Source organism: Hyla sarda, chromosome 11 (assembly GCF_029499605.1).
Source record: "Hyla sarda isolate aHylSar1 chromosome 11, aHylSar1.hap1, whole genome shotgun sequence".
NCBI classification, from domain to species: Eukaryota; Metazoa; Chordata; class Amphibia; order Anura; family Hylidae; genus Hyla; species Hyla sarda.
Window position 1 is genome coordinate 11,535,120 of NC_079199.1, and position 72,089 is coordinate 11,607,208.

Genomic DNA, 72,089 nt, shown 5'->3' on the forward strand with positions numbered 1-72,089 from the left:
GAATATAACTACTATAATACTGCTCCTATATACAAGAATATAACTACTATAATACTGCTCCTATATACAAGAATATAACTACTATAATACTGCTCCTATATACAAGAATATAACTACTATAATACTGCTCCTATATACAAGAATATAACTACTATAATACTGCTCCTATATACAAGAATATAACTACTATAATACTGCCTCCTATATACAAGAATATAACTACTATAATACCGCCTATGATTACATGGGAAGAGGAGAAACAAATGAGATGCAGACGTTAGAGGAAAAACTTTATGTTGTAATCTGCAGTGAAATTAAGTATAGTGCTATGGTTTTTGAAGAAAAGAGATCACTTGAGAGATGAAATTACAGTGCCCGGCGTTTATGGCTCTGCTGGTTCCGTCTTGTGCTGCACAGTTACGATGTTGCTTGTTGGCTTATTAGAGCCGCACGCTCTGTAATTTACTGGGAAAAGTTTTCTCACGCTGGTTCCTTAAAATGCATAACAATAGGCAAAATACACGGCAAAGGTGGGAAAATTCTACCGCATCTATGCAAATGCTACAAGTCTGGGACAGGTTACAAGATTTCATTACGAATCTGCAATTTCTTAAGAAAACATTGACAGTAAATTTAGCTCAATCAAAACATATAGAAGGTGGAAACACTCACTGGAGTACTGTGCAAAACCAGCTCTTCTTTATTTTACGGTGCAACAATCATCACATGTGGCTAAAAGCCACATGGACGTGACACAAAACGAACAGGTTACAGCTGTTTCACACCACACAGGGCATTTCTAAAGAAAGTCCCTGTGGCGAGAAACAGCTGTAACCTGTTTGTGGTGTGTGGCTTTTAACTATGCGTGATAATGGACGCCACATACCAGGAACAGGTTACCACCATTTCCCGCTACAGATGGCATTTCTGAAGAAAGGCCCTGTGTGGTGAGAAACAGCTGTAACCTGTTCTGAAGAAACACCCTGTGTGGCCAGAAACAGCTGTAATCTGTTTGTGGTGTGTGACGTCCATGCGGCTTTTAGCCATGCGTGATGATGGACGCCACATGCCACAGTTTACAGCCTATTCTCACCACGCTGGGCGTTTCTGAAGAAACATCCTGTGTGGTAAGAAACAGCTGTAACCTGTTCATGATGTGTGCCCTCTAACCGTGAGTGAACATCTTTGCGTTTAACGGCTGTGCCTACTATCTATATTTCTGTTGCATAAGTAAATTCAGTTCTATTCTACTATAGTCCTCTCATGTACAGTGGTCCCTCAAGTTACAATATTAATTGGTTCCAGGACGACCATTGTATGTGGAAACCATTGTATGTTGAGACTATAACTCTATGGAAATTAGGTAATTGGTTCTGAAGCCACCAAAATGTCATCCAAAAATAGGAAAAAAAGTGAGGATTAAAGAAAAGTAAATAGATAACGAATACAGATAAAGCAAATCCTTACATATAAAAGTAAGAAAGATCTGCTGGGAGCTGTAATCATTGTCTATGTCAGTGTTTCCCAAACAGGGAGCCTCCAACAGTTGCAAAACTACAACTCTCAGCATGCCCGGACAGCCGTTGGCTGTCCGGGCATGCTGGGAGTTGTAGTTTTACAACAGCTGGAGGCACCCTAGTTGGGAAACAATGGTTTATGTAGAGGACAGGAGCTTCTTCAGGGTCCTATACAATAAACACAGTGTCCCAAATGGAGCCGCCCTTACTTGGTGTCCAAAAGGAGCAGCTAAGCCAGACACAGGTAAGGAGTAGTACAGAATTTGTAGTTCCTCCCTGTACTGTAGGGGGCGCTACCAGACAACCAGTCAGTGCATACACTTCAGTAATACAGGTAAAGAGTAGAACAGAACATGTAATACCTCCCTGTACTGTAGGGGGCGCTACCAGACACCAGTCAGTGCATACACTTCAGTAATACAGGTAAAGAGTACAGAACATGTAACACCTCCCTGTACTGTAGGGGGCGCTACCAGACACCAGTCAGTGCAGGCACTTCAGTAATACAGTTAAAGAGTACAGAACATGTAATACCTCTCTGTACTGTAGGGGGCACTACCAGACACCAGTCAGTGCAGGCACTTCAGTAATACAGGTAAAGAGTACAGAACTTGTAATACCTCCCTGTACTGTAGGGGGGCGCTACCAGACACCAGTCAGTGCATGCACTTCAGTAATACAGGTAAAGAGTACAGAACATGTAATACCTCCCTGTACTGTAGGGGGCGCTACCAGACACCAGTCAGTGCATACACTTCAGTAATACAGGTGATTTACCAGTGAATGCCAATTCTGATTGGTCGGTTCCTCCAGTTGTGACACATTTCACAGATCTGGACTGTCCGTAGCATTGTAGTTTTACAACAGCTGGAGGCACCCTGGTTGGGAAACAATGGTTTATGTAGAGGACAGAAGCTTCTTCAGGGTCCTATACAGCACACACAGTCTCCCAAATGGAGCCGCCCTTACTTGGTGTCCAAAAGGAGCAGGTAACCCTGGGACAGGTAAGGAGTAGTACAGAATTTGTAGTTCCTCCCTGTACTGTAGGGGGTGCTACCAGACAACCAGTCAGTGCATACACTTCAGTAATACAGGTAAAGAGTAGAACAGAACATGTAATACCTCCCTGTACTGTAGGGGACGCTACCAGACACCAGTCAGTGCATACACTTCAGTAATACAGGTGATTTACCAGTGAATGCCCATTCTGATTGGTCGGTTCCTCCAGTTGTGACACATTTCACAGATCTGGACTGTCCGTAGCATTGTATGTTGAGTCTGGTTTCAAGTTACAATGGTCCAGAAAAGACCATTGTATGTTGAAACTATTGTATGTTGAGGCCATTGTAAGTTGAAGGATAACTGTATTCCGTGATTCAGGCTTCTGAAGATCCGTGAGAGTCTTCATCCATCTTGTGACTGGTCGCCCGGCTCCTTCCCCTTAATTTCTGACTTCTCCATTTTCAGATAATACATCTTACGGCTTTTGTCATGAAGATTTGACATGATGTTCTCCTTGATCCACTTCTCCATCTTCCTTGTCACCCCTGAGGCTCTCAAACATCTTTGAAAACAGTGAACGTCTAAGACATCAATATTTTGTTGCTATTTTCTTATCCAGGCTCTTAAAGGAGGCCCCGGCCACTATAAAACCATATGGTCCTCAAAGCTCCTACTCTTCCAACAAGTCTACATGCGGTTCTATTGTGTGTTTGGTGTTATTTGGTGTTATTTGAGCATGGTACGGCAGTATTTATTTGGCAATGTGTGGCAGTAAGTAAACTTAAAGGGGTATTCTGGATTTTTTTCTTTTTTTACTGTGATATAGGGACTGTATCACTGTGTAGTTCATAATATAGTGTCTGTACCTGTATTTGATGGCTTGTCTCCCAAATCTTATGTGATCTTTGCCCTGATGCTCATTTTTTCCAGCATACAAAATTAGTGTTGTCTCTGGCATTTCTCAGGTTGAAGTGCAGCCCAAGACATTACATCACTAGTCAGGTGTTGAAAGGGCTTACTACACCAAAAAGAGAAGGAGATACACAATCCAGCGCACACCCAAATTTATATGTATCTCAAAGTTTATTAAGTGTTCCATGTACAAAAAACAGACAGAAACATTTAAAATCACTTAAAACAGGCCAAAAGGCCACAGCACAAAACAGGGAGGAGTTCCCACTAGGACCGCCTCCCAGGGCACCTGCTTCTCACAATATCATAGAACCTGTTCCTCTAATCTGTACAATAAACAATATAGCATAACTGAGCATAATAATCAATACAACCTGCATCCAGGGAATAATGGTAGGTACAGAGAAGGACAGTAGATGGAGTATACCAGGCAGGTGCCCACCCTAAACCCCACACGTTCCATCACCCGTCGGCGACTTCCTCAGGGGTGTTGAAGGGGAGCGTGTCTATGCTTTAATGGGTGGAGCGACCGCTGAGTGGGAGGGAGATAATTGTCCACAGGGTTGTAGCTGTGCTGCAAAAGGTGGAGAGGCAGATGTGTGAGAGGGAGACAAATGACCTCACACTTACAAACAAGGTATCCTGGGATTTGTAGCTGGAGGGAAGGAACTCCAGCAGGAAATAGCCAACTCACAAAAAGATAGCAGCAGCATTATAGTGGACTCACAACATAGCCATTTAGCCCCAACACAAGCACTGATCCTTCCTAAGCATGTCCATTACTGTCTGGCAGGTAACTACTAAAGTCACCTTATAGTGGAGAACCCCTTTAACTATTTCATAGTAAACATTATAGAAGTGATCAAAATGTTCCAAGGAATGTAAGCTGTTGGTCCACATCATGGACCATTGATGGTGACTACCGATTATTAGAGACGTAATAGTTGAGTTATCTCACTGTTACATTGAGTTGGTGGATCAGTTCTTCGCACCATTCTCAGCACTATGTAACAATGGCTAAAACCAGACATTAAAACTCGTGAAATCTAGTCTTCTTGTATAAAGACCAATTAGAGGAGCGTTTTGTAAGGTGCACGCCTCCAACCTCAATACAACTCTTCAACTATCAATAGAGACTTTAGACCCCGTCACCTCCTTTCATCTAGTCGCGTTCTCTAGCTCCCCGGTAATACGCCTCCCTTTGTCCGTTCTTTAAGTTGCACTTCTGCTCTGTTTCCTCCGTCATTAACTCTCTCGGATTTAGTACCATCTTACCTACTGACTGATGAACTTGCATTTTATGTAATTTTCACCTCTTTTTTTTTTCGGCTACAGAAATAGGACTCTGATGTTTTTGTTACAATCCGGATGACTTCCTTTAATTCATGAAACCTTTGGCCTATTCCATTCTGCCCACTTACAGGTGGTTCCTTATGGCTCGTCTAGGTTGAATATTTGAAGAGAGGAAATATAGGTTGGAGAACGTTGGGGGGTATTTATCAATTTTGCCTGTTGACAGTTTCTTTTTACCCTTTTTTTTTTTTTTTTTCACTTTGGTTTTCGTGGACATGCACCAAAGTTATCATTTGGTGCAAGTTGTTAGTAATTTTGGCTCAAATGTTGAAATCAGCTGTTCACAGCGCCTTTTAGGGTATGTTCACACTGAGGAATTGGAGAGGAATTTCCACGAGTAATTCTGCTCGCTTTTTCCTCTCCAATTCATTGTGCAGAATTTCTGCCCCTCAGTTCACACTGAGGAATTTCCTCAAGCAGAATTCTGACGAGGAAATCTGTTCCGCTTGAAGAAAAGAACATGTTCTTTGGCTAGGTTCAGACTACGGAATCTCCGGGCACGCCAGCGCCGGCTGAATCAGTCGGCGCTAGGACCGCACGGACACTTCAGTCTCCCATAGACTGCAATGTGTTCCGCGCGGATTTCCGCCTGAAGAAAGAGCACCGCCTTTCTTCAGGCGGAAATTTCCAAGCGGATTGTCCGTTCACAAATTCCGCTTCACAAATTCCGGAGTGTGAATTTGTGAACGGAAAATCATTCACTACACTAGACATTTTAGAAAGCGGAATTTCCGCCTGCAATTTCAAAGCAAAATTGCAGGCGGAAATTCCGTAGTCTGAACCTAGCCTTTCTTTCATGCGGAATCAGCGTCTTACTCCCATAGAGATCAATGTTAATTTTTTTTTCAGACAGAATCATTTCCACGCGGAATTGGCGCGGAAATGGCGCGGAATTTCTGCATGAAAAAAAAAAGAGGATAATATATATATATATATATATATATATATATATATATATATATTATACTCTTCTCCTTCTCCGCTTGAAATTTTCATTTCCACGTGTGGAATTCCGCTCGAATTCTGCGCCGATTCCACACCAATTCCGAGCGAAATTCCGCACTAAATCTCTGTGAGTTCTTGTGGAAAAGTAACAATATTTTGAGGCAGAAAATTTCTGCTTGATTTCCGCCCCAATTTCTGAGTGTGAACATACCCTTACACAGAACCTACCCCCACAGAGGACGCGCATTTTACCCTGTAGAGCAGCCATTTTGGAGTCCCTCCTGCAGTATATCAGCAAGCGACATGAGTTATTTTCTTTTGTGGGGTTTATAGCCGCCATGTGAAATGGATTTTATTTTCAATTTGGGTAGTTTTGTCTTTTTTTAGTTACTTTAGTGCAGTGGTCTTCAACCTGCGGACCTCCAGATGTTGCAAAACTACAATTCCCAGCATGCCCGGACAGCCGTTGGCTGTCCGGGCATGCTGGGAGTTGTAGTTTTGCAACATCTGGAGGTCCGCAGGTTGAAGACCACTGCTTTAGTGCTTACCTTTCCTGAACCTGTGCGGCCATGTCCAATGCCGGCTCAACGGAGGGTGAAGGTTCCTCAGAGACAACTATGTCGCAGGATAGTAATGCGCAGCCCCGGAGGCGTCGCTGCTTTCACAATTTTTTTTTTTTTATGTATTTTGACGCCTTTACATTTTCTGACATTGCTATGTGTGTTTTCTATGTGCAAAATTTCTTTGTGCCCAAAAAAACGGATTTGTGCTAAAAATTGCGCCAAAGATCGATTGGCGCAAATTATGAATTACTGACTAAAGTTAAAATCACACACAGGACCGTGTGATTTTGAGAAAGTTCTAAAAATGACAGTGGAGAAGATGCGCCAAACTTTGGCGCAAAAAGACACTGCGCCAAAGTACGTTAAAAAAAGACACATAAATCCTTTGATAAATACCCCCCATTGTTATTTGACTGGTTATATCATTTTGTGCGTTTGGTGTCCCGGTATTTCTACTTTTGGGTGAGTACTGCACATCCTAATATATCATTGTATTATTACCATGCTTTCTAAAGATATTGGAACTGGTTGAACTGTAACTTGTGAATAGAGATGAGCGAACTTACAGTAAATTCGATTCGTCACGAACTTCTCGGCTCGGCAGTTGAGGACTTTATCCTGCATAAATTAGTTCAGCTTTCAGGTGCTCCCGTGGGCTGGAAAAGGTTGATACAGTCCTAGGAGACTCTTTCCTAGGACTGTCTCCACCTTTTCCAGCCCACCGGAGCACCGGAAGGCTGAACTAATTTACGCAGGAAAACGTCTGCAACCGTATATGCCTCCTCACGTTTTTAAACTGTATACGGTTTAAAAACGGATATACGTTTGCATACGTTTTAATACGTTTTTCTTGAAAAAAAATATATACGGTTTTAAAGTTTGTCAACATTTTAAATAAAGTTCATCTTTTTATTGAATTTCCCCAAAAAAAAAAAAAAATGAAAAACCGTATTGTGCAAACCGGATGTAACCGTATGCACATACGGTTACCATAGAACTCAATTTTAAAATAACCGTATACAGGTTGGATGCGGTTTTTGACCGGGACACAAAAGCGTAGTAGACTACGGTTTGGTGTACCGTTAAAAACCGTATACAACCGTAAATGATGCAAAACGTACACAACCTGATGCTACGGTTGGCATACGGTTTACAATGAAATGTCTATGTATACGGTTTGCACTACGGTTCGATACGTTTTTTTTTTTATCAAACCGGATACGGCAACCGTAGTGCAAAAACGAGGTGTGAATTCAGCCTTAGAAGGATCATATTACATTTTTTTTTTTAGTCTTCATCTGAATCAGGTATCTGAATTACTACTCCTCTGTTTAGACTCTGCTAGAACATGTTCTTCAGACCTGCATCCTGTGATAGGAGACTGCAGCACAACCACACTAACCACACTACAACCCAAAACAAATCTACCCTCCGGTGGCAAACAATTTTTTTTTTAAATCAACTGGTGCCAGAAAGTTAAACAGATATGTAACTGACATGGACAGAGGTGGCAGCAGAGAGCGCTGTGGTCAGACAGAAAAGAAATTAAAAAAGAAAAGAACTTCCGTGGAGCATACAGCAGCTGATAAGTACTGGAAGGAGTAAGATTTTTATATAGAAGTAATTTACTAATCTGTATAACTTTCTGGCACCAGTTGATTTTCTACTGGAGTACCCCTTCAAGAAACATTTTAAGGCTGCAGGTGAAGACAATTAAAATTCAGACTTTTACTTATGCAAATTTATTCAAATCACATCTTTCAAAAAAGGTTGAACCTCATCTGCCCGTCGTTTTATTGCCTTGGTGACTCATATTGGATCAGGATGAGGGGCAGCGAGGGGTTACTGCAGGTCTGGCAATAAAAAAGAGACAAAATATGAATGATCCTCTGAAAGCTGCACAAACAATTGGTGGTGTTTGTTCGCGGCTCTGGAGTTAATTGTCTGAGTCCGGTGGCGGCGTTATCCTTAATACTTTTGTGAATTGACAGTTTGTCTTTTATACCAGGATATTTGTAGTCAAAATTGTGTATTTTCCAGCTCATCTATAGTTTTACTAGCTCCAAAATGCATTGGTACTAATCCTGGGTTACAGACCATAAGACACTTCAGAGCTGCATTAAAGGGGTACTCCGCCGCTATACATTTTATCCCCTATCCACTGCTGCACTCGTTCGTTTAGAGCGTTGGGTACAGCGCCAGAGGCTCGGGATGTCAGGGCCACGCCCGCTCATGATGTTATGGCCACGCCCCCTCAATGCAAGTCTATGGGAGGGGGCGTGACGGACATCGTGCCCCCTCCCATAGACTTGCATTGAGGGGCGTGGCATTGACATCACGAGCCTCTGCCCCGCATCGCCAGTCATCCAGAACAGAGTGAAGTTCGCTCTGTGCATCGGATGTCTGGGGTGCCGCAGCCGAGATCATGGGGATCCCCAGCGATCAGACATCTGATCCCTTATCCTTTGGATAGGGAATAAGATGTCTAGGGTGGAGTAGCCCTTTAAGGATTTTACAGGCTTCAGAGCTGAAATCTCCTAACATTTCTCAACTCCTGCTCAGTGCTTACTTTGGTCATTTGTATTGTTGAAAATATAATAAGTTAGTTATAAATAATTATGCAACAATTTAGGCCAATATTTGGTGTAAAATAAAGTAAATCCCCCAGTCAGTACCCTCAGACTAAGTGCAGCACAATTTTGAAGGAAAAAAAAAATCTCAATATCAAGAATGTTTAGATAGCTCGTCTGTCTTAGTCACCCATTATTGGGTTAAAGGGGAAAACATTTAAAATTTTTTTTTTTTTTTTCAGATAAACTGGTGCTAGAAGGTTAAAGAGATTTATAAATTAATTCTATTAAAAAATCTGTATACTACAGAGGAAGTTGTGTAGTTCTTTCCAGTCTGACCACAGTGCTCTCTGCTGACACCTCTGTCCATGTCAGGAACTGTCCAGAGCAGGAGAAGTTTGGTGGAAATAAGACTATAGTGGGGGACATATTCCAAACCCTGTGTAATTTATGTTTTAGTAATCTAAATTGCGCCTTTTTTTCAGAAGCCAAATCCAATAATGAGATAATCGAGGTCACACCTACTAAATAAGCCAAAAATACCCCAAAACATTTACTTGTTAAGGAGAGAAGTGAATTATTTGCCTATTTTTAGGCTGTGTACTTACATGGTGTTTTATTTGCAGTAATGGTGCAATGCCGCCATGTTTTTACCACAATATTTATGAAATCGCAATAAAAATCACACAAAAATGGAACATTATTATGCAAATCGCAGTAAAATACACAATGTTGGCTGTGAATTTGGTCATTTGCTTAAAAAACATGCAAGGTATCACGACAGTACCGCAAAGAAGCAAAAAAATAAAAAAAAGTTTTAAAATACTTATAATAGTATTTTGGAATATCAAGTTTAACCCTTCAGAGAACACATAACGTACAGGAACATTGCGGGGTTCTGTGATTACCACATATCCCGATTGGTATTCAGAACATTATTTCTAAATGATGGGTGCGGGCGCCTGTGATTGTGACATCATGCCACGCCTCCTCATGACATCTCACCATGCCTCCTCCATTCATGTCTATGGGGTCCGCCGCCCACACCCAGCATTTACAAACAGAAAGTTCTGAATGCCCAGTGCTGCAGGGAGCAGTAGAGTGCCCATTTAAATCTTTAGATGTTGGGATTGATACTGATCACAGCATCTAAAGCATTAGGGGGGCTTTGTGAGACTCATTGGACTACCTGCAACAAAATTGCAGGGGTCCAAGAAGTCAAGAGGAGAACTGGAGCTGTGCTTACCTGCTCCATGCTGCCCTGCTGCCATTGATTGGTATGGTCTGCCATCTGGTAGATTATACAAGTAGATTGCAGATATCACTGATCAGTGCTGTGCTGGATCTCATCCAATCACTGCAGACTGCTCTGTAATCCACTCCTTTCTACTGCAGTCTGATAGGACAGGAGTGAGCACAGAGCAGTGCTAGTCCCGCCCTCACTTCCTGGATTCTGTTCTGGATGGAATGGGGACCCCTCTTGGTCTTTTTTATAAGCCATGATTTCTATAAAGAGGAGATTGTTTTTAAAGTATATAAGAAAGGCTAATGTTTTGTACAACATATACATTTTCTTCTATTCTGACAGTGCCCATTTAAGGGAGTACTCCGCCCCTAGACATCTTATCGCCTATCCAAAGGGTAGGGGATAAGACATTTGATTGCAGGGGTCCCGCCGCTGGAGACTCCCCCAATCTCAGCTGCAGCATCCCAGACATCCTGTGCACATAACGAACTGGCGAAGCGGGGCGGAGGCTCGTGATGTCATGGCCATGCCCCCTCAATGCAAGTCTATGGAAGGGGGCGTGTCCCCTCCCATAGACTTGCATTGAGGGGGCGTGACCGTGACATCACAAGCCTCTGGTGCTGAACCCAATAATACAGACAATGCTAATCCTCATTATTACCCCAATATCCACTGGTACCAGGGGTACTGGGAAGAGCCGGGCAACAACAGGCCAAAAATGATGAACAGTGCCTGGGACAGTATTATTAGGCTTGCAACTGCAAAAATAAATGGTCCTTGCCACCCTGGTAGTGCCAGGTTGCTGCTTGGTATTTTTTTCTCACCTGGTTGGTTATGAAAAATAGGCATTTTTTTCCATAAATAGTGTGCAACTCAGTTTAGCTAAAGTTAAACCAATCACACTCAACAGCCCACTTCTGTATTGAAAACCAGAGCACAACATTAAAGTATAGAACGCTAATGTCTCATTCTGCCATCACCAGGCATGGAAATATTACCACTAGAGCCCATAAAGTCCCTCATGTACCCCGAGCCTAAGCTAAAACGAACAACTGCCATAATTCTCCTTAAATGTCCCATGACATCCTAGTAGTGCCAGGCTGATGCTGCTAGGTTTTGTACTTGACTGGTTGTGGTCAATAAGCATTTTTCCCCCATAAATATTGTGCACCTCAGTTTTGCCAAAACCAAACCAATCACAATCAAGGACCCACTTCTGCATTGAAAACCAGATCATTGAAGTCTAGAACACCGATGCCTCATTCTACCATCACCAGCTAAATTAATATTACCAGAAGTCAGACGCCTCATCCATTAGGCCACGCAGTCGTTACGACTGCGTGGCCTAATGGATAAGGCGTCTGACGGTAAAATTACCACTAGAGCCGCATCCCATAAATCTCCTCACGCACTCTGAGCCTAAGCTGAAACAAACAACCACCATATTTCTCCTTAAATGGCCCTCGCCACCCAGGTAATGCCAGGCTGCTGCTGCTTGGTTTTGTATCTGGTTGGTTATGGAAAATAGGCATTTATTCCCCATACATAATGTTCACCTCAGCTTAGCCAAACCCGAACCAATCACATTCTGCATTGAAAACCAGAACACAACATTGAAGTCTAGAACACTGATGTCTCCTTCTACCATCACTAGCTACAGTAATATAACCAGAAGTCAGATGCCTCATCCATTAGGCCACGCATTTGTTGACCACGTGGCCTAATGGATAAGGCATCTGACAGTAAAATTACCACTAGAGCCGCATCCCATAAATCTCCTCACGCACCCCGAGCCTAAGCTGAAACAAACAACCACCATATCTCTCCTTAAATGGGCCTCACCACCCAGGTAATGCCAGGCTGCTGCTGCTTGGTTTTGTATCTGGTTGGTTATGGAAAATAGCCGCATCCCATAAATCTCCTCACGTACCTCGAGCCTAAGCCAAGACAAACAACCGCCGTAATTCTCCTTAATGCTATGCTAATATATTTTCAGATCGGAAACCCATACTATACTGTAGTGTACGCTACAGATAAACCTATAACAATTGGCAGCCTACATAATAATAATGATAGCATGGCACTGAACTAAGTTATGCCTCTTCCTACATCTGCTTTATGATGTAGTGACTTTAGAAGCCGCCTCCGGTCTCATTATCGCTAATAGTTTCCTAATCCTCAGTAACCGAAAAATTCTCTGGAGTAGCTTTAACAAAATTATTATTAAAACTGTACTTGTGTAAAGGCAATTTCCTGGTATTTCTTGCTGCTTTAATTCGGTTATAATTTTGCATTCCCTCCTCTCCCGCTGCATAATCCTAAGTCATATTGCATCTGTGTGCTTTGCCGGGGATTTCTGCGGTAAGTTTTCCCACGTGGGCTCATGTCCTTCTAATGTCTTTTATACCTAGGCCTATAAAATTCTCAGCTCTGGGAGGAAAAATAAGATTTAGGAAGAACAAGTTTCTTTTAAAAAAAAAGTTCTACATTTGTTACATCAATGTTTAGTCAAAAAGTTTAATAAAAAACCAATAATAATCTGTCATAACAGATGGAGGCTTTGGAATTGATAGGCTGAGGACAAGGAGGCGGTGCCAGCTTCAAGATGGCACTACAGGCCGTGGTCTCAGTGCTGCAGGTAGGCCGCACATGTCGCAGGCTGGCAGCATTTTCAAAAAAGCAAAAAAAGGGGAGACACCGGAAGGTAAGGAGAGACACCGGAGGGTACGTGGGGACACATGAGGGTGAGTAGAGAAACATCTGGAACCACCCCCGCCCCCCACAGTGATCTTGGAAACCCGGCCCCATGGAGTGGTGGGTCAGCCCAAGCTCCATTCATTGTTCAAGTGGGCGCCAGAGATACCAATATAGCCCTTGGGTATCTCCAGTGCTCCTAAAGACAATAAATGGAGCATGTGCCAACTTACCACTCCATTTAGTGAGGAGAGTCAGGTCCCTGTTCTATAGATTGCAGGGGTCCCAGAAGTCTGAAACACTCCACCCCCCGCCCCCCCTTCAGATAAGGCACTTATCCCAAATCCTATGAATACATTCTTAAAGGAGTAGTCCAGTGGTGACTCAGTGGTGAACAACTTATCCCCTATCTTAAGGATATAGGATAAGTTGCAGATCGCGGGGGGTCCAACTGCTGGGGCCCCCTGCGATCTCCTGTATGGAGCCCCGACAGCCCGCGGGAAGGGGGCGTGTCGACCTCCGCACGAAGCGGCGGCCGACACGCCCCCTCAATACAGCTCTATGGCAGAGCCGAAGCGCTGCCTTCGGCAATCTCCGATTCTGCCATTGAGATGTATTGAGGGGGCGTGTCGGCCGCCACTTCGTGCGGGGGTCTACACCCGCTATCTGGCCGGAGAGCCGGGGCCCTGTACAGAGAGATCGCAGTGGGCCACAGCAGTCGGACCCTTCGCGATCTCAAACTTATCCCCTATCCTTAGGATAGGGGATAAGTTTTTCACCACTGGACTACCCCTTTAAGGTCTGGAATATCCTTTTAAAGTGTACCTCTCACATCACAAAAAAATAATGCTTCTATATGTTCCTCACTAGGTCATGCAGATTCTTTATATGTGTTCTTTATGTGGCTATCTTCTGTATTTGGCTCACAAATCCCTCTGCTCTGCCGCTCACTTATTCTGACATTCACTGCTCTGGAAGGGGTGTGTCTGAGGCAAGCACTGAACTCGCCCTCACTCACCATGCATTCACTTCCTCTCTGAGTCTGCTGTGCTGTGCTGGGTCTCTTCATCCAGTCACTGCAGGCTGCTTTGTAACCCCCTCCTCTCTTTTCATGCTGCAGTCCCATAGGAGAGGAGTGAGCACAGAGGAGCGCTAGTCCTGCCCTCACTTCCAGGACTTTGTTTCAGCCTGTGGTTCAACTGGGACAAAAGGTAATAAATCTGATTGGAGAAAAGGTCTAATGCAGTGTATCCCAACCAGGGTGCCCCCAGCTGTCCCGCCATGGGACGCCACCCAGAGATGCATATAATATAATGGAAGAGAAGGTCCTGCCATGGGACGCCACCCAGAAATGCATATAATGTAATGGAAGAGAAGGTCCTGCCATGGGATGCCACCCAGAAATGCATAAAATGTAATAGAAGAGAAGGTCCTGCCATGGGACGCCACCCAGAAATGCATATAATGTAATGGAAGAGAAGGTCCTGCCATGGGACGCCACCCAGAAATGCATATAATGTAATAGAAGAGAATGTCCTGCCATGGGACGCCACCCAGAGATGCATATAATGTAATGGAAGAGAAGGTCCTGCCATGGGACGCCACCCAGAAATGCATATAATGTAATAGAAGAGAAGGTCCTGCCAGGGGACGCCACCCAGAGATGCATATAATGTAATGGAAGAGAAGGTCCCGCCACAGGATGCCACCCAGAATCTAATTGAAGAGAAGGTCCCGCCACGGGACGTCACCCAGAAATGCATATAATCTGATTGAAGAGAAGGTCTAACAACATGGGACACCACCCTGGATTCCCTTTAATCTGAATGAAGAGAAAGTCCCGCCACGGGACGCCACCCAGAAATACATCTAATCTAATTGAAGAGATTATCCTGCCACGGGACGTCACCCATGAATGCATATAATCGGAATGAAGAGAAGGTCCTGCCACCTAGAAATACATCTAATCTGATCTAATCTAAGAGAGGGTATAATGTGGTGAATTCCAACCAGGGTGCCTTCAGCTGTTGCAAAACTACAATTCCCAGCATGCCCGGACAGCCGTTGGCTGTCCGGGCATGCTGGGAGTTGTACTTTTGCACCAGCCAGAGACATACTATTTGGAAAACACTGATCTTCCTTATAGAGTTATAGAAGAAAAGTGCGGTCCCCGCCGCGGCGATTTGCGCAGTTTTATCAGCCTTAAGCCGGACAGCTATGAAATACCGGAGCAGAGAACTGACAAACGGCTGATGTTTCCCGGAGCATTACACTTTATTAAGTCGTCATGTTACCTGTTCATTAGATAGGACCGGAAAAAAAAAAAAAAAAAAACCCAAGTAAGTGTCCATCTGGAAATTACCCGGATGGTTTCTGCGCTAATTCTACACTTGATATACTATTCAAGAAAGTCATTTTTCACGTGTTTTGGTGGTTCTGCCATGGTGTGTAATTTACCCTAATGAAGAAAAATGAAGTCGAATGCAGAGACCCGGGGAAATAAAAAAAAACACAGCTTTATCAGTCAGGTAGACGTGTTTTATGACAGACTGTAGAGGTTCTGTTCTTCATGCTTATTAGATGCCTAGTTAAGATTTATACGGTCATTTTACCACTATAATCTGCTGAAATAAAATAGAGAAAAACACACATACATGTCAGGGCTCGGCCGGGCTGGAAGCTGGCGGAGGGGTACGGAGCAAAAAATGAGGATAAATTGCTAAAATAAATAACCGTGTAAAAAATTTTCCAACGCCACTGCGACAAATTTATGCGGCGGGGACCGGGCGAGGGCTATAGATCAAAAGTTGTGAAAAATATGGATCTGTTGTAAAAGTGTTTAGAATGTATCATAAAATGAGAAAGTCAATGAAGATAAATGATAGATTGATAGACAGCGTGCACCTGTATGCCAGGTCCATGCCGTAGTTTGGGTATCAGTATGTGCTGGCCAACCTATCCTTGTTTTTGTATAGATTGATAGATATCTATGAGATAGATAGATATGAGATAGATAGTTGTAGAAAGTAGGGCAGCACCCTACGGTAGGTAGTGCACACTGGATACCCCAGTCACAGGTCAAATAAATCCATGTAAAAAAACAGCAGCACTCCAGGATCCAAGTGAACAAAGTGTGTGGCATTGGTCAACTAAAGATCATAGATCGCGACGTTTCAGCAGTCTCACACGGCCTTTGTCAGGCTTGACAAAGGCCGTGTGAGACGGATGAAACGTTGCTATCTATGATGTTTGGTTGACCAAAGCCACACACTTTGTTCACTTGGATCCTGGAGTGCTGCTGTTTTTTTTTTTGGCATAGATAGATAGATAGATAGATAGATATGAGATAAGATAGATATGAGATAAGATAGATATGAGATAGATAGATAGATAGATAGAGAGAGAGAGAGAGAGAGAGAGAGAGAGATAGATAGATAGATAGATATGAGATAAGATAGATTTGAGATAGATAGATATGAGATAGATAGATAGTTATGAGATAAATAGATAGATAGATAGATAGATAAAAGATAGATATGAGACAGATAGATAAAATATAGATAGATAAGAGATAGATAGATATGAGATAGATAGATATGAGATATGAGATAGATAGATATGAGATAGATAGATATGGGATAGATAGATAGATAGATAGATAGATAGATAGATAGATAGATAGATAGGAGATGGATTGATAGATATGAGATAAATAGATAGATAGATAGATAAAAGATAGATATGAGACAGATAGATAAAATATAGATAGATAAGAGATAGATAGATATGAGATAGATAGATATGAGATAGATAGATATGAGATAGATAGATAGATATACAGCAACAGAAGAATGCATATATCTAGAAGAATGACATCAAAGAAAAACCAAGGTATTCCGGGACACAAATTTCAAACTTTATTGTTTAGAAAAAAGGACATACATTTAAAAACATTTAAAAAAAGGTACAAAATACCAAGATGGTCCTACAGATACACAACCGGAGGTCCATAGAACAAGGGGTTAATCCCCAAAAAATGCCTGTATATACAGATGGCTAAAAGAGCCTACTTTGTAATAACAAAAGTGTCCCAACTAGTGGCTACATCCAGTAAGGTAACAGCCATATACATTTATACACATAGCAAGAGTGACGCCCCGGAAGAAGCATTTAATTGCGAAACGTTGGGTGACGGAGGTCCTGGTGTGTCCTTAGAAGGTGAAGTTAACAACCTCTTGCTATGTGTATAAATGTATATGGCTGTTACCTTACTGGATGTAGCCACTAGTTGGGACACTTTTGTTATTACAAAGTAGGCTCTTTTAGCCATCTGTATATACAGGCATTTTTTGGGGATTAACCCCTTGTTCTATGGACCTCCGGTTGTGTATCTGTAGGACCATCTTGGTATTTTGTACCTTTTTTAAAATGTTTTTAAATGTATGTCCTTTTTTCTAAACAATAAAGTTTGAAATTTGTGTCCCGGAATACCTTGGTTTTTCTTTGATGTCATAATTTTGCATGGTATGGGAACATACACATAGATGTTGGCATTTTGTATGCATATCTAGAAGAATGCGTATATCCAGCCTAGTAGCGTGCACCTGTAGGCCAGGTCCATATAATAGTTTGGTATCAACTAAAGTGCTGGCTGACTTATTCTTTGTCTAGATAGATAGATAGATAGATAGATAGATAGATATGAGATAGATAGATAGATATGAGATAGATAGATAGATATGAGATAGATAGATATGAGAGATAGATATGAGAGATAGATAGATAGATAGATAGATAGATAGATAGATATGAGATAGATAGATATGAGATAGATAGATAGATAGATAGATAGATAGATAGATAGATATGAGATAGATAGATATGAGATAGATAGATAGATAGATAGATATGAGATAGATAGATAGATAGATAGATATGAGATAGATAGATAGATATGAGATAGATAGATAGATAGATAGATAGATATGAGATAGATAGATATGAGATAGATAGATAGATAGATAGATAGATAGATATGATATAGATAGATAGATAGATAGATAGATAGATATGAGATAGATAGATATGAGATAGATCGATATGAGATAGATAGATAGATAAATAGATAGATAGATAGATATGAGATAGATAGATATGAGATAGAAAGATAGATAAATAGATAGATAGATAGATAGATAGATATGATATAGATAGATAGATAGATATGAGATAGATAGATAGATAATATTTATCCAATCAGGATCAGTCGATCACAACCTCTTGGACCGGATGTCCTGTAGATCAGGGATCATCGTGGGTTTGTTGCACCAGTACGGACACCTAGTATGCACCCGCCAGCTCTACCAGATCAATGGAGCAGTTGCCCATAGCAACCAATCAGATTCCAGCTTTCATTTTTCATAGGCCTTTTTTTTAAGAGGAACACTGGAATCTGACTGGTTGCTATGGGCAACTGCTCCACTGATCCCCGGCACAAGGTTTGATCAGTCAGTATTCTCCTACATAGATATAAGAGCGTCGGCTTCTAAGAGAACATTGGAGAAGCGGCTGTGGAGATGTGAGGCAGATGAGATGGATCAGCTTCAAATTTGTGTTATTTCTTCCATCACCTCCTACAGCCTCTACGACGAGATGCGCTGAACCTTTACTTCGTGCTATAAAATAACCGGCGGCCTCTCGCGGTCCCGGATAATGTCACCTTTCATCTCTCTGCGGCTTTAATAATCATTCACATCTACACCGAAAGGGCTACATCCGTGTTTCCCAACCAGTGTGCCTCCAGCTGTTGGTAAACTACAACTCCCAGCATGCCCGGACAGCCAACGGCTGTCCGGGCATGCTGGGAGTTGTAGTTTACCAACAGCTGGAGGCACCTTTGTTCTGATACACTGCATTAGACCTTCTCTTCAATCAGATAATATGCATTTCAGGGTGGCGTCCCATGGCGGGACACTTGTAGTTTTGCAACAGCTGGAGACACACTAGTTGGGAAACACTGGGCAACACTATTCGATTAAAAAGATGTGCATCACTGGAGATGACGCCATAGGGGGAGATTTATCAAAACCCGTCCAGAGGAAAAGTAGCTTTGTTGCCTATAGCAACCAATCAGATCACTTCTTTCATGTTTAACAAGGCCTCTCTAAAATGAAAGAAGCGATCTGATTGGTTGCTATGGGCAACTGGGCAATGTTTGCTCTAGACGGGTTTTGATAAATCTCCCCCATTTGATTGTGTTCTTCTTGAACATCTTGTATCCAAACCCTACCGCCATAGAATAGACATCCATTTTGACGTCATTGGCGCCTCCAGATGGAGATTGTCTGGACTTGTCTCTGGTACAACCATTTTTCTTTTCTATTTTGCTTGCTTGAAGAACAGATGATTTTTCCACTTAGGGTGCATGCACACCACGTTTTCACTATATGGGTGCCGGATCCTGCTGGGGGAGGGGAAAACCGTGCGCTCCCATACCCCAGCCGGACCGGCGCTGAAATTGACTTTAATGAGCCGACCGGAGTCACCATTTTACTCCAGTCGGCTTATTTTTAACCCGTATCCGGTTTTCTGACCAGACCTCAAAACGTAGTATACCGGATACCGGTTAAAAATTAGCCGACCTGAGTAAAACGGTGACTCCGGTCGGCTCATTAAAGTCAATGGATTTCAGCGGCGGTCCGGCTGGGGTACGGGAGCGCACGGTTTTCCCCTCGCCCAGCCGGATCCGACAGTGGAGATTTATCAGAACCTGTGCAGAGGAAAAGTTCAGCAGTTGCCCATAGCAACCAATCAGATCGCTACTTTCATTTTTAAAATGAAAGAAGCTATCTGATTGGTTGCTATGGGCAACTGGCCATCTTTTCCTCTGCACAGGTTTTGATATATGTCCCTCAGTATGCCCAAAAAACGACTCATGTTCATCAAGTTTAACCACTTCCAGCCAATTTACCCCCTGGTGCTGGGACAAAGCCAGATTCTTCCACCATCAGGTCTGACAAAGATGTCAACTCCATCGTAAAGAAGTCAAGAAGGGGCACTACCAATATTTGGCTCTTGGAATGGAATCCATACACTACCTCTTCAATGTCAATACCATTAATGGGGTACTCTGGCGGAAAACATTTATTTTTTATTTTTTTTAAATCAACTGGTGCCAGAAAGTTAAACAGATTTGTAAATTACTTCTATTAAAAAATCTTTTTCCTTCCAATACTTATAAACTTCTGTATGCTCCACAGGAAGTTGTGTAGTTCTTTCCAGTCTGACCACAGTGCTCTCTGCTGACACCTCTGTCCATGTCAGGAACTGTCCAGAGCAGGAGAGATTTGCTATGGGGATTTTCTTCTACTCTGGACAGTTCCTGATACGGACAGAGGTGGCAGCAGAGAGCATTGTTGCCAGACTGGAAAGTACTACACACCTTCCTGTGGAGCATACAGCAGCTGATAAGTACTGGAAGGATTAACATTTTTTTATAGAAGTAATTTACAAATCTGTTTAACTTTCTGGCACTAGTTGACTTAAATAAAAATTATTTTCCACCGGAGTACCCCTTCAAAGCTCAGTGTTTGGGACAAACTGTTCTGATCGCTGGAACCGGCGCCGGGAGCTCATGACTTCATAGCCCTTCCCCCTCATGACGTCACACCCACCCCCTCAATGCAAGTCTATGGGAGGGGGCGTGACAGCAAGTCTATGGGAGGGGGCATGACAGCTGATAAATACTGGAAGGCTTAAAGGGGTACTCCGGTGGGAAACTATTTTTTTCAAATCGACTAGTGCCAGAAAGTTAAACAGATTTGTAAATTACTTCTATTAAAAAATCTTAATCCTTCCAGTACTGATCAGCTGCTGTATGCTCCACAGGAAGTTGAGTTGTTCTTTTCTGTCTGACCACAGTGCTCTCTGCTGACACCTCTGTCCATGTCAGGAACTGTCCAGAGCAGGAGAGGTTTGCTATAGGGATTTGCTCCTACTCTGGACAGTTCCTGACATGGACAGAGGTGACAGCAGAGAGCACTGTGGTCAGACAGAAAAGAACAACTCAACTTCCTCTGTAGTATACAGCAGCTGATAAGTACTGGAAGCATTGAAGGAATCTAGGAAATTCACAGGTAATGCCTATGTCACTTTTAGATGATCGCAAGATTTTAGAACAAGAACCATCTCTTCCCATTGTCAAAAAACAACCATCAACTATGGGATGACGGGGTGGTAGGGGCCTATAACAAACCACCATGTTATTGGAGTGGATTAGAGAAGCCAGGACGTTCTATTGGTATCCGTAAGTCTTATATTCCAGTTCTCTAATATGGTGCTGGTGGCCAAGGCCAGGCTGGATGATTTTTTACATTTTTTTGGCTCCTGTTGCCCCCCAAGTCTATTACTATGGTGTCCCCTTTGTCTCCACGCGCTGACGTTCGCCGCCTCCCGATTTCCGCGCACAAATCTTCTGTTCTTCTTGCAGACGCCCTGGTCCCATCTAATGCATTTGAAATTAAATGAATAAAACTAAATGAGTCCCACAAAACCTTGTCTGGCTAAATCGATGTTTGCGAACACGGAGCCAGATGGCCGCTCTCTGCTTAGCTGATTGTATTCCTGAATGTATTTCTATACCAGAGAAAGTTTTATGGGTAAGAGAGAAAGTAAAGTGGAGTTTATAATGTTCTTAAAAGTTTATTTATAAGTTAATGGTAAGAAGAAGAAGGACTGTACGCAGCCGTGGCTTCTCGCCTCCAAGTAGCTGAGACCATATGTCCATTAAACAGCGGTATGGAACGAGCGTTGTGGGCGGCTGATCAGACAAGGGCGATTATGCAGCTTGTTAGTATGTTGTGTAATATACTAATGAAAATGTAAATGTCTGCGCTTGTAATCAATTACCGCCCTAGTACATCTATACTGGAAGAACGACGACTAATCCGGAGCGGTGCGCTTGCCATGGGCTGGGTGTAAAACAGTGGGGTATAATAGAGCTCACAGCCGGCACATGGTTACACTTCCTGGGGGTTGGCGGGAGAAAAAGAAAGAAAAGGGCCCAGTAAGAGACAATTGTCACTTTGTAAAAATAATATTCTACATTTGTGACCAACAGTATATAGGGTTGGGATGCCAATTATGGTGCTCCCCTACAGCAACACTAAGCGGTTACCACCAAGCTTCTTACAGGGATACTCCGCCCCTAGACATCTTATTCCCTATCCAGGAACCTTAAAGGGCTACTCCGCCCCTAGATATCTTATCCCCTATCCAGGAACCTTAAAGGGGTACTCCGCCCCTAGATATCTTATCCCCTATCCAGGAACCTTAAAGGAGTACTCCGCCCCTAGACATCTTATCCCCCTATCCAGAAACCTTAAAGGGGTACCCCGCCCCTAGACATCTTATTCCCTATCCAGGAACCTTAAAGGGGTACTCCGCCCCTAGATATCTTATCCCCTATCCAGGAACCTTAAAGGGGTACTCTGCCCCTAGATATCTTATCCCCTATCCAGGAACCTTAAAGGGGTACTCTGCCCCTAGACATCTTATCCCCCTATCCAGAAACCTTAAAGGGGTACTCCGCCCCTAGACATCTTATTCCCTATCCAGGAACCTTAAAGGGGTACTCCGCCCCTAGATATCTTATCCCCTATCCAGGAACCTTAAAGGGGTACTCCGCCCCTAGATATCTTATCCCCTATCCAGGAACCTTAAAGGGGTACTCCGCCCCTAGACATCTTATCCCCCTATCCAGAAACCTTAAAGGGGTTCTCCACCCCTAGATATCTTATCCCCTATCCAGAGGATAGGGCATAAGATGTATGATCGCGGGGGTCCCACCGCTAGGGACCCTCGTGATCTCCCTGCTGCACCCTGCGTTCATTTAGAGCGTCGGGTGCAGTGCTGGAGGCTCGTGAAGTCATGGGCATGCCCCGCTCATGACGTCTTGGCCACGCCCCCTCAATGCAAGTCCAGAGGGTCGTTCCCCCTGTGGGCACTGGTGTTGGGGCAGTGGTGGTCGCCGCTCAGTGGTACACCATTTTATGCTAGGGACATTGGGGACCCGCTACTTACAGGAGGCCATGACGTGGCTAGTGGACTTGCACTTCATGATCATAAATGACACTAACGACCTGTTAGTTTAATAAATGTTGCTGAGAAGCCTTAGATCATTGTGCATGTTGTGGATGTGCCACCATGTCTGTTTTCTCTATTTAAATTCAAATAGTATATAGGGTTTGGGATGCCCATTATGGTGCCCCCTACAGCAACACTTAGGGGTTACCACCATACTTCTTAAAGGGGTACTCCGCCCAAAGGCATCTTATCCCCTATCCAAAGGACAGGGGATAAGATGTTTGATCGCTGGGGTCCCGCTACTGAGGACCCACGCGATCACCCTACTGCACCCTCAGTTCATGTAGAGTGTCGGGTACAGCGCCGGAGGCTCATGACGTCATGGGCACGCCGGCGGGACCCCTGTGATCAGACATCTTATCCCCTATCCTTTGGATAGGATGTCTAGGGGCGGAGTACCCCTTTAAGGTTCCTGAACAGATTGGCCACACAAGGCCAAGAAATCGCCTTAAATTAATTGCCTGAGGTTAGTGAGGTCTAGAATTTTCTATTAGGCTAGGTTCACATTGCCGTTGTACTTCGTCCCATTCTGGGCTCTCTTTTTTTTTGCGCAAAACTGAACCAAAGGGGTTAGAGCACAACTAAAAGCACCAGGTCCCAACAGATTCCAATGACTTGAATGGGGTCCGTCAGGGATCATGATTCCTTGATGGCAGTCCTGCCCTCATAGTGGTCCTGAATACAGAACTTACTATCCACCCTTACTACAAACACCCCCTCCACCTCAAAACAGTCCCCTACCAAAATGCAGATCAATATAGGTTCCCCCAACTTCACCACTCTCCCCAAATTCATCACAGACCCCAGACTTTCCAGATGCAGCTCTATATGGTGCAGATATCAGGCAGGGTCACAGGGGAGCGGCCCCGCTTCCTAATTAGAAGAGGCATCGCTGCAGAGATCAGCTGACCTCCCCTACAGGCAGATGCACCAATCACTCACGACCTGAAGAGGAACACGGTTCATGTACATTTAAATGGGCACTCTTATTAAAACTTATTTTTGCTATTGCATTCCTTAAAAATTTTTTTATTTGTTTTAAAAAAAGCTGCCACTAGGCGTCTCCCTAAGTGTCCAGAGCACATTTCCCTCTATGTCTTTCACAGACTTTGGACTCCTGCTGGCCTGGCAGAAGTCCAAACTCAGGAAATTCAGTCTGGAGTGCTGAAGGGGGGGGGGGGGGGGGGGGTGCAGCCTTAGCCAATCATAGCTCATCTCACACTGAACTGCTCTGGGCTGTGTGTAGCAGAGTGAGGGAGGAAGTTCTCCCCTGTATGGCTTCAGATGATGTCACACCTGCTGGGGAACGCCCCTTCCCAGTCTGTGAATCTGACTGGGACTGAGCAGAAAATACAAAGCAATATCAAGGTAGAAAACTAAAAAATAATAAAAATAAAGGCAGGGGGTGGTTTATCATGATGGGGACAGTGAACTGGGAGGAATATAACATTTAACAAGATCATGACAGGTACTCATTAACAAACATTCAGGCTCAGTGCTGGGAAACAATGTGCAGCGCTGAGCCGGGATGTGTCAACAAAAAGCAGGACATATGGGGACCATTCCAGCTCTCTAGCTGTTGAAAAACTACAACTCCCAGAATGTCTTTCCCAACTTGTGCCTCTTTAGCGGTTGCAAAACCATACCTCCCAACTTCCCGGATGCTGCAGGACAGTTACGTTTTTGAATTCTGTCCCGCTGGATCTAGGACAGATGGGAGGTATGGTTTTGCAACAGCTGGAAAACCAAAGGTTGCTGCTGAAGAGCTACAGGTTGGGAAGGGCATGCTGGGAGTTGTAGTTTTGCAACAGCTAGAGAGCCACAGGTTGGGAAGGGAATGCTGGAATTTTTGTAGTTCTGCAACAGCTAGAGAGCCACAGGTTGGGGAGGGCATGCTAGGGAGTAGTAGTTTTGCAATAGTTGGAAACCAAAGGTTGGGGAGGGAATGTTGGGAGTTGTAGTTTTGGAACTGCTGAAGAGCTACAGGTTGAGAAGGGCATGCTGGGAGTTGTAGTTTTGCAACAGCTAGAGAGCCACAGGTGGGGGAGGGCATGTTGGGAGTTGTAGTTTTGCAACAGCTAAAAAGCCACAGGTTGGGGTGGGCATGCTGGGAGTTGTAGTTTTGCAACAGCTGGAGAATCTCAGGTTGAGTATGGCATAATGGGAGTCGTAGTTTTGCAACATCGAGAGAGCCACAGGTTGGGAAGGGCATGCTGGGAGTTATAGTTTTGAAACAGCTAAAGAGCCACAGGTTGGGGAGGGCATGCTGGGAGTTGTAGTTTTGCAACAGCTGGAGAATCCCAGGTTGAGTATGGCATAATGGGAGTTGTAGTATTGCAACATCTAGAGAGCCACAGGTTGGGAAGGGCATGCTGGGAGTTGTAGTTTTGCAACAGCTGGAGAGCTACAGATTGGGGAGCACTACAGCAAAGTCCTTCTACCCTGAAGTATTCCCTCGGGGCCGCATTACTGCCTCCATTTTGCACATTCACCAACTATGAAAAAGTTGAGACCAATAAGCGTCCGGCATATTTTTATAGACTGCGCAAGTTAAACAAAACCGCTTTGTTTATGGCTTTAATTAAAAGCGTGGCCGACGAGCGGCAGATGATCACGTCGGGGACGCAGATACATAAAAATGTTTACATTAATTTCACAGGTTGTAAATATTTTATGATGTCACCTTTAAAATATTAATGATTCCACCGGCAAATCTGCGACGACTTGGTACTTTAACAATCTTCGGGCTCGTCTTTTTTTTTTTTTTTTTATTGTCATTCAGTTTCATGTAGATGGCGCTTAATTAGTCACTGGAAATTTTTTTAAAAAAATAACATTTCAAAGAAGGGTGGGGGGGGGGAAGTATTTTTTGGATTAATAGTCAATATTGTTGTTCTTGCTATTAATTTTACTTTTTTTTATTTATTTACTTATTTGTTTAATTATTATTTTTTGTTTAGTTATTTGTTTGTTTATTTGATTTATTTATTGTTTATCTTCATTTAATGATGCAATTATTTATTTATTCACTTATTTATTTATTATCTTTATTTAATTTATTATTTATTTATTTATTTATTTATTTAAACCCAACCATGAAATGCAAATACGTTTCCAACATAGTTCTTATTCATCCAGTGTATAGAGCAGTGTTTCCCCAGCAGTGTGCCTCCAGCTGTTGCAAAACTACAACACCCAGCATGCCCGGACAGCCTTCGGCTGTCCGGGCATGCTGGGTGTTGTAGTTTTGAAACAGCTGGAGGCACACTGGCTGGGGAATACTAGTCTAGAGGAATGTAACATTATGTGGGGCTATCAAGCACTACTATACGGGACTGTTCCCACCTGCAGGTTTTTTTGGATGCAGTTTTTCAAGCCAAAGTTTAAATAGGTTCAAACAGGTATTTCTTATAGACCGATTTTAAATGGACCCTTTTTTTGGCGTCTGTATTACAGTCGCAGGTCCTAGCCTGGGCACCAGTCTAATGGGGCTTATGGTCCCGTTTTACGATCAGATTTTAGCAAAATCAAAACTATTGGGATTTGTTTTGGGTGAATTTTTCAAAATGGCAGCTAGAAGGGTTAGGGTTAGTTTAGGGTTAAAGGGGTAGTCCTGGGAACCGAACTTATCAGACATGTATCCTCTATCAGTAAATCCGACGCCCGGGGACCCCCACAATCTCCTATATGGGGCCCCATCTATTCACCCGTCCTTGACATGCTTCGTCCCCCACCTTCCTGTTCGGGGCTGATGCCCGCTCAGCCAAACCCAGGTACTTAGCCAAACTGGGACTGGTGAGTAGTCGGGGCCCTGTAGAGGAGATTGTGGGGTTCCCAGTGGTCGGAACCCCCCCCCCCCCCCAGACAGTTAGGGTTAGGTAAGGATTAGGCTATGTTCACACAACGGGATAAAATTTAGGGGCAGACAGCAGGCGCCGAGAGAATATTCAGGCTTTAGGACCGCTCGGAAATTCGCTGTATCTCCACAGACAGCAGTGCCTTAAAGGGGTTATTCAGGAAAAAAACATATATATAAATATATATATATATATATATATATATATATATATATCAACTGGCTCCAGAAAGTTAAACAGATTTGTAAATTACTTCTATTAAAAAATCTTAATCCTTTCAGTACTTATGAGCTTCTGAAGTTAAGGTTGTTCTTTTCTGTCTAAGTGCTCTCTGATGACACGTGTCTCGGGAACTGTCCAGAGTAGAAACAAATCTCCATAGCAAACCTCTTCTACTCTTCTGTTCTGTGCAGTTCCCGAGACAAGCAGAGATGTCAGCAGAGAGCACTGTTGCCAGACGGAAAACAACAACTCAACTTCAGCAGTTGATAATTATTGAAAGGATTAAGATTTTTTAACAGAAGTAATTTATAAATCTGTTTAACTTTCCGGAGCCAGTTGATATAATTTTTTTTTAAAGTTTTTTCCTGGAATACCCCTTTTAACAAGCAGATTTTACAAGGGAAAAAAATCGACATGTCAATTCTTTCTGTGGAGGACGGAATCGGAATTCCCGCGCTAGATGTTTCCACTGCGGAACTTCCATTGTGTTGCAGAATCCCATGGAAAACCCTACAGAAAATGCAACAGAATTTCCAAGCTAAAGTTTTCTGCCGGATTCTGCTAGGAGACCTCGACTGTCATATGGGGGGGGGGGGTATATACTTTTAATTGACAGACCGAATGTATTTAGTTGAATCTACCCACCAATTGAACTAAATGAGACCTAAAAAGAATTTCTTGACATTCACTCATCTCTAGTCACTTTGGCTTTAAAAAAAAGAGAGAATTTAAATACTGCAGAGAACGAATATTTGTCTATATATTCGCGAAATATCGCAAATTCCAATATGGCCCCGGCCACTCATCACTAGAGATAGATAGTTATGATATACATAGATAGATAGATAAATAAATATGAGATAGATATGAGAGAGATATAAGATAGATAATTAGATAGATAGATAGATAGATATTAAATAGATAGAGATAGATTTCAGATAGATAGATATGAGATAGATAGATATGAGATAGATAGATAGATATGATATACATAGATATGAGATAGATATGAGATAGATAGATATGAGAGATATGAGATAAATAGATATGAGATAGATAGATATGAGATAGATAGATATGAGATAGATAGATATGAGATAGATAGATAGATAGATAGATATGAGATAGATAGATATGAGATACATAGATATGAGATAGATAGATATAAGATAGATAGATAGATATGAGATACATAGATATGAGATAGATAGATATGAGATAGATAGATAGATAGATATGAGAGATATGAGATAAATAGATATGAGATAGATAGATAGATAGATATGAGATAGATGTCATATGGTGTTGGGGGGGGGGGGGTATACACTTTTGATTGACAGATTGACAGCCCGAATGTATTTAGTTGAATCTACCCACCAATTGAACTGAATGAGACCTAAAAAGAATTTCTTGACATTCGCTCCTCTCTAGTCACTTTGGCTTTAAAAAAAAAAAGAAATAACTGCATGAAATCGTCGCGTGTGAAAGCCCCTACAGAGAGCACTAACAAGGTGCAAATCAGTGCAGCGTGTTATACGCCATCAATATGTTTCCACTTAGCAGGTCTAACGTTTTCTCTTTATAACAGTGGGAATTATCGCACTCATTCATTTTGTTGCAGAACGTTAGGGAGGGACAAAAAAAGTTTCGCTCAGTGATGGAGATGATCGACCTCAGCCACCGATCTACGTGAATGCGGGAAATGTCACCAAGAAGATCCAAAGATCACCACAGATTTACTCTATAAATAATACAGAGGAGCTATAGAAGTCACATGGTCACTGCACAGTATACAGAAAAAACAACTCTCCAGAATAGATAGATAAATAGATAGAAAGCTAAGAACCACCATGTCATATTTCATGTTTGCACTTGTTATCTCTATATATGTTAAACGTGTTACTGTACCTTTAAGAGAGGAGCTGTGTAAACCCCATGTGACCCTGCCTGCCAATGGGAAGCCCTAAATTTTTTCCTATATATTGTAGTGGGGGAGGAGTTACCCCAGCTCAGTCCCTGTGAGGGCTCCGGGTGAGCACCAGTGTGATATAGGTGTGAGGTGTGTGGAGAAGCTCTAAGGGAAGGTCCAGACCAAAGTTATTCAATCTGGTCATTCTGCAAGGATCGCCCGCAGAGGAGTGTATGCCCTGGCAGAGAAAGCTACAAGACACTGACAGAAAACTAGCTACCAGGATCAATCTACCTGTCTTTCAAGTCAGAATTAATTCATTTTGTCAGGGCACCACAAGTCCCAGCAAGGCAACAGGGCTCCCAAGGGGTTACGCTGCATCCTCACCCAGCACCAAACTGTCAGTGTAATATCATCTGCACCAGCTCCGTAAAGTTATCCGTAACCTGACGTCGGTGTGTTCCTTTACTCCATGTATCTGGCCCAGGAGAAGCTGTCTCCAACCTCAGACCATGTATAGGATAACGGTGCCCTGGCGTCACAAAGTGATAAGGTATTTCTCCTAACACCACACCATCACATCTCGATAGATAGACAGACAGACAGACAGATAGATGTGAGATAGATAGATAGATAGATAGATAGATAGATATGAGATAGATAGATAGATATGAGATAGATAGATAGATAGATAGATAGATATGAGATAGATAGATAGATAGATAGATAGATATGAGATAGATAGATAGATAGATATGAGATAGATAGATATGAGATAGATAGATATGATATAGATAGATACGAGATAGATATATATGAGATAGATAGATATGAGATAGATAGATATGAGATAGATAGATATGAGATAGATAGATATGAGATAGATAGATAGATATTAGATAGATAGATATGAGATAGATAGATATGAGATAGATAGATAGATAGATAGATATGAGATGGATATGAGATAGATAGATAAGATATAGATAGTGTTGAGCGTGAATATTCGAAATGCTAATTTTTACAGCGAATATCGTCACTTCGTGATTTCGCGAATATTTATAATATAGTGATTTTTTGGGGCGAATATGCAAGTATATGCAAATATTCACGAATATCGTCACTTCCAGTCAGATGAAAATTACAGCCTCTCATCTATTTAAGTGGGAGAACTTGCACAATTGGTGGCTGAGTTTGTCGCCGCACTGTATGTATGCTGCAGATGTGGATCACCCTACATGGCAGTTCCATTCAGTTTATTGTTTGTTACTGAACGCCATGTCATATTATTTCCATTCGAAAAACGGAATCGATGCCAACTGATAGAAAAAAGGCCAGCTGAAATAAATGGGGATTTAACTGCATTGGTTTATTTCCGTCTCTCTGGTGACAAAACGGATCAGAGAAAAGGATAACAGTCGAAGGAGCCAACGCGAGGGTCAAGCCAGCCTCAGGCCATCTTCACACGGTGGGAAAAATTCCACTCGGAAATTCCCTGCAGCAGAGTCCCATTGTTTTTAATGGGATTCTGTTGCACCGTGCACATGGTGAAATTTCTGCGGCTGAAACATCTGCCGAGGATTCTAGCCTAAGTAACAATAATTGACATGTCAATTCTTTCAGCGGAATCTGCTTGTAAATTCATTGCTGTCTATGGTGAAGGCACATTTCTGAGTGGTCCTAGAGCCGCCATGTTCTGCCTTTGACCACTGTTTGCGGAATGTCCACCCATACATTTTCGGCTAGACATTCCACAAAAATTCTGCCATGTTAAAAGGGTACTCCACCCCCTAGATATCTTATCCCTCTATCTGAGGATAGGGGATGAGATTTCTGATCGCTGGGGTCTCGCCCCTGTGATCTCTCCTGCAGCACCCCCTGTGATCTGCTGAACAGAGCGAACTTTGCTACGTACCTGATGACGGGCGATACAAGGGCCCGAGTATCGTGACGTCACGCCCCGCCCCCTCAATGCAAGTCTATGGGAGGGGGCGTGAACACCAGAGAGAAACCATTTTCTGCAGGGTCGGCTCTAGCCATAGGAAAAATAGGCCGCTGCCTAGAGCGCTCCTTTGATGAGGGCGGCGGTGGCAGCGCCGCACTGACTCCTCTGCCCGGCTATCAGGAGCGGCACTCTCACATCACATACATAGTGATAATTATCACATACACAGTAGTTATTACTGTATATGTGATCTGATGGGAAAGTGCTGACAGCCAAATAGAGGAGCGCAGCACCGCCGCTGCACACTCCAATTATCCAGGGATGGAGACCTGCAGGACTGACCCTAAAATACTGTTTACCCCTCTATCTCATATCCATCTATCTCATATCTATCTATCCATCTATCTGTCTCATATCTATCTGTCTCATATCTATCTGTCTCATATCTATCTCATATCTATCTATCTCATGTCTGTCTATCTATCTATCTCATATCTATCTATCTATCTATCTCATATCTATCTATCTCATATCTATCTATCTCATATATATCTATCTATCTATCTATCTATCTCATATCTATCTATCTATCTCATATCTATGTATCTATCTATCTCATATCTATCTATCTCATGTCTGTCTATCTATCTATCTCATATCTATCTATCTCATATCTATCTATCTATCTCATGTCTATCTATCTAATATCCATCTATCTCATATCCATCTATCTCATATCCATCTATCTCATATCCATCTATCTCATATCCATCTATCTATCTCATATCCATCTATCTCATATCTATCTATCTATCTCATATCTATCTATCTAATATCTATCTATCTCATGTCTATCTATCTCATGTCTATCTATCTCATATCTATCTATCTATCTATCTACCTACCTCATATCTATCTATCTCATATCTATCTATCTATCTATCTATCTCATATCTATCTATCTCATGTCTATCTATCTCATATCTATCTAATATCTATCTATCTCATATTGTTACGATTCGGCAGGCTGGATGTGGATCCTCTGTGTCAGAGAGGGATTGGCGTGGACCGTGTCGGTGGACCGGTTCTAGGTTGCTACTGGTTTTCACCAGAGCCCGCCGCAAAGCGGGATGGTCTTGCTGCGGCGGTAGCAACCAGGTCATATCCACCGGCAACAGCTCAACCTCGCTGACTGCTGAGAATGCGTGGGACAGAAGGACTAGACAGAGGCAAGGTCAGACGTAGCAGAAGGTCGGGGCAGGCGGCAAGGCTCGTAGTCAATGGCAATAGCAGAAGATCTGGAACACAGGCTTTGGACAACACTAAACGCTTTCACTGGCACAAGGCAACAAGATCCGGCAAGGAAGTGCAGGGGAAGTGAGGTAATATACACAGGGAGCAGGTGGAAGCTAATTAGGCTGATTGGGCCAGGCACCAATCATTGGTGTACTGGCCCTTTAAATCTTAGAGAGCTGGCGCGCGCGCGCCCTAGAGAGTGGAGCCGCGCGCGCCAGAACATGACTGCCGGGGACCGGGACGCTATGCGAATTGCATCCCCGCCGGCAGTTTTAGTGCAGCGCTCCCGGTCAGCGGGTCTGACCGGGGCGCTGCAGAGAGGAGAACGCCGCGAGCGCTCCGGGGAGGAGCAGGGACCCGGAGCGCTCGGTGTAACAGTACCCCCCCCTTAGGTCTCCCCCTCTTTTTGTCTCCTTGTCCCTTCAAAAGAGACGAGAACATAGGGGATGCCTCTTGAGTCTCCTTCTGAAAAAAGAAGTCCTGGGTAGCTATACCAGCGGCAGGTAGTACAGAAGAAGTGGGAATGAGGAGGGGGGGCAGAGGGTGAAGCTTGGCACGGGGCAGAGTGTCACCAGGACGGGGGCTATGAGGAGGCACGGCATAGTCCTGATAGGCCTTGGGGAGACCAGGCACAGGAGGAGACACTGAGGCCCGACAGACGGGACTGGGAGCAGATGTGAGGCATTTATTACGGCAAGCAGAACCCCAATTCTTGATCTCCCCGGTGGTCCAGTCAAGGGTGGGAGAATGATGCTGGAGCCATGGCAGACCGAGGAGGACTTCAGAGGTGCAGTTGGGAAGGACGAAAAATTCAATCTTTTCGTGATGGGGTCCAATGCACATTAAGAGGGGTTCTGTGCGGTAACGCACAGTACAGTCCAACTTCACTCCGTTGACCGAAGAAATGTAGAGCTGCTTGACGAGACGGGTCACCGGGATGCAGAACTTATTCACCAAAGAGTCCAGAATAAAATTTCCAGAAGCACCAGAGTCCAAGCAGGCCACGGCTGAGAAGGAGGAGTTGGCAGAAGGAGAAATCCGCACGGGCACAGTGAGACGTGGAGAAGCAGACTTTGTACCAAGAGACGCCACACCCACGTGAGCTGGGTGCGTGCGTGCGTTTCCCAGACGCAGAGGACGAATAGGGCAATCCACCAAGAAATGTTCGGTACTGGCGCAGTACAGACATAGATTTTTTTCCTTACGGCGAGTCCTCTCTTCATGGGTCAGGCGAGACCGATCCACTTGCATAGCCTCCTCGGCGGGAGGCACAGGGGTAGATTGCAAAGGATACTGTGAGAGAGGTGCCCAGAGATCAAGGTCTTTTTCCTGGCGGAGCTCCTGGTGTCTTTCAGAAAAACGCATGTCAATGCGGGTGGCCAAATGGATAAGCTCTTGCAGGTTGGCAGGAATCTCTCGTGCGGCCAGCACATCCTTGATGTTACTGGATAGGCCTTTTTTAAAGGTCGCGCAGAGAGCCTCGTTATTCCAAGATAATTCGGAAGCGAGAGTACGAAACTTCCTGTGGCTGTGGCAGGATCATTGCGGTCCCAGAGCGGTGTGGCCCAAGACAAGGCCTTTCCAGAAAGAAGACTCACTACGAACGCCACCTTAGACCGTTCTGTAGGAAATTGGTTTGATAACATCTCCATATGTAGGGAACATTGAGACAAGAAGCCACGGCAGAGTCTAGAGTCTCCATCAAATTTGTCCGGCAGGGACAAGCGGAGGCTAGGAGCGGCCACTCGCTGCGGAGGAGGTGCAGGAGCTGGCGGAGGAGAAGGTTGCTGCTGTAGCAGTGGCAGAAGTTGCTGTAACGTGGCGGTCAACTGCGACAGCTGCTGTCCTTGTTGGGCAATTTGCTGCGATTGCTGGGCGACCACCGTGGATAGGTCAGCGAGACTTGGCAGCGGCACCTCAGCTGGATCCATGGCCGGATCTACTGTTACGATTCGGCTAGCTGGATGTGGATCCTCTGTGTCAGCGAGGGATTGGCGTGGACCGTGTCGGTGGACCGGTTCTAGGGTTGCTACTGGTTTTCACCAGAGCCCACCGCAAAGCGGGATGGTCTTGCTGCGGCGGTAGCAACCAGGTCGTATCCACCGGCAACGGCTCAACCTCGCTGACTGCTGAGAAGGCGTGGGACAGAAGGACTAGGCAGAGGCAAGGTCAGACGTAGCAGAAGGTCGGGGCAGGTGGCAAGGTTCGTAGTCAATATGGATAGCAGGAGATCTGGAACACAGGCTTTGGACAACACTAAACGCTTTCACTGGCACAAGGCAACAAGATCCGGCAAGGGAGTGCAGGGGAAGTGAGGTTATATGGACAGGGAGCAGGTGGAAGCTAATTAGGCAATCACTGGTGCACTGGCCCTTTAAATCTTAGAGAGCTGGCGCGCTCGCGCCCTAGAGAGCGGAGCCGCGCGCGCCAGAACATGACAGCCGGGGACCGGGACGGGTAAGTGACTTGGGATGCGATTCGCGAGCGGGCGCGTCCCGCTATGCGAATCGCATCCCCGCCGGCAATGTCAGTGCAGCGCTCCCGGTCAGCGGGTCTGACCGGGGCGCTGCAGAGAGAGGAACGCCGCGAGCGCTCCGGGGAGGAGCAGGGACCCGGAGCACTCGGCGTAACACATATCTATCTATCTCATATCTATCTATCTCATATCTATCTATCTATCTATCTCATATCTATCTATCTATCTATCTCATATCTATCTATCTATCTCCTATCTATCTCCTATCTATCTATCTCCTATCTATCTATCTCCTATCTATCTATCTCCTATCTATCTATCTCATATCTATCTATCTCATATCTATCTATCTCATATCTATCTATCTCATATCTATCTATCTCATATCTATCTATCTATCTCATATCTATCTATCTATCTATCTATCTATCTATCTCATATCTATCTATCTCATATCTATCTATCTCATGTCTATCTATCTCATGTCTATCTATCTCATGTCTATCTATCTCATGTCTGTCTATCTCATATCTATTTATCTATCTATCTCATATCTATCTATCTAATATCTCATATATATCTATCTATCTATCTATCTCATATCTATCTATCTCATGTCTATCTATCTCATATCTATATATCTCCTATCTATCTATCTCCTATATATCTATCTCCTATCTATCTATCTGATATCTATCTATCTATCTATCTATCTCATATCTATCTATCTCATATCTATCTATCTCATATCTATCTATCTATCTCATATCTATCTATCTCATGTCTGTCTATCTCATATCTATTTATCTATCTATCTCATTTCTATCTATCTAATATCTATCTATCTCATATCTATCTATCGCATTTCTATCTATCTATCTATCTCATATCTATCTATCTCATGTCTATCTATCTCCTATCTCCTCTCTATCTATCTCCTATCTGTCTATCTCATATCTATCTATCTCATATCTATCTATCTCATATCTGTGTATCTATCTCATATCTATCTATCTATCTATCTATCTATCTATCTATCTATCTATCTATCTACCTATCTATCTCATATCTATCTATCTATCTATCTCATATCTATCTATCTATCTATCTATCTCATATCTATCTATCTCATATCTATCTATCTATCTGTCTATCTATCTCATATCTATCTATCTGTCTATCTCATATACTAGATCTACATTTATTGTTGTCTGGACTAATGTTTGGGTCTAATCTGGAGTCATAGTTTATTTAATTGTCCAATCTTGGGTTGCAGTTTATTTAGTGGTCTGAGGTCTGAATTTATTTTAGGGTTTAAATTAAGGTCTAAACTAATTCCAATTATACTCAGGGGTCTCTGACTATTCTTTTGTCCGGTTTGGGGCCTGATTTCATTTTGGACAGTTCCTGACATGGACAGAGGTGTCAGCAGAGAGCACTGTGGTCAGACTGAAAAGAAATCCAAAAAGAAAAGAACTTCCTGTGGAGCATACAGCAGCTGATAAGTAGTGGAAGGATGATGATTTTTTATATAGAAGTAATTTACAAATCTGTATGACTTTCTGGCACCAGCTGATTACATTTTTTCCCCCCAGCGGAGTACCCCTTTAAGCCCTCGTCTAATATAGGTGCTGCTGTTACTTTAATGGTTGTTGTGATGTGTTGTCCCTACAAGTCCTCGGCAGTGTACGGGGGCACAGTATGAATCCCGCAGAATGTCGTGCAGGGACATTGTACTCCGGTTATTTATTTATATCTGTGGAGAGTGACTATCTTCTCCCACACAGGGGACTTTGTAATGTGTTTGTGGCGATGGACTGAAAGACTTCAGAAGGCAGAATCGCGGAGAGTGGAAAGGTTCCTGCACTATACTTTACTGACTTCTTAGTCTTGCCAAAATTGCTGCACATGAAATGTTTCCCACTGAGAGGTTCGATCTTCATGTCACTTTGTAGACTTGGATACAAACTATTTCAAAGACATTTAACAGAACACAAATAGAAAAAGCGTCTTAAACAAGGAAACGTCCCGGTGATCGCCACTTTCAAGGAGCAGCGAGTAAACGCAGAGAACTTTCCGTGGAATAGAAAGTTTCTTCTCCTTTATTAAATATATAGAGAGAAGAGTAAACAAATGATAGAAGGGTAAAAACTATTTACTGGATCTGATAGACAGACAGATAATATACATTAGTAACATCTCTATACTATCTATCTATCTCATATCTATCTATCTATCTCATATCTATCTATTGATCTCATATCTATCTCATATCTATCTATCTATCTCATATCTATCTATCTCATATATATCTATCTCATATCTATCTATATCTATCTATCTCATTTCTATCTATCTCATGTCTATGTATCTGTCTATCTCATATCTATCTATCTCATGTCTATCTATATCTATCTATCTATCTATCTATCTCATATCTATCTATCTCATATATATATATCTATCTATCTATCTATCTCATATCTATCTATCTCATATATATCTATCCATATCAATCTATCTATCTCATATCTATCTATCTCATATCTATATATCTCAGATCTATCTATCTATCTATCTCATATCTATCTATCTCATATCTATCTATCTCATATCTATCTATCTCATATCTATCTATCTCATATCTATCTATCTATCTATCTATCTATCTATCTATCTATCTATCTATCTATCTGTCTATCTATCTATCTCATATACTAGATCTGCTACATCTACATTTATTGTTGTACAACTTTTTAAACTCCCAGTAGAAGTTTCCGCTATCTGTATCTATGGGGGTTTCATCCTCATAGGGTCCACAGGAGCCTCACAACTACATTCACCTCTTATAAATGAGACACAAAGAATTGTGTGAAACCCGAAATGCTTTGTAAGTCCCACAATTACACAAGTGAAGTAAAGCAATGAGCCTGTAGCTGATATCATGTGATCATAGTTATAACCTAAGACAGTGGTCTCAAACTGTGGCCCTCCAGATGTTGCAAAAGTTCAACTCCCAGCATGCCCGGACAGCCAACGGCTGTCCGGTCATGCTGGGAGTTGAACTTTTGCAACATCTGGAGGTCCACAGTTAGGAGACCACTGGCCTATGTGGACAGTGGACTAAACCCTAACAGAGAACTTTCCCGATGTGTTTTCTTTTATCATTCCTACAACGAATCATCAGACATGCTTGGAGTTGAAGTTCTGCAGCATCTGGAGGGCCACAGTTTGAGACCACTGCTTTAAAGGGGTACTCCAGTGAAAAACAATTTTTTTTTTCATATCAACTGGCTCCAGAAACTTAAGCAGAATTGTAAAATTACTTCTATTAAAAAATCTTAGGGGGAGATTTATCAAAACCTGTGCAGAGGAAAAGTTGTCCAGTTGCCCATAGCAACCAATCAGATCGCTTCTTTCACTTTTAACAAGGCCTATGAAAAATGAAAGGAGCGATCTGATTGGTTGCTATGGGCAACTGGGCATTTTTTCCTCTGCACAGGTTTTAATAAATCCCCCCCTTAGTTCTTTCAATACATATCAGCGGCAGAAGTTGAGTTGTTCTTTTCTCTCTGACCACAGTGCTCTCTGCTGACACCTCTGTCCATGTCAGGAACTGTCCAGAGCAGGAGAGGTTTGCTCTCTGGACAGTTCCTGAGACAGACAGAGGTGTCAGCAGAGAGCACTGTGTTCAGACAAAAAAAAGAATAACTCAACATCAACAGCTGATAAGTTTTGGAAGGATTAAGATTTTGTAATAGAAGTAATTTACAAATCTGGTTAACTTTCTGGAGCCAGTTGATATGAAAGCAATTGTTTTTCCCCAGAATACCCCTTTAAGACAATCCCCCCCCCCCCTTTTCCATATACAGAACACACAATACTTGTGATATAACATAAAGTTCGTCTGTTCTTGGGGGAAGCTCCGTAATAATATTCCAGATCCGTGTGTCTCGTCGTAGACATGGAAAGTAATCAGAGCGGCGCCTCACACGTGTAATTACTGTTATCACAAAGTTAATGTGATTGACAGGCGGGCGCTCCTCCGCCGCACCCTCCGTAAAAAACGTCTTTTGTTTACCAGGCGAGAAATTGCCGAGAAAATGAGTTGGTAGAAATCAAGTTGATTATGTTAATGGCGGGTGATGTCGATATCGCATTATCCTCAAAATGGAGGCTGGAACGAAGGCTACTTGGAAACCATTCAGCAGTCTGCGCAATTCCGTGATTAAAATTATAGCCTTCCAAGTGAGAGCGACTTGATTCTTCCCAACAACTCGTCCTGTTTGCATTTTCCTCCGGAAAAACATCTAAAATTCCCCTCAGCTGCGAAATGAAAGCCGTTTCCTCCAAAATGGGACAGTAATGGAGAAACAATAGATGTGCGCCATTTTATGTGTTCATAAAGGTTTTATAACATGTGTAATATATACAGAGCTCGTAAATCGTGGTATACAGCGTCCAGATAAATAGTATCGTCTATCCTAGAGACATAAAGTGTCATAAAGCGCTCACTGTTATATATCCTCCATATAAAGTGTCCAGATAAATAGTAATGTACATTAGAGAGATATATACAGTAGCATCATACGGCACCCAGATAAATAGTAATGTACATTATAGAGACATATAGAATCATATAGCACCCAGATAAATAGTAATGTACATTATAGAGATATATACAGTAGCATCATACGGCACCCAGATAAATAGTAATGTACATTATAGAGACATATAGAATCATACAGCACCCAGATAAATAGTAATGTACATTATAGAGATATATACAGTAGCATCATACGGCACCCAGATAAATAGTAATGTACATTATAGAGACATATAGAATCATACAGCACCCAGATAAATAGTAATGTACATTATAGAGATTTATACAGTAGCATCATACGGCACCCAGATAAATAGTAATGTACATTATAGAGATATATAGAATCATACGGCACCCAGATAAATAGTAATGTACATTGTAGAGATATATACAGTAGCATCATACGGCACCCAGATAAATAGTAATGTACATTATAGAGATATATAGAATCATATAGCACCCAGATAAATAGTAATGTACATTATAGAGATATATACAGTAGCATCATACGGTACCCAGATAAATAGTAATGTACATTATAGAGATATATAGAATCATACGGCACCCAGATAAATAGTAATGTACATTATAGAGACATATAGAATTGTACGGCACCCAGATAAATAGTAATGTACATTATAGAGATATATACAGTAGCATCATACAGCACCCAGATAAATAGTAATGTACATTATAGAGATATATACAGTAGCATCATACGGCACCCAGATAAATAGTATTGTACATTATAGAGATATATAGAATCATACAGCACCCAGATAATAGTAATGTATATGATAGAGATATATAGAATCATACGGCACCCAGATAAATAGTAATGTACATTATAGAGATATATAAAGTAGCATCATACAGACCCAGATAAATAGTAATGTATATTATAGAGACATATAGAATCGTACAGCACTCAGATAAATAGTAATGTACATTATAGAGATATATAGAATCATACAGCACCCAGATAAATAGTATTGTACATTATAGACATATTTAGCATCATACATCACCCAGATAAATAGTAATGTACATTATAGAGATATATAGAATCATACAGCACCCAGATAAATAGTAATGTACATTATAGAGATATATAGAATCATACAGCACCCAGATAAATAGTATTGTACATTATAGACATATTTAGCATCATACATCACCCAGATAAATAGTAATGTATATTATAGAGACATATAGAATTGTACAGCACCCAGATAAATAGTAATGTATATTATAGAGACATATAGAATCATACAGCACCCAGATAAATAGTAATGTATATTATAGAGACATATAGAATCATACAGCACCCAGATAAATAGTAATGTACATTATAGAGACATATAGAATCGTACAGCACCCAGATAAATAGTAATGTACATTATAGAGACATATAGAATCGTACAGCACCCAGATAAATAGTATTATCTATCGGAGAGACATAAAGTGTAAAGCACTCAGTATTATATATCCTCCATATAAATTGTCCAGATAAATAGTATTGTACATTATAGAGATATTTAGCATCGTACAGCACCCAGATAAATAGTATTGTATCGTATGTAGTGACATAAAGCGTAAAGCACTCAGTATTATATATCCTCCATATAAATTGTCCAGATAAATAGTATTGTACATTATAGAGATATTTAGCATCGTACAGCACCCAGATAAATAGTATTGTATCATATGTAGTGACATAAAGTGTCACTCAAGCATCTATATAATGTGCCCAGATAAATAGTCATGTAAATAGTATTGTACGTTATAGAGATATGTAGCATCGTACGGCATCCGGATATATAATGCTACACAGGATCCAAAAATAAATGTTATCATACATTGTAGTTATATATAGATATCTCATCATGCAGCAACCAGATATTGTTATACAGCATCCAGATATATCGTAGACTGACATACAGCACCCAGATAAATGGTATTGTACATAGTAGAGATACAGTCAGGTCCATAAATATTGAGACATCAACACAATTCTAACATTTTTGGCTCTATACACCACCACAATGGATTTGAAATGAAACAAACAAGATGTGCTTTAACTGCAGACTGTCAGCTTTAAAGGGGCACTCCACTGGAAAACTTTTTTTTTAAATCAACTAGTGCTAGAAACTTAAACAGATTTGTAAATTACTTCTATTTAAAAATCTTAATCATTCCAGTACTTATCAGCTGCATTAGGCTCCAGAGGAAGTTGTTTTCTTTTTGAATTTCCTTTCTCTCTGACCACAGTGCTCTCTGCTGACACCTCTGTCCATGTCAGGAACTGTCCAGAGTAGGAGAGGTTTTCGATGGGATTTGCTTCTACTCTGGACAGTTCCTTAAATGGACAGAAGTGTCAGCAGAGAGCACTGTGGTCAGACAGAAAGGAAATTCAAAAAGAAAAGAACTTCCTCTGGAACATACAGCATCTGATAAGTACTGGAAGGGTTAAGATTTTAAATATAAGTCCTTTACATATCGGTTTAACTTTCTGGCACCAGTTGATAATTTTTTTTCAGTGGAGTATCCCTTTAATTTAAGGGTATCTACATCCAAATCAGGTGAATGGTGTAGGAATTACAACAGTTGCATATGTGCCTCCCACTTGTTACGGGACCAAAAGTAATGGGACATTTGGCTTCTCCAATTAGCTGTTCCATGGCCAGGTGTGTGTTATTCCCTCATTATCCCAGTTACAATGAGCAGATAAAAGGGCCAGAGTTAATTTCAAGTGTGCTATTTGCATTTGGAATCTGTTGCTGTCAACTCTCAAGATGAGATCCAAAGAGCTGTCCCTGTCAGTGAAGCAAGCCCTCATTAGGCTGAAAAAACTAAACAAGCCCATCAGAGAGATAGCCAAAACATTAGGCGTGGCCAAAATAACTGTTTGGAACATTCTTAAAAAGAAGGAATGCACCGGTGAGCTCAGCAACACCAAAAGACCTGGAAGACCAAGAAAAACCACTGTGGAGGATGAGCGAAGAATTCTTTCCCTTGTGAAGAAATCCCCTTCACAACAGATGAAGAACACTCTCCAGGAGGTAGGTGGATGTGTGTCAGAGTCATGAAGAGAAGACATTACCAGAGGGAATACAGAGGGTTCACCACAAGATGGAAACCATTGGGGAGACTCAAAAACACCAAGGACAGATTAGAGTTTACCAAACAACGTCTAAAAAAGCTTCACAGTTCTGGAACAACATCCTATGGACAGATGAGACCGAGATCAACTTGTACCAGAGGGAGGAGAAGAGTCTGGAGAAGAACATGACCCGAAGCCTACGCCTCATCAGTGAACATGATCCTAAGCATACGCCTCATCAGTGAACATGATCCTAAGCATACACCTCATCAGTGAACATGATCCGAAGCGTACGCCTCATCAGTGAACATGACCCGAAGCGTACGCCTCATCAGTGAACATGATCCTAAGCATACACCTCATCAGTGAACATGACCCGAAGCGTACGCCTCATCAGTGAACATGACCCGAAGCATACACCTCATCAGTGAACATGACCCGAAGCGTACGCCTCATCAGTGAACATGACCCGAAGCGTACACCTCATCAGTGAACATGATCCGAAGCGTACGCCTCATCAGTGAACATGACCCGAAGCGTACGCTTCATCAGTGAACATGACCCGAAGCGTACGCATCATCAGTGAACATGGTGGTGGGAGTGTCATGGCATAGTGGGCATGTATGGGGCCAATGGAACTGCTTCTCCTGGATTTATTGATCATGTGACTGCTGACAAAAGCCGCAGGATGAATTCTGAAGTGTTTCGGGCAGTATTATCTGCTCATATTCAGCAAAATGCTTCAGAACTCATTGAACGGCGCTTCACAGTGCAGATGGACAATGACCCAAAGCAAACTGCTAAGACAACCAAAGAGTTTATTAAAGGGGTACTTCGCTGCTTAGCGTTTGGAATAAACTGTACCGAACGCTGGAGCAGGCATTGGGAGATTGTGACGTCATAGCCCCACCCCCTCACAACATCATGTCCCGCCCCTTCAATGCAAGTCTATGGGAGGGGGCGTGACGGCTGCCACGCCCCCTCCCATAGACTTGCATTGAGGGGGGGGGGGGGCGTCACGTCATGAGGGGGGCGGGGCTATGACATCACAAGCTCCCGGTAGCTCGTGACGTCATAGCCACAGCTGTGACATCTATGGGAGGGGGCGTTTGTTCCAAACACTGAGCAGCGGAGTACCCCTTTAATGCACTGATGTTCATTTTATACAGCTTGAAATAAGTAGTTTGAAGACCTGACGCAGGTGAGTGCCCTGACTTTCTATTCTTATGGACTATCGCATTATTGGACTATATACATATATATATATATATATATATATATATATATATATATATATATATTTTTTTTTTTTATATATATATATACATATGTGTGTCAGTGAGCACCATCAGTCAGTTTGCTGCCTTTCATGGTCTGGATGTATCTGATAAATGGGCAAATATATATCCCAGTAGTGCCGAGTAGATCTATTTTGGAACATTTCATATTTTTTTTCACCTTCTGTTATAAATTGTTTTAATTGTAAATATTTCAGGTTTTCAGTGCGGGATTAAAGCGCAGGAAGTTTCTATTGATAGATAATAATCCATTATTGTGTAAATAGGGGGTTCTTAATCACAAACAAATAACTACTTAAACTATTATTTCAAACACAAGCCGCCGAGGTGTCTCTTTCTCGAATTTCCGTTAATGAGAATTCAATAATAGCGCTTTGCGTCATTTCTGTACGGTGTAAGTGCTCGCATGGCGCTGAAGTGTTTTCCGGCAGAAAAGAAATATAAGTATCCATTTCTACATGACAATGACATGCAATTACTCCAATGAAGCGGCGTGCCGGGCCTATCCTCGCGGTATTGACAGATCGAAATGATATCGCGCAACAATGGCGAATCTGAGCAAGCTCGCGGCGTTCTTTGATGTTTTTACAACTGGATTTTGTACTTTTTTTTTATTTTTTTTTTTAGTTTTGCGGTGAACATCCTGGCAGGTTACATTTTATTTGCACTTTGTTTTTACTGAAATATTGGTAAGAAACTTTGGGGGACATATTTAAAAACTATCTTCCCTTTACCAGTAGAGAGATGCAAACCTGACGACCATCTAAGGCTCCATTCACACTAGAAATGTATCCGTTTTAAAGATCCGTTATAATGATCCGTTAACAATGCATGCGCTATTTCTCCCGTTACTTTCTCCCGTCACAAAATAACGTCCGTTATTAATAAAGGGCTATGAAGGGTTAAAACGGATAATGTCAAAATCCCATAGACTAAAATGGGATTTTTTTAACGTCCGTTTTTAATGGTTTTGTTAACGGATCATTATAACGGATCTTTTAAATGGATGAATTTATAATGTGAAAGGAGCCTAAACCCCAACAATTCTGCAGAACCATATAGCTAGGGTGGCCACCTGGCCGGTATTTTACCGAAACAGCCGGTATTTTGGCCGTCCCGCCACCAACGCAATGGCCGGAATTTATCCAACCGATCCTCGAAGTCCCGGAATGTTGCACCATCTAAAATTCCAGTGTTTCCCAACCAGGTGCCTCCAACTGTTGCAAAACTACAACTCCCAGCATGCCCGGACAGCCGTTGGCTGTCCGGGCATGCTGGGAGTTGTAGTTTTGCAACAGCTGGAGACACCCCTGGTTCGGAAACACTGACCTATACTATATACTACTATATAGTCCAACATGCTGGGAGTTGTAGTTCTGCAACAGCTGGAGTCACCCCTGGTTGGAAAAGACTGGCCTATACTATATACTACTATATATTCCAACATGCTGGGAGTTGTAGTTTTGCAACAGCTGGAGGCCCCCCTGGTTCGGAAACACTGACCTATACTATATACTACTATATAGTCCAACATGCTGGGAGTTGTAGTTCTGCAACAGCTGGAGTCACCCCTGGTTGGAAAAGACTGACCTATACTATATACTACTATATATTTCAACATGCTGGGAGTTGTAGTTTTGCAACAGCTGGAGGCAGCATACTATATGCTACTCCCATCATGACACCTTCTATTTATTCTGTAGGTCCATACGATTAAAATGATCCCCTATTTATATAGGTTTGATTTATATAGGTTTGATTTTGTCGTTTGAAATTGTCATCTTCTGACCCCTATAACTTTTTTTATTTTTAAGCGTATGGGGCGGTATGAGGGCTCATTTTTTGCGCTGTGATCTGAAGTTTTTAGTGGCACCCTTTTTGTATTGATAGGACTTATTTATCGCTTTTTATGAATTTTTTCATGATATAAAAAGTGACCAAAAATGCACTATTTTGGACTTTGGAAATTTTTTTTGCGCGTACGCCATTGACTGTGCTGTTAAATTAACAATATATTTTTATAATTCGGACATTTACGCACGCGGCGATACCACATATGTTTATTTTTATTTACACCGTTTTTTTTTTTTTTTAAATGGGAAAAGGGGGGTGATTAAAACTTTTATTAGGGAAGGGGTTAAATGACCTTTATTCACTTTTTTCCCACTTTTTTTTTTTTGCAGTGTTATAGCTCCCATAGGGAGAGGGGGGATCTGGAGAGTTGCTGAGACATCACCTTGACAATGAGAGGACTACACAACTTCCTGTCAGGAAAAAGAAAGGAGTTCAGCAAATATAGTATATTAACACCAGGGATATGGCACAAGGGTATGAGTGTGACTTAAAATGATATGGATGCTCAGTCCATTAAGACGTACTTCAGTAGAAAAAATGCACACTTCCAATAACTGACTTGAGAAAGGAGGCGTGACCTCCGAAACGTCGGAAGTATCCGGCGCCTGTTTGACCTTATCCCTTCGTGAGAGGAAGGAGAACTTGGAACCGGGAGCCCATCCAAGGGTGAAAGTTACCTGGATTAAGACAAACCAGGAGCCCATGAAAGGGTGAATACAATCCGGAATCCAAGGTTGTCTGGCGCTTAGTGAGCACATTGGGTGAAATTGTTTGTAACTTTATTTATATACAAAATGTTACCGTACTAAAGCTTTTTGAAATTCTGAATATTGGAAGTGTGCATTTTTTCTACTGAAGGAGAAAGAAAGGAGCCAGGAGCTGCTGAGACAACATCACACTAAAAATGAGAGGACTACACAACTTCCTGTCAGGAGAAAGAAAGGAGCCAGGAGTTGCTGAGACAACACCACACTAAGAATGAGAGGACTACACAACTTCCTGTCAGGAGACAGAAAAGAGCCAGGAGCTGCTGAGACAACACCACACTAAAAATGAGAGGACTACACAACTTCCTGTCAGGAGAAAGAAAGGAGCCAAGAGCTGCTGAGACAACACCACACTAACAAGGAGAGGACTACACAACTTCCTATTAGGGGTAACTAAAGCAAAAAAAAAAAAAACATGCTGAAGCCAGTAAAGTCTGTGATAACACTGTATTAGTAAATTAATTATATTGGGCTGAAAAACGGAATACGCCTTAAGACTGGCACGTCAAACATCGATCTTATGTTTGTCCCTCTTAACATACCGCAAAATACTTCAACTAAGAATTTCTCTTCATTGAATGTTTAAGCTTCATAACACGGCCGAGCGAGGGGCTTCACACTGATAGAGAATAACACAACTCTACAAAGAATCATATAAAGAATGGCGCCTCTCACACAACAATAGTCAACATTCTTCCTACAGAAAAATTATAAAAAGGTTTTTATCATCAGCGCAAATTCCTTAGTGAAAGAATGTGAAACCACAACAAACCGCAAGACACAAGATACGTGAAGAAGAATAGACAAGTCTAATATGTTTCGAGTTGTATAAAGCTTTCTCGTTCAGACCTAACGGGTCCGCTGCGGCAGCACGTATGATCCAATGTGTTTCTCGTTGTAATAAAAATGTATCTAAATTTCTACCAGATTTTGGTCTAATTCTCTCTATACCAGAAAAAGTTAAGTGATCAGTCCGCCCCCCGTGGAATTCAACTACATGGGAAATCAGGCGAGGCGTTGAATTCCACGGGGGCGGACTGATCACTTAACTTTTTCTGGTATAGAGAGAATTAGACCAAAATCTGGTAGAAATTTAGATACATTTTTATTACAACGAGAAACACATTGGATTATACGTGCTGCCGCATCGGACCCGTTAGGTCTGAACGAGAAAGTGGATTATGCTCCTTGTTTTTAAATACCTATTTATTATGTTGTATTTATCGGCGTATAACACGCACTTTTTAGGCTAAAATTTTTAGCCTAAAGTCTGTGTGCGTGTTATACGCCGATACCCCCCCAGGAAAGGCAGGGGGAGAGAGGCCGTCGCTGCCCGCTTCTCTCCCCCTGCCTTTCCTGGGGTCTAGAGCGCTGCTGTCGGCCCTTTTCACCCCCTGGTTATCGGCGCCGCTGCCCGTTCTGTCCCCCTGACTATCGGTGCCGGCGCCGACAGCCAGGGGGAGAGAAGGGGCAGCGGCACCCATTGCCGGCGCCGCTGCCCCGTTGCCTCCCCTCTTCCCCGGTGGTATAATTACCTGAGTCGGGTCCGCGCTGCTCCGCTGCTCCAGGCCTCCGTCGTTGCTATGCGCTGAACTGCGCGGCGCATGACGTCAGAGCGCCGCGCCGTGCATAGAAACGACGCTGGTCCCCAGCGTCGTTGCTATGCACGGCGCGGCGCTCTGACGTCATGCGCCGCGCCGTTCAGCGCATAGCAACGACGGAGGCCTGGAGCAGCGCGGACCCGAGCAGCGCGGACCCGACTCAGGCCTGGAGCAGCGCGGACCCGACTCAGGTAATTATGCCACCGGGGATGGGGGGAGGCAACGGGGCAGCGGCGCCGGCAATGGGTGCCGCTGCCCCTTCTCTCCCCCTGGCCCCTTCTCTCCCCCTTCTCTCCCCCTGGCGCCGATAACCAGGGGGTGAAAAGGGCCGACAGCAGCGCTCTAGACCCCAGGAAAGGCAGGGGGAGAGAAGCGGGCAGCGACGGCCTCTCTCCCCCTGCCTTTCCTGGGGGTATATCGGGGTATACACGCGCACACACGCACCCTCATTTTATCATGGATATTTGGGTAAAAAACTTTTTTTACCCAAATATCCTTGGTAAAATGAGGGTGCGTGTTATAGGCCGGTGCGTGGTATACCCCGATAAATACGGTACATGTTTGTTCTGGGTTCTTCTGATGTGTTGAACAAAATGGCGATTTACAGCCAATGGTGTGAACCATTGAGTTCACACCTATCACATCAGAGCAGGTGGGCGGGTTGGATCAGTTCTGGTCCACCTCTCACCTGTATAAGAACCAGTTCAGTCTCCAGACTTGCATGGCCAGAAGAAGCTCGCCAGCCGAGTGAAACAGAGTCTGTCGCCTGTTTGTGTACCCCCCCCCCTTGCTGATCCCTCTCCCCCATCTACGTTTTTTACCTGTGAGTATTTTGCAATAAAGAAAGAAAATTAAAGAGAAGAAGGGTGAGTGCCGGTTTTTCTTCATTATCCTTGGATTGAGAAGTTTGGATTATTTGCTGCATATTTTAAACCAGAGCACAACCCTGCACCTGTATTCAGTTCTCACACAAGTTGCCCATTATATCCTGCATCCGAATATAGTACCCTAGCAGTGCCGGACATTGGCTCCTCTTCTTTTGCACGATAATTTACAAATCTGTTTAACTTTCTGGAGCCAGTTGATATATAAAAAAAAAAAAAGTTTTTTCCTGGAATACCCCTTTAATTAAAGAAAGGAAAGTTTATTAGAAGGAGGAGTGTTAATTTGAAAGAGGGGTCTTAAAGGATTACTCCAGGATACAAAAACATATGCCCTATACTAAGGATAAGAAATAAGTGTCAGATCGCAGGGGGTCTGACCTCACCCCCGATCTCCTTTAAAGGGGTCCCGGCTGAAGGGGGCACAATGCAGCAACCAACACCCCCCTCACTGCAGCTCTATAGGAGAGCTGGTGATTGTCAAGTGCAGCGCTCCAGCTCTCCCATACAGATGCATTGATGGGGCGTTTCGGCCACCGCTTCTTGTGGTGGTTGAACCCACCCCATTCAGAAGAAGAGAAGAAAGAGCTTTAATTAAAGGGAGTAGAGTTAATTTGAATGAGGGGGTCTTAATTAGAGGGAGGAGACAATTAGAAGCAGGGGCCTTAATTTAAGGAAGGAGTCTTAATAGGAGGGGGGATCCTTGACATCTTCATTAGCACTGCTGCCTTTATACTCCCTGTGATGTATAGGAATAGATCACGTTTTATTGTGAAAAAGAACGAACACTCCAGCTCAGTTGCAGAACCTACATGAATCACAGGTACGTGGCAGGATGTGACGCGTTTCGGCCTTACTTATGGTATGAGTAAGGCGAGCACCTGGCCGAAACGCATCACATCCTGCCACGTACCTGTGATTCATGTAGCTATATGTCAATAAAGTCGATCATTGGATCTACAACTGAGCTGGAGTGTTCGTGCTTTTTCATGTTGTCTTTAGGTGCAGTCCGCACCTTCTCCGTGCTCAATATCTCGGCAACAGTGTGAGCTGATTCTACCTTCTATTGCTACATGTTTTATTGTGTCATATAATGTTCTATGTTCAATATAATTTAAAGAGAAAGTATCAACAGTTTTTATTTTACAAATTAAAACCAGATGTTGATTCATATACTTTTCCTCCTTTTTTATTTTCTTATTTTAGATATTTTTGTTGTATTTTCTGCGTATAATGTAGCGGAGGGGGCAGCCATCTTGCCTGGACTCCTTTTACACCATTTAGAAATGTTCTATACAGCAGCCACATGGATAATAGGCAACAATAGTCTGGATGGGACTTAATAGACCTCTATATAAGAGAGTGTTAAAGGAAAACTGTCAGCTTGATTCCCCTTGCACTAACCAGCGGTATTTGGCTGATCAGTTTGATGCCTACTGTGCCGAAATCTTCGTTTTTTCTGTATATGCTAATTAGGTGCTAACTGGCACTCTCTGACGTCAGCGGCCACCAGCCGCAGCGACGCCCAGCGCATCAATATTGTTCTCCTCCCTCCGCCTCTCCCTCTTCATTACAGAGCAGGGAAAAGAGGGAGAGGCGGAGGGAGGGGAGGAATATTGATGAGCTGGACGGCGCTGCGGCTGGCAGACGCTGATGTCAGAGTGCCAGTAACCCCGCCTGTGCCAGGAGAGGTTTGCTATGCGGATTTGCTCCTGCTCTGGACAGTTCCTGACATGGACAGAGGTGTCAGCAGAGAGCACTGTGGTCAGACAGAAAGGAAATTTAAAAAGAAAAGAACTTCCAGTGGAGCATACGACAGCTGATAAGTACTGGAAGGATTAAGATTTTTAAATAGAAGCAATTTACAAATCTGTTTAACGTTCTGGCACCAGTTGATTTGAAAAAAATAAAATACAAATTTCCACCAGAGTACCCCTTAAAGGGCATGCTGTGTGTCACTGTGCAGGGAGGGGGAGGGTGGAGGGTAACTGTGACCATCACCTATTGTGAATGGTGGATCCTGTGTTATCTATATGATGGTTTTTAACTATAATTAGTCTGTGGACTTTTTAGTCTCCAGCTTAATTCCGTCCCTATTATCTAATGTCTTCCGGGGATGCAAGTTTTAAAAAATTCTCCTACAGACGAATATATTTACCAAGCCATAACAGCGCGGCGTGTATCATAAAAGAAAAGGATTTCACCCTTGGGTGTGCTGAAACATAACATCCTTTCTGTGAAATCTGTGAATGAGTTCTGCAGCCCGAGCTTCTCCAGATGTGTAGGATGTTGCTTCACCCAGTCTATCATTAACCACGAAGTTAACAAAACAAAACAAAAAACTCAACCAGTCAGTAGCCGTACATCAGTAATGACAAAATCTGCCCAATCCGTACGCGTGTCCGAAGTATCGGTGAGTTACAGCAGAGTTTTACCAGCACTTGAGCTTTATCAAAGTGAAATCTATTAGGCAGATAATTACCGGGTACTATTCCACTATAACACATTTTTTGTTTTTGTACTTTTTTTATTTAATTTTTTATTTTTTATAAAAAAAAAATTGTGATGGTTCTCTGCTGCCCTCCGCTGCCGCTTGTGCAAAACTGCGCTGTCGGCAAAGTTGAAAAAAGAGATCACGTCGGTTTTGGCGCAAGTCCAAGTTGCAAATAAATTAAAGCTTCATCTCAATGAATAATTCCAGTTGATTATCGCCAGATGAGGGTTTCAATGGGCGCTCGAGTACATCAGATTAAAGTTGCAGACGGAATGAGAATCGCGGCGCAGGAATGGGAAGCGTATCCTTATACTTGTCAGATATAAGGTACAATTCTTCCGTAATTGCCCTTGTTAGGCGGTTATGGTTCTCGTAGGATGGGCTGTAATCACATTTATTACCGATAAATATTTCGGCCTTTTATTGGTTCTTGGGTTGTTGTCATATTAGGCTTGTATTACGTATTCATACGGCGCGGTATAGTCACTATTGGTTCCTGCGAGAAAATTCGGCATAGGCACAAACCCACTTAAACAGTGGTCTCCAAACTGCAGCCCTCCAGATGTTACAAAACTACAACTCCCAGCATGCCCGGACAGCCGTTGGCACAAAAGTTTTCGTTCTGTCTCATCTCCACCATGCTTTATACTGTAGCTCTGCTCGTTCTGATTGGCTGCTGGGTAGGGCTGATTTTTATTATAGTAGAAAGATAAGCGAACAACTTGTAACAATTGGGAAACGAATGCGCATAGATAAAGGGGAGGAGACGCTACTTAAAGGGAGGAGACTTTATTAGGAAGGGTCCTAAATTTGCTCCAAGTTAAAAAATAAAAATTTTATGAATTTTGGTCAAATATTATTTTTCCTGATGTCATTGGTGGGTATCAAAGTGATCACAGGATTGCTGGTCTATACAGTACTCTGAGCATTGAGATATGTAGTGGCTGCCTTGCCGATCAGTACGTACAGGAGCAGGGACTCTTGTTAAAGATAGAGGTCCCCGCTCCTGTGCATTGGTGATGATACTCTCTGCATTGCTGCTTATTCAATTATTTGGGCTTAAATGGGTACTGTCATTAAAACTAATTTTTGCGACTTCCGGTTCCGGCGCTGGCATGTTAGGAGCAGGGAGACGGAGCTCCCCACACCCCAGACCCCATACCCCCCATAAAAATTGGAGGACTTAGAGAACTGCTCCTGCCGCAAAAACCTGCACTTGCCTTCTGTGAGAGCGACCTTCCCAATGCATTGGGTCTTCAGCATAAATGTTGGACGGAAAGAACACATCGACTGGGGCGAGCGCCTGCAGCTTTCTCTCACTCACGCCCTGGCTCCGCGGACAGACCAAGACAAGTTATCTTCAAGTTGCTCGATTATAATGACAAGGTGGAGCTTCTCAAGGCCTTTTCGACTTCGCACTTCCTCACGTACTTTCCGCAACAGAAAAATACTGCTCTTTGAAGATTTCTCAGATGAACTTGCCAAGCGGAGGAGAGCTTATGGGAAAGTCTGCACGGAGCTTTACAAAGCAAAGAAACGCTTCCAACTGCAATACCCAGCAACCCTGAAAGTTTTCCGCTCGGATGGGACCTTCACCTCTTATCAATCACCGTCTGCTGCGGAGGGGGGTTTTCAAGATTTTCTGACAGAAACAGCTCATCCTCCGCGCCCCCGTTACCCTTATCGTCGCTCTCTATCACCTAGGGGACAGAGTACAACCTCCTCTAGGCTCTCCAGGTGCAGAAATAGAGGAAGTTGGCGGGGAGGTGCAGCAGAAGCAGGAGCAGCAGATCCACCTCCCAGACTGAGTTATATGTCGGGACTGTTGTGTTCCTTTTTAGCAACTGTGGGAGCCCAGGATTTCACCGTTCTCCTTCAAGAGACCCACCTTGAGGAGGCAGACTTTTCAAGAATGCAGAAACTCTTGGTGGGTAAGGTCTTGGGCTCACCTGAGGTAGAGGGCAAAGCTGGAGTATTGACTCTGTTTCATAAATCGTTTGCACATAGCCTACTCATGAGAGAGATGTGGAAGGCTGTCTGTCTCAGGTGCAGTTGGAGCATAATGGTGACACTTAAAGTATCTATAATGTATATGCCCCTAATGGTGATAATCATTCCTTTTTTACTTCGCTAGCAGACACTGTTCAATGAACGTCTGGGCCGTTCACAATCCTGGGCAAGGACCTAAACTCAGTGGTAGATCCACTTATCGATCGCAAAATTTCCTCTCTGCAACCACTATCGGCGCGCCACAGTGACAAAGTACTCCCTCCTTTTTTAACACTGACGGGATCGACGGACTCTTGGCGACACCTGCACCCGGAGGACTGTGAGTACACACACTTCTTACAAGCACATGGCTCGTGGTCCCGCATTGATTATTTCATGGTCAGTCCACTAGTATGCCCCAGCTTGCAGACAGTGGACACCCATGACATTGTCATTTTGGATCACTCGCCAGTTGTCTTGGAGCTCCTGCCATCCTCCCCCAAGGGCTCTGACTTCCTATAGCGCTTTCCATCCTACCTTACTAAGGACGAGTCCTTCCGGGGCCTTTTGAGGGGATGGTGGCTGGAGATTGAGACGGACAATGCAGCACATAGAGATAATCCTACACTCTACTGGGAGACAGCGAAAGTAGTCCTTAGGGGGCAGACACTGGCGCATAGATACACACTTAAGCGTAAGACTCAGGACGGTCATGCAAAGGCTAGTGCAAAGCTGTCAGAGGCTTACTCAAATTTTGTCACCTCTCCTACCCCAGCCCATAAGAGAAAATGGCAAGAAGCAAGTACTTCTTATGAACTATGGTTGGATAGGAAGGAGCGCATGTACCGATAACACTTTGAGGCAGATCTTTTCAGACATGGTAACAAGGCGGGACACTGGCGAGAATAGCAAAGGGGGCTTATGCATGGGCTCATGTCTTAGCTCTACGGGACTCCCAGGGGCAGACCAAAAATGATCCACATTCAATAAATGCGATTCTGATGTCCTATTACACAGAGCTCTACTTGTCTACCCATAGCCCTACAGTAGAGGGGGAGGAATTTTTAGCAGGGGTTGATCTCCGTAGGTTGACAGATGCCCAGCATGAAGTGCTGAATGCTGAGGTGTCGTCGGAGGAGGTTACGGCGGGAATTCGCTCCCTTGCTAATGGCAAGGCGCCTGGATTGGAGGGATATCCGGATGAGTTTTACAAGCCACTGATAGACCAAATTGTCCCCTCTCTGACGAAACACTTCAATAGTATCTTGCAGTCTGGTACCCTACCCTCCTCAGCCAAGATTTCCTATATTAAAGAACTTCCCAAACCGAGCAAGGATCCTTTGGATCCTGGTTCCTATTGCGCCATTTCCCTCATTGACCAAGATGTGAAACTGCTGTCAAAAATTTTAGCTGACCAACTGGTTATGTTTTTACCCTCACTCATTGGAGACCACCAGGTGGGCTTTGTTAAATCGCGCTCAGCAGTTACAAACATCCGGAAGGTCTATGGATAGTGTGCGGAGCCGGCCCGGGCCAGACTCCCACTCTGGATTACTCACACTCGATGTAGAGAAAGAATTTGATAATGTGCGGTGGGACTGGCTGGGGCTAGTTCTGAGAAAGTTGGACATCACAGGCTGTTTTACCTCCTTTATACAGGGGTTTTACCACAACCACGCTGCGAAGGTCTACACCCCGACCAATAGCTATAGCGAAGGGTACTAGACAGGGATGCCCTCTGTCTCCCTTACTGCTAGACTTGGCAAGCATCCCAGAATTGCATTGCAAAAACTCATGCTGGGCAAAACTGAGGGGGGAGTAAATTTTTTGGATGTCAGGGGATATAATATAGCTTGTCTATTCAGCCACGTGATGGACTGGCTTCATGGCTTGGCCTTCTGCTTAAATCTGCGTTACTGCACACTTCTTACGCTAAACTGCCTGCTACAGTCAAGGGGTCAACGCTGCTCAGGGACACCATCATGGCGTGGAAGGAGGTGCGGAAGATTTTTGGCCTTCCTTTCCTTCTCTCAAAAAGAATGCCTTTGCTTGACCATCCTCCTCCTGGCTGTGCCACTGGGGTACTAGGGGAGTGACAACTGTAGGATCACTGATACATACGGAGGACCGCAGGTGGCTAACTCCGGGGGAAATGCTCACCTCTTTTCAACTCCCACATACTACATGCCAATCAGGTATATACATTCTGCACATTCACGCCTTGGACAACATTGTCAGAGATGCGCAGAGGAGGGCGACTAAATCTACACTCTGGAAGAAATAAATCAATATCCAGCGCAGGAGCTCGAATGCAGATATATAAAATTCCAGTGCAGGAACACACACGGAGCAGGACAGCAGTGACCCGTTTCGATCGAAATGCGTCACTGTTGTCCAGGACCGTGTGTGTTGCTGCACTGGAATAAAATATATCTGCATTCGAGCTCCTGCACTGGATATTGATTTATTTCTTCCATTATCTTCAGCATTGTCCAAGCTGATCAGTGACGCGGTAGGCGTTCCAAGGGGGTGAGCTGGTTTACCTTGGCTTGTTGGTATATCTACACTCTACCTCGCTTTTCATACTCATCTTTCCAAAGCAGATCCAGGGAAGAGTTTCCACACTTGGGAGCGGTGGACAGGAGATGACAACATTGCAGCCATGATTCTAGCAGGTTGGGGGGGCGGTCCGTAAAAATGTCATTAATGAAAGGTGGTGGGAGACCTATTTCAAAATTGCCCATGCAGCTCTATATGGCTTTAATATCCTCCCTATGCCATCCTTTCCAAATCGAATCACACAGTGTCCCAAATGCCAGACACCACTCACAAATCTCTATCATGGGGTATGGGACTGCCCGCTCACTGCTGACTATTGGCGTAGGGTGTGTTCCTATATTCAAGGCAATTGGAAAGTGCAGCTCCCTTTCACGCCTCAGACACTACTATTCCACCAACTGCACCCACCGGAGGGGGAGACAGGGTCCCTCAATTTTTACATGTTGTGCTCCTAGTTGCCCTGAGATGTCTATTTAACACGTGGTTGGAAACAAATACTCCAGATTTGCCAGTGTTCATCTCTCAACTAAAAGTTTTCATGGAGGTTAATAGGTTGGATGCAGAGAGACACAGGAACTCGGGCACAAAAAGATTTTTCAAGAAATGGCATTCATTTATTGTTTCTCACTTTGACTCTCAAGGGATAGCCAACATTGCTCGTCCCTTTCGGCATACCACCTGGTATAATATCACAGCGCTTGACCTTTCAGTCAATGTGGAACAAATTGTGTCACATCTCCATAGGTCAACTGTTCGGGGGGTGGAGTGGCGCTGACATCGGAGACCCTGGGGGGACTTCTTCCGAATCAGAAATTTTCATTCTTACTTGTGAATCACTTTACCTTTTGTTGTGCTCGATTTTGGAGCTTACATGGCCCGCTGAGGAAACTGACTACATTTGAGGAGGGCCTTCTCAACCCGACCCCGAAAGGGATTAAGAGGATGTTTATCCCTCATTGAAAAGGACTCTTCTAGCCACATCCCACATTTTGTAGCCTCCTGGGCTAAAGAATTAAACCTCACACTATCTGAGACTGACGTTTCTCTCATTTTGAAACACTCACATGGCTTCTCAAGATGTGTGTGACTTCAAGAAACACAATACAAACTCACCTCTAGATGGTATAGGACACCAGAGTTTCTTTTCACCCATGGCCTCACTGACTCCAGCACATGTTGGAGATGCAAATCCCAGATAGGCACACATGCCCACATCTGGTGGACCTGTCCATTGATTGAACCTTTCTGGAAAGAAATACTCAAAACTATGGAGACCATCTTAAAAATTAAGATTCAGCTCTCTCCAGCAGCGGCACTACTGGGTCTCCCTTGTCTGAACTATTCAGCGGGGAAAAACTCACTCATTACTCATATGTTAATGGCAGCTAAATCTATTATTCCATTGCATTGGCTCCAAACCGAACCACCCTCCATATTGGAGTGGCTCTCCAAGGGCCACAAGATGTGTAGATTTGAGGGGATGCAACACAGAATGATGAGATCACATGAAAGGTTTCTAAAACTATGGAAACCATGGTTAGTCTCGAGTTTCTGTAAAGATGGTGACATATAGGCTGAGGTGCTCAAATTGTCTCTGGATATCTAGCAACTGGAGGTCACACATGGAACATGGTATACTACATTGGGGGGAGGTCGGTGGCGTAACTGGAATCAGACTTCTTTTCAACTCCTCCATTCTAAATGCAGATATAGGACAAATGGAAATGACACAAAACCACTTTCCATAATACCTTTAGTGTCCCTACCCTTCCCTCCCATTCCCCCTTCCCCAATCCCCCCCCCCTCCCTCTCTCGATCCTGGTACCCCATCCCTATCTTATTATATGGTCAATGTACTGCATTACCAAAGGTTCTATTTATCCCATGTTAATTGTTCTGCACTTCAGGGCTTTCTTTGCACGTGTTTGTACTTAGTTGAACTTATAAAACTAATAAAAAGATATTTAATAAAAAAAGATAATATCACAGCGCTTAAGGGTACTCTTGGTGCTTTGCGTTTACCAGATGCTTAAAGGGAAACTCTCATTAAAATAAATTTTTGCTTTTGCACTCCTTATGGTAAATAAAAAAATATTTCTTATATACTTTGTGTAAAAAAATAAAATGTAGTTTTCTATGTTTTATTTGTGCTTAAAAAAGCTCAAGAGCACAATTTCCCCCCATCTTATACACAGACTTAGGACCGAGGTCCAAAAACAGAAAGTGCAGCCTGGAGTGCTTAGGGGGGGGGGGTGTCCAGCCTCATCCAATCATAGCTCCTCTCACACTCCAATGCCATATGCTGTTGGTTGGACACACCCCCCCTCAGCACTCCAGGCTGCACTTTGTGTTTGGACCTCGGTCCTAAGTCTGTGTATAAGATGGGGGAAAATGTGCTCTTGAGCTTTTTTAAACACAAATAAAACATAGAACATGTAATTTTTTTAACCAAAGTATATTAGAAATCTTTTTTATTTACCATAAGGAGTGCAATAGCATTTAAGTTCACTTTCAACCTATATCTTTCTTGCTGCTCCGTTGTGCAATCCCTTGGGAGTTGGGAGAGGGCAGTGCCTCTTATGTGTCATGTGCGCAACTTAGTTTGGGGGTGGAAAGGGGAGGGGGAGGAGACTGAGGAATTTTGCTGAATTGGTTAACTGATTGGGATCCCTGGGCGGTTAACTTTTATTTTAGTTCTGGTCGCTAGTTTCTGCACCACAGGGTTTGTGGGAGTCGGGGGGCCCCCTTGCTGTCTATGCTCCTTGCTGTATCTTGTTTTCTTTGATTTCCTGTTTTGCTGCCAGGACATTATCATTGTATTATTCCATCGGCATCATTCGGCCCTTGTAACGCAACGTCTTTTATTGCCTTGCTAATGTGATGCTTTGTTTTCTGATTCTTTTGTTTTATATGTTGAAAATTTTTAATAAAAATATATTTGGGAATTTTTTTTTTGCTATTGAACTTCTTATGGTAAATAAACAATCTTTCTAATGTACTTTAAAAAAATATAATAATAGTTTTCTATGTTATATTTGTGTTTAAAAAAAGCTGCCACTAGGTGTCTCCCTACTTATCCACAGCACATTTCCCCCCATCTCTTGCACAGACTTTGGACTCCTGCTAGCCTGACAGAAGTCCTAAATCAGGAAATGCAGTCTGGAGTGCTATAGGGGGGGGGGGTGCAGCCTTAGCCAATCATAGCTCATCTCATACTGAACTGCTCTGGGCTGTGTGTAGCAGAGAGAGGGAGGAAGTTCTCCCGTGTATGGCTCCAGATGATGTCACGCCTGTTGGGGAACGCTGGAGACTGACCAGAAAATACAGAGAAATGTCAAGGTAGGGAACTAAAAAATTATAAAAATAAAAGCAGGGGGTGGTTTATCATGATGGGGGCAGTGAACTGGGAGGATTATAAAATTTAACAAGATCATGAAAGGTACTCTTTAATCTCAATGAAATCAAGAGTCATGTATATTTGTAGTGTATAGACCATATGAATGACGTGTACAGTATATACCATAATGAGTAGCATATATACTGCATTGTCCCCCTGTCTGCATGAGGACTTTGTGATCCAAGTTATAGTAGACTGGCAGGATAAGAAACATGGTAGTCACAACAGTCTGAGCAGCTAGGTTCATAAGTTAGGTTCCCCAGGGAATGGTTGGGCCATATGAGGCTAGAAGTGTGCATGAGATGCCTGAGAGATCTCGTATTGGCCTTGTGGAGACATAAGATTTTAGTTGTCCAGTTTATGGACAATTGGTAACCTGAAGGCTTAGTGATGATCAGGTTGAGTGGAGGCTGCACGGTGGGTCTTCTGAAGTTGTGAAAAGGAAGCAGAGGTTTAGTACTCAAATCCATGCCAGTTCTGTAAGGACCACAAAACGACTCTACCGGGAAACTGGTAAGTCGTAAGATCAGCATAGGGAACTGGCCCTATAATGTGGTCCTCCTGGGAGTTATATCTAAGGCATGGCCTTGGTGATTGAGCCTGTTGAAAAGTGACAAAAAATCTGCAGAACCGTACAGCATTGCTCATCTGTCTGTCCCAGTTTTGAAATCACCAAAAATCCATATGCTTTGTTGTACTTTCTGGTTAAGCAGTTGCTTAGTACTACAATTCCTAGAAGGCATTACTTTCCCTCAGCTCTTCATTACAGTGCTTCAAACTTGCCTTCTTCCCTCTCCCCCGCCCAGAGCTGTTGCAGAACATCTCATTACACAGTTGACTATAGCACAATCGGTAAGGGTGCAGCACCTGCTATTCATTTACTGACTGATCCTCTGTCTGTGGCATTGTTCAGCTGAAGGGAGCATGCTGTAACCACAACTCATTCTCCCTAAATGTCTCAATAAAGATATATATATATATATATATATATATATATATATATATATATATATATATATTTGTGTATATGACAGGGAGATGATGATCTTAACTTTAAGGGCTGGTAAAAGGGGATTACATCAGGGGGCGGGATTAGAGCTCAGATAAAAGCATTGCCTCGTAAGGATGATGCCTTGTCTCAGGAGAGAGCTAGGTGCCAGGAGCTGCTACGACAACATCACACTGACAATGAGAGGACTAAACAACTTCCTGTAAGGAGAGAAGGTGGAGATGAGGAGCTGCTGAGACAACACCACATTGACAATGAGAGGATTACACAACTACCTTTCAGGTGATAGGGAGGAGTCGGGGAGCTAGAAGCAACACCACACTGACAATAAGAAGACTACACAACCTCCTGTCAGGAGAGAGGAACAAGCCAGTAGCTGCTGAGACAACAGCACACTGACAATGACAGGACTACACAACATCTTGTCAAGGGTAACTAAAGAAAATCACCAGTCTTAAAAAGTTTGTCTCTCTTAACCTACCATAAAATGCTTCAACAAAGGACAGAAACTAATAAACTAAGAAAACTTAGAACTTATGTAAAATTCCTCTTTATATTTAAGCTTCATAACATGGCCAAGCGAGGGGCATCACACTGATAGAGAATAACACAACTGTACAGAGAATTATATAAAGAATGGCGCCTCTCACACAACAATAGTCAGCATTCTTTCTATTGAAAAATTATAAAAAGGTTTTTATCTTCAGCGCAAATTCCTTAGTGAAAGAATGTGAAACCACAACAAACCGCAAGACACAAGAATAACAGAAGAAAACACAGGTTTATATTATATTAACATATTAATTATATAATATAAGCTAGACCTTGCCACCTTCCTTAAATGGGTACTCTCCCCCTACACATCGATAAGATGTCTGATCGCAGGGGGGGTGTTGGGATGTCCGGCCCTGATCCCCTGGCTCACCCAATTCTTCTGAACATTTATGTTCAGAATGCCCGGTTCGGGTGGTCATGATGTCATGCCAGACCCCCTCCATTCATGTCTATGGGAGGGGGCGTGAATGGAGGGGATGTTTCATGACCAGGTGTCTCCCTACTTATCCACAGCACTTATCTTAGCGTCCATCAGCAGGTTAGGATGCCCTATACCTTGCCCTCAGTGTCCTTGTAAGTGTTATCTTTTAGAAATTTATTTCAACACACTTCGATGAAGGGTATGAACGACAGAAGAAAATGTTCCAAGATCCTGGAGAATTACTCATTTCTATTCTGGGAATTAAAAAATAAATACAATTGTAATGATGTTGTCTCCACCTGATGCCATAAAAATAACAAAAAACAATCTCCCGGGAATGCAATACAAGCTGAAGAAACAAAGTAAGCCATAGCGTTCTATAGAAAGAACGAGCTGTAAAAATAAAGAGCAAAAAATAAATAAAAGCAGCGATAAATAGAGAGACTTGTAGGATCTGAAAAATCCTTTGATTTGTGGAATATTCCACAGAACATTTAAGTGCAAAATATATGGAAAGAATTATCCCAGAGAAACATGAGGGTGAAGAACATTCAGGATAAAGGGTTTTTATGGAATGACCTGTCTATAATACTGCTCCTATGTACAAGAATATTACTACTATCATACTGCTCCCATATACAAGAATATAACTACTATAATACTGCTCCTATGTACAAGAATATAACTACTATAATACTGCCCCTATATACAAGAATATAACTACTATAATACTGCCTCCTATATACAAGAATATAACTACTATAATACTGCTCCAATATACAAGAATATAACTACTATAATACTGCTCCTATATACAAGAATATAACTACTATAATACTGCTCCTATATACAAGAATATAACTACTATAATACTGTCTCCTATATACAAGAATATAACTACTATAATACTGCTCCTATATACAATAATATAACTACTACAATACTGCTTCTATATACAAGAATATAACTACTATAATACTGCTCCTATATACAAGAATATAACCACTGGCGTTGCGACCGGGGTGCGGGGGGTGCGGCCCGCACCGGGTGACACCATCCTGATGGGGTGACACCAGGTACGCCGCCGGTCCTCAGTTGCGCTGCCTGTCTCCGTACTAGCAGCACCCCCCCGGCCCCCACTTGCGCTGTGTCTGTAATAGCATTAAATCCCCCCCCCCCCGGCCCTCACTTGTTGCGCCTCCGTACTAGCAGCCCCCCCCCACCCCCGTCACCTGCACAGTGAGCCGGCCTGCGCCCCCACGTCTTCTGTTGCGCCGGTCCGACGTCCCTCCGCAGGGCCGGCGCAGGAGGACGTGACGTCACTCGCAGAGCGCCCAGAGAGAAGGAGCGCTGCGCTGGATGGGTGAGTAAGTGAGTGTGTGTCTGTCTCACTCTCTCTGTTTGTGTGTCTGTCTGTGTGTGACTGTGTGTCTGAGTGTGTGTGTGTGTGTCTGTGAGTGTGTGTCTCTATGTGTGTGTCTGTCGCTATCTCTGTCTGTGTGTGGCTCTCTGTCTTTGTGTGACTGTGTGTGTGTGACTGTGTGTATGTGTCTCTCTGTGAGTGTGTGTCTCTCTGACTGTGTGTGTCTCTCTCTATCTGTGTGTGTCTCTGTGTTGTGTGTGTGGGGGTTTTTTTTGTGTGTGTGGGGAGGTTTTTTTTTTTGAACCAGTGATCTAATGTGGGGAGACTTTGACCTATTGTGGGGAACCTGCGGCCTGATGGGGGGAAACTACTACCAAATGCGTGGAATCTATGCTACCTAATGTGTGGAATCTGTGCTACCTAATGTGGGGAATCTGTGCTACCTAATGTGGGGAAATTACTACCAAATGTGGGTAATCTATGCTACCTAATGTGGGGAAACTGCTACCTACCTAATGTGGGGGAACTGATACCTACCTAATATGGGGAACTGCTACCTACCTAATGTGGGGGAACTGCTACCTACCTTAAGTGGGGGAACTGCTGCCTACCTAATGCTCCCCCCTGGCAGTAGCACCCTTATCATCCACCAGCAAACCCCCCCAGCAGCAGCACCTCCATCAGCAGATCCTGATGGTGGATGATGGGGGTGCTCCTGTCAGGAGGATGATCCTGCCGATGGATGATGGGGGTGATACTGCCAGGGGGGGATGGCCAGTAGCACCCTCATCATCCTCCAGCAACACCTCCCCAGTACTAGCACCCCCATCATCCACTAGCAACACCACCAGATTTATATTCAGAGGGTACAGTGTGTGGCAGATTTATATTCAGAGGGTACAGTATGTGGCAGATTTATATTCAGAGGGTACAGTATGTGGTAGTATTATATTCAGAGGGTACAGTGTGTGGCGGTATATTCAGAGGGTACAGTATGTGTTGGTATTATATTCAGAATGTACAGTGTGTGGTAGTATTATATTCAGTGGGTATGGTGTATGGAAGGTTTATAATCAAAGAGTATAGTGTATTGTAGTATTATATTTAGAGGATACAGTGTCTGGCAGGTTTATAATAATACTTGTTTTCATATAGAGGATGAGAATGCGCTGACATAGTGAGGAGACGTCTGGGCGTCACATTCTGCAGAGAGAAGTTTTAGCTGGAACAGGCGGTATGTTTCTTCTGAATTAGATAAGGAAAGACTATACAGAAGACGTCACCTGTAGTCACTGATATCATTGTGTATTCTCCTCACTATAGAGAAGACGTCACCTGTAGTCACTGATATCATTGTGTATTCTCCTCACTATAGAGAAGACGCCACCTGTAGTCACTGATATCATTCTGTATTCTCCTCACTATAGAGAAGATGTCACCTTTAGTCACATATATCATTGTACATTCTCCTCACTATAGAGAAGACGTCACCTGTAGTCACTGATATCATTGTGTATTCTCCTCACTATAGAGAAGACGTCACCTGTAGTCACTGATATCATTGTGTATTCTCCTCACTATAGAGAAGACGTCACCTGTAGTCACTGATATCATTGTGTATTCTCCTCACTATAGAGAAGACGTCACCTGTAGTCACTGATATCATTGTACATTCTCCTCACTATAGAGAAGACGTCACCTGTAGTCACTGATATCATTGTACATTCTCCTCTCTGTGTCCTATCAGAGCTGTAGTCACTTGTCAGTTCTACAGTTATGATGAGTGAAACTATAACTCCCAGCATAACCTCACCACTGCATAAAGGAGTACTCTACTGGAAAAAAAATATATATAATCAACTGGTGCTACAAAGTTAAACAGATTTATAAATTACTTCTACTTAAAAATCGTAATCCTTCCAGTACTTATTAGCTGCTGTATAAGTGATTCACAGGAAGTTCTTTTCTTTTTAAATTTATTTTCTGTCTGACCACAGTGCTCTGTGCCGACACCTCTGTCCATGTCAAGAACTGTCCATAGTAGGAGCAAATCCCCATAGCAAACCAATCCTGCTCTGGACAGTTCCTAACATGGACAGACAGAGCACTGTAGACAGACTGGAAAGAACTACACAACTTCCTGTGGAGAATACAACAGCTTATAAGTACTGTAAGGATTAAGATTTTAAATAGAAGTAATTTAAAAATCTGTTTAACTTTCTGGCACCATTTGATATAAAAGAAAATGTTTTCCAGTGGAGTACCCCTTTAAGTAATTCTGGGAGCTGTATATTTAAATGGTGAAAACTTCTTTAACACTTTCCTATTCTGTGGCAGCTGGTATATCTGATTATTATACTGGAATTTCTCACAATGAGCTACAACAGTGGTGTCTGTCACAACAGGCTAAAAACTTACTGGGGGGAGGGGGGAGGTATGGGGGTGACACCATTTTCTACCGCACCGGGTGACACCAACCCTAGCAACGCCACTGATATAACTACTGTAATACTGTTCCTATATACAAGAATATAACTACTATAATACAGCTCCTATATACAAGAATATAACTACTATAATACTGCTCCTATATACAAGAATATAACTACTATAATACTGCTCCTATGTACAAGAATATTACTACTATAATACTGTCTCCTATATACAAGAATATAACTACTATAATACTGCTCCTATATACAAGAAAATAACTACTATAATACTGTTCCTATATACAAGAATATAACTACTATAATACAGCTCCTATGTACAAGAATATAACTACTATAATACTGCTCCTATATACAAGAATATAACTACTATAATACTGCTCCTATGTACAAGAATATTACTACTATAATACTGTCTCCTATATACAAGAATATAACTACTATAATACTGCTCCTATATACAAGAATATAACTACTATAATACTGCTGCTATATACAAGAATATAACTACTATAATACTGCTCCTATGTACAAGAATATAACTACCGTATTTATCGGGGTATACCACGCACCGACCTATAACACGCACCCTCATTTTACCAAGGATATTTGGGTAAAAAAAGTTTTTTACCCAAATATCCATGGTAAAATGAGGGTGCGTGTGTGCGCGTGTATACCCCGATACACCCCCAGGAAAGGCAGGGGGAGAGAGGCCGTCGCTGCCCGCTTCTCTCCCCCTGCCTTTCCTGGGGTCTAGAGCCCTGCTGCCGGCCCTTCTCTCCCCCTGGCTATCGGCGCCGCTGCCCGTTCTGTCCCCCTGACTATCAGTACCCCTTTGCCCCATTGCCGGCGCCGATAGCCAGGGGGAGAGAAGCGGCGCTGACAGACAGGGGAAGAGAAGGGGCAGCGGCACCCATTGCCGGCGCCGCTGCCCCGTTGCCTCCCCCCATCCCCGGTGGCATAATTACCTGGGTCGGGTCCGCGCTGCTGCAGGCCTCCGGCGTGCGTCCCCTTCGTCGTTGCTATGCGCTGCACGGCGCGGCGCATGACATCAGTGCGCCGCGCCGTGCATAGCAACAACACAGGGGACACACGCCGGAGGCCTGCAGCAACGCGGACCTGACCCAGGTAATTATGCCACCGGGGATGGGGGGAGGCAACGGGGCAGCGGCGCCGGCAATTGGTGCCGCTGCCCCTTCTCTCCCCCTGGCTGTCGGCGCCGTTAATGGGGCGCCGGTACCGATAGTCAGGGGGACAGAACGGGTAGCGGCGCCGATAGCCAGGGGGAGAGAAGGGCCGGCAGCAGGGCTCTAGACCCCAGGAAAGGCAGGGGGAGAGAAGCGGGCAGCGACGGCTTCTCTCCCCCTGCCTTTCCTGGGGGTGTATCGGCGTATAACACGCACATAGACTTTAGGCTAAAAATTTTAGCCTAAAAAGTACGTGTTATACGCCGATAAATACGGTACTATAATACTGCGCCTATATACAAGAATATAACTACTATAATACTGTTCCTATATACAAGAATATAACTACTATAATACAGCTCCTATATACAAGAATATAACTACTATAATACTGCTCCCTATATACAAGAATATAACTAGTATAATACTGCTCCTATATACAAGAATATATCTACTATAATACTGCTCCTATATACAAGAATATAACTACTATAATACTGCTTCTATATACAAGAATATAACTACTATAATACTGTTCCTATATACAAGAATATAACTACTATAATACAGCTCCTATATATAAGAATATAACTACTATAATACTGCTCCCTATATACAAGAATATAACTAGTATAATACTGCTCCTATATACAAGAATATATCTACTATAATACTGCTCCTATATACAAGAATATAACTACTATAATACTGCTTCTATATACAAGAATATAACTACTATAATACTGCTCCTATATACAAGAATATAACTACTATAATACTGCTCCTATATACAAGAATATAACTACTATAATACTGCTCCTATATACAAGAATATAACTACTATAATACTGCTCCTATATACAAGAATATAACTACTATAATACTGCTTCTATGTACAAGAATATAACTACTATAATACTGCTCCTATATACAAGAATATAACTACTATAATACTGCTCCTATATACAAGAATATAACTACTATAATATTGCTCCTATATACAAGAATATAACTACTATAATACTGCTCCTATATACAAGAATATAACTACTATAATACTGCTTGTCACGATGCCGGCTGGCAGGTAGTGGATCCTCTGTGCCAGAGAGGGATTGGCGTGGACCGTGCTAGTGGACCGGTTCTAAGCCACTACTGGTTTTCACCAGAGCCCGCCGCAAAGCGGGTTGGTCTTGCTGCGGCGGTAGTGACCAGGTCGTATCCACTAGCAACGGCTCACCTCTCTGGCTGCTGAAGATAGGCGCGGTACAAGGGAGTAGGCAGAAGCAAGGTCGGACGTAGCAGAAGGTCGGGGCAGGCAGCAAGGATCGTAGTCAGGGGCAACGGCAGAAGGTCTGGAAACACAGGCAAGGAACACACAAGGAACGCTTTCACTGGCACTAAGGCAACAAGATCCGGCAAGGGAGTGCAAGGGAAGTGAGGTAATATAGGGAAGTGCACAGGTGATTACCCTAATTGGAACCACTGCGCCAATCAGCGGCGCAGTGGCCCTTTAAATCGCAGAGACCCGGCGCGCGCGCGCCCTAGGGAGCGGGGCCGCGCGCGCCGGGACAGAACAGACGGGGAGCGAGTCAGGTAGGGGAGCCGGGGTGCGCATCGCGAGCGGGCGCTACCCGCATCGCGAATCGCATCCCGGCTGGCAGCGGGATCGCAGCGCCCCGGGTCAGAGGACGTGACCGGAGCGCTGCAGCGGAGAGAGTGAAGTGAGCGCTCCGGGGAGGAGCGGGGACCCGGAGCGCTCGGCGTAACAGTACCCCCCCCCTTGGGTCTCCCCCTCTTCTTGGAGCCTGAGAACCTGAGGAGCAGACTTTTGTCAAGGATGTTGTCCTCAGGTTCCCAGGATCTCTCTTCAGGACCACAACCCTCCCAGTCTACTAAAAAAAATTTTTTCCCTCTGACCTTTTTGGCAGCCAAAATTTCCTTGACCGAGAAGACGTCCGAGGAGCCGGAAACAGGAGTGGGAGGAACAGATTTGGGAGAAAAACGGTTGAGGATGAGTGGTTTGAGAAGAGAGACGTGAAAGGCATTAGGGATACGAAGAGAAGGAGGAAGAAGAAGTTTATAAGAGACAGGATTAATTTGACACAAAATTTTGAAAGGACCAAGATAGCGTGGTCCCAACTTGTAGCTAGGGACACGGAAGCGGACATATTTAGCGGAGAGCCATACCTTGTCTCCAGGGGAAAAAACGGGGGGAGCTCTTCTTTTCTTATCCGCGAACCTCTTCATGCGTGAAGAAGCCTGTAAGAGAGAATTTTGGGTCTCTCTCCATATAATGGAAAGGTCACGAGAAATTTCATCCACAGCGGGCAGACCAGAGGGCAAGGGGGTAGGGAGGGGGGGAAGAGGGTGACGGGCGTACACCACGAAAAATGGGGATTTGGAGGAAGATTCAGAGACCCTGAAGTTATACGAGAATTCGGCCCATGGAAGGAGATCTGCCCAGTCATCCTGGCGGGAGGAAACAAAATGTCGCAAATAATCACCCAAGATCTGGTTAATTCTTTCTACTTGTCCATTGGACTGGGGATGATATGCAGAGGAAAAATTTAATTTAATCTTGAGTTGTTTACAGAGAGCCCTCCAGAATTTAGACACGAATTGGACACCTCTATCCGAGACAATCTGCGTAGGCAACCCGTGAAGACGAAAAATGTGTACAAAAAATTGTTTAGCCAACTGAGGCGCAGAAGGAAGACCAGGAAGAGGGATGAAATGTGCCATTTTGGAGAATCGATCAACGACCACCCAAATAACAGTGTTGCCACGGGAAGGGGGTAAATCAGTAATAAAATCCATACCAATCAGAGACCAAGGCTGTTCGGGGACAGGCAGAGGATGAAGAAAACCAGCGGGCTTCTGGCGAGGAGTCTTATCCCGGGCACAGATAGTGCAGGCTCGCACAAAGTCCCCAACATCCGTCTCCAGAGTCGGCCACCAATAGAAGCGGGAGATGAGTTGCACAGATTTCTTGATGCCCGCATGACCTGCGAGATGGGAGGAGTGACCCCATTTGAGGATTCCGAGGCGTTGGCGTGGAGAAACAAAGGTCTTTCCTGGAGGAGTCTGCCTGATGGAGGCAGGAGAAGTAGAGATCAGGCAGTCAGGTGGAATGATGTGTTGCGGAGGGAGATCAACTTCTGAGGCATCCGAGGAACGAGAGAGAGCATCGGCCCTAATGTTCTTATCGGCAGGACGAAAGTGAATCTCAAAATTAAATCGGGCAAAGAACAGAGACCACCGGGCCTGGCGAGGATTCAGACGTTGGGCAGACTGGAGGTAGGAGAGGTTCTTGTGGTCGGTGTAGATAATAACAGGAAATCTTGATCCCTCCAGCAGATGCCTCCATTCCTCAAGTGCTAACTTAATGGCTAGAAGCTCTCGATCCCCGATGGAGTAGTTCCTCTCCGCTGGAGAGAAGGTCCTAGAGAAAAAACCACAAGTGACAGCATGCCCGGAAGAATTTTTTTGTAGAAGAACAGCTCCAGCTCCCACTGAGGAGGCATCAACCTCCAATAGGAAGGGTTTGGAAGGGTCAGGTCTGGAGAGCACGGGAGCCGAAGAAAAGGCAGACTTGAGTCGTTTAAAGGCGTCTTCTGCTTGAGGAGGCCAGGACTTGGGATCAGCATTTTTTTTGGTTAAAGCCACGATAGGAGCCACAATGGTAGAAAAATGTGGAATAAATTGCCTGTAATAATTGGCGAACCCCAAAAAGCGTTGGATAGCACGGAGTCCGGAGGGGCGTGGCCAATCTAAGACGGCAGAGAGTTTGTCTGGATCCATCTGTAGTCCCTGGCCAGAGACCAAATATCCTAGAAAAGGAAGAGATTGGCATTCAAACAGACATTTCTCAATTTTGGCATAGAGTTGGTTGTCACGAAGTCTCTGAAGAACCATACGGACATGCTGGCGGTGTTCTTCTAGATTGGCAGAAAAAATTAGGATATCGTCCAGATATACAACAACACAGGAGTATAACAGATCACGAAAAATTTCATTGACAAAGTCTTGGAAGACGGCAGGGGCATTGCACAGTCCAAAGGGCATGACCAGATACTCAAAGTGTCCATCTCTGGTGTTAAATGCCGTTTTCCACTCGTCCCCCTCTCTGATGCGGATGAGGTTATAGGCGCCTCTTAAGTCCAATTTAGTGAAGATGTGGGCACCTTGGAGGCGATCAAAGAGTTCAGAGATGAGGGGTAAGGGGTAGCGGTTCTTAACCGTGATTTTATTAAGACCGCGGTAGTCAATGCAAGGACGTAGGGAGCCATCTTTTTTGGACACAAAGAAAAATCCGGCTCCGGCAGGAGAGGAGGATTTACGGATAAAGCCCTTTTTTAGATTCTCCTGGACGTATTCGGACATGGCAAGAGTCTCTGGGGCAGAGAGAGGATAAATTCTGCCCCGGGGTGGAGTAGTGCCCGGGAGGAGGTCGATAGGGCAATCATAAGGCCTGTGAGGAGGTAGAGTCTCAGCTTGTTTTTTGCAGAAAACATCCGCGAAGTCCATATAGGCCTTAGGGAGACCGGTTACAGGAGGAACCACAGAGTTACGGCAAGGGTTACTGGGAACCGGTTTTAGACAGTTCTTGGAACAAGAGGACCCCCAACTCTTGATCTCCCCAGTGGACCAATCCAGGGTTGGGGAATGAAGTTGAAGCCAGGGAAGTCCAAGGAGAATTTCTGAGGTGCAATTGGGGAGGACCAAAAGTTCAATCCTCTCATGATGAGATCCGATGCTCATAAGAAGGGGCTCCGTGCGGAAACGTATGGTACAGTCCAATCTTTCATTATTTACACAATTGATGTAGAGGGGTCTGGCGAGACTGGTCACCGGGATGTTGAACCTGTTGACGAGAGAGGCTAAAATAAAATTTCCTGCAGATCCAGAGTCCAAGAAGGCCACAGCAGGGAAGGAGAAGGCAGAGGCAGACATCCGCACAGGCACTGTAAGACGTGGAGAAGCAGAGTAGACATCAAGGACTGTCTCACCTTTGTGCGGAGTCAGCGTACGTCTTTCCAGGCGGGGAGGACGGATAGGACAATCCCTCAGGAAGTGTTCGGTACTAGCACAGTACAGGCAGAGGTTCTCCATACGGCGTCGTGTCCTCTCTTGAGGTGTCAGGCGAGACCGGTCGACCTGCATAGCCTCCACGGCGGAAGGCACAAGAACAGATTGCAGGGGACCAGAGGAGAGAGGAGCCGAGGAGGAGAAACGCCTCGTGCGAACAGAGTCCATATCTTGGCGGAGTTCCTGACGCCTTTCGGAAAAACGCATGTCAATGCGAGTGGCTAGGTGAATAAGTTCATGTAGATTAGCAGGAATTTCTCGTGCGGCCAGAACATCTTTAATGTTGCTGGATAGGCCTTTTTTGAAGGTCGCGCAGAGGGCCTCATTATTCCAGGACAATTCTGAAGCAAGTGTACGGAACTGTACGGCATACTCGCCAACGGAAGAATTACCCTGGACCAGGTTCAACAGGGCAGTCTCAGCAGAAGAGGCTCGGGCAGGTTCCTCAAAGACACTTCGGATTTCCGAGAAGAAGGAGTGTACAGAGGCAGTGACGGGGTCATTGCGGTCCCAGAGCGGTGTGGCCCATGACAGGGCTTTTCCGGACAGAAGACTGACTACGAAAGCCACCTTAGACCTTTCAGTGGGAAACAGGTCCGACATCATCTCCAGATGCAGGGAACATTGGGAAAGAAAGCCACGGCAAAACTTAGAGTCCCCATCAAATTTATCCGGCAAGGATAAGCGTATCCCAGGAGCGGCCACTCGCTGCGGAGGAGGTGCAGGAGCTGGCGGAGGAGATGACTGCTGAAGCTGTGGTAGTAACTGTTGTAGCATAACGGTCAGTTGAGACAGCTGTTGGCCTTGTTGCGCTATC